The sequence below is a fragment of the Ursus arctos genome, unplaced genomic scaffold, assembly GCF_023065955.2.
Source record: "Ursus arctos isolate Adak ecotype North America unplaced genomic scaffold, UrsArc2.0 scaffold_17, whole genome shotgun sequence".
Classification (NCBI taxonomy): domain Eukaryota; kingdom Metazoa; phylum Chordata; class Mammalia; order Carnivora; family Ursidae; genus Ursus; species Ursus arctos.
Genome location: NW_026622841.1, coordinates 10031140 through 10103228, shown reverse-complemented (window position 1 = coordinate 10103228; position 72089 = coordinate 10031140). Strand labels below are relative to the sequence as shown.

Sequence of the window (72089 nt, the reverse complement as noted above, 5' to 3'; positions counted from 1 at the left end):
TTGTGGTAATTTTTTTTTTCTTGGTTGGTTTGGTTAGAGTTTAATTAATTTTATTATTTTTAAAGAACCAGTTTTGATTTCGGTCATTTTTCTCAATTGTTTCTCTGTTTTTCTTAAGTATAGGAACACTAATTTTATTTTGGACTTTACTGAGTTATAATTGACAAGTAAGATGTAATATATTTAACATGTGCAACATGATGATTTGATACACATACATATTGTGAAATGATTCCCACAATCAAGTTAATTAACACATCCATCACCAGAGTTACCTTTGTGTGTATGACAGAGAATGCGTAGCTACTTTTAAATTTAGGTATGCTCACCTTGCTGTATATTAGATCCTCAGTACTTAGATCTATCTTACACCTATGGGACCAACCTCTCCCCATTTCTCCTACCCCTTAACCCCTTGGAAATCACCATTGTAGTCTTTCCTATGAGTTGACATTCATTCATTTTAGATTTCACAATAAGTGATACCAAACCGTGTAAGTCTGTCTTTCTCTATTAGGCTTATTTCTGATATCTGCTCTAATGTTTACTTTACCTTTGTTTCTTCTTGCTTTTGCTTCATTCTTATTTTATTATTATATATGCATTTAATGCTATTTTCCAAGTACCACTTTATCAGCATTTCACAAATTTTGATAAGTTATATTTTTATTTCAATTCAGTTCATTTTTAAAATGCCATTTGAGATGACGTGTTTTATAACAGTGTTTTGTTTAATTTCCAACTATAAGGGGTTTCCCCCCTAACTACCTTTCCGTTGGTGATTTTACTATGCCCTAACAACATTCTTATAATTTTTTTCCAAAATTTTTAAGATGTATTTTTATGGCCCGGAATGTGATCTCTCTCTATGATTGTTCCATGTGTACTTGAGAATAATGTGTTTTATGCTGTTTTGGGGATGCTGTGAAATGTCACTGTGTGTGTGTGATATTTGTTCTGCTTAATGTTATTAGAGCTTTCTAAATGCATACTTAAGTAAATTTTGGAATGTTCTTGGCCATTATTATTTCAAATACTTATTGGGCTCCATTTTCATCCTTCTTCTCCTTTTAATACCTTTTACATGCATGTTATACCTTTTGAAATTTCCCAGGATTTGAATGTTTGTTCTGTTTTTCTACAGCCTTTTTTCCTTTCTCATTTCAGTTTAGGATATTTCTCATTGATCTGTCTTCAAGCTCATGATTTCTCTGCTCAGTCATGTCATGTCCACTGGTGAGCACATTGAAGGCAGTCTTCATTTTGGTTCCAGTCTTTGATTTCTAGCAGTTTCTTTTGATTTTTTTCTTGGAGTTTACATCTCTCTGTGTATATTACTTACATTTTCTGTTATAGTTTTTACTTATTCTTTACAGTGCTTAACATATTAAAAATGGTTAGTTAAAATTCCCTATCTGATCATTCTAACATTTGTGTCATACCCGAGTCTGGTTCTGATGTTCGCATTTGTGTCATACCTGAGTGGGCATTCTGATGTTCATTTTTCCCTTGTGTTTTGTTAGCTTTGTAATTTTTTATTGAAGATGGACGTGCTGCATGAGTTAATAGAAACTGAGTAAATAAGATGTTTACATGAGGATTTGGGAGTCGGTTTACATTTCATGTTTGTTGTAGTTACAGGTAACAGAGGCTCCACATCCTCTAATTCCCCTCTGCTTTCATCTCTCTTGTCTGGGGCTTTCCTATATTTTGCTGCTAGGACAGAGTCTGTGTATCACAATCCTTTTACTATAATGCATTATTATAATCTGGAGCCTTGTGGTGGGGTCATAAATTGTCAGAGATTATAGTTCTATGATGTTCTGATAACTCGGTCTTCTAGGGGATTGTGTCTCAGTGCTAGCAACTTTATAAGTTTTTCCATCTTTTCTTCACTCCTATAGCTTTGTGTCCCCTGCCTCCTACTCTCTTAGCTGACTGCAGTATTCCTAATTTATTTCTTAGAGTCTCATCCTCTATTGAATACATTGTTATTGTCCCCTTTCCTTCCTCACTCAGAGGAGACAGGAAGACTGTAGGAGGCTGGAGTGGGGAGACGTTCTTTTCAGCTATCTGGGAAGATTTCAGAAGCATGCTTCAGTGAATCTGGCAAATTCTTTTCCCCTAGAGTACAGGTTTTTGCTGTGGAGAAGTCTCTGGGCATGTTTCACAATTATTTTTCTTCTTCCTGTATGAGGCCACAAGGGAACTTTCTCAGATCACTGCCATGAGAACCTGGTAGGGTTTCTGGAAGGAAATCCCAGGAAATTGTAGGGGCTCCCCTAAGACAGTGACCTGTAGGAGTTTCTTATTTTCATGCTAATCCACACTCAGCTTTCATTAGTTTTTTAAAATTACTGTATTTAGGTATTCCTATCAATTTATTGCTCCAGTGACTTCCAATCCAGATAAACAGGTTTCAGTTGCTGCTCTCTGTGGGTACACCTGACTCTCAGATTTCAGGATAGCAGTTTGCCTTGCAAATGCCTTTCTCTGATTGGTATAGGAAAGACATTGATTTTCGGTTTCTCCAACTGTTTCTTGTTGTAGTAATGGGAGAGAAAACTCCCTCGATCTTTGCATGTTATTGCTGGAACCAGAAGTCTTGAGCTGTTTTCAAGCAAAACAGCTCTGTCTTTGGAAGATGTGATCATTCAACAGAACCCTAGGGAGTCTCTGTTGGTTCTCCAGTGGGCATTTCCAGAGCTTCTACATACTAAATATATATCTACCATCATTTTATATCTTGGATCACATGACCCAAGGAGTAGTGCAGCTGATACCACAGCTTGGAGTGGTTCCATTGCCTTCTCTTTTCCTGGTACCTGTTTGAACTTGGCAGTTTCCTGAGTCTATGAAGAGTGAATCAAAACTCCCCAAGTGTAACATGCGTTGCCTTCAAAGCATTTGAAATTCTACCAAACTGTGTGTCTTATTATTATTTGTAGAAAGTATGACGTACAGCATCTTAACTTTTATATAGATACGCTGGCATGTCTTAGGAAACCGAAATCCTGAATACTTCACCAAATATGGGTCTTATCTCCTACCCTCTGGCATGCATGTGTCTTATTGCCCATTCGTATTCACCAGGTCTTATTAACTTATTGTCATCTATATATTAACTAGCATGATGTTCTTTGGAAGGTCACCATGATTAAGATCTCTTTATACCATATTATAATGGATCTCTTTATACCCTATAATAATACTGTAATGCCAGTTATTATATATATTAAGATCTCTTTATACCCTATTATACTATGATTAAAATCTCTTTATACCATATATAATACCATATGTCATTTATTATATATAAAATATATAATATCATAATGGCTCCTGAGTCCAGGGCAGCAAAGATTTTCTTCTTTTCTTGCTGTGCAATGGCACCCTGCTTTTGATCTGTCCTCTTCATGTGTACTGAGAAGAAAATATTTACTAAAACGAAAGCTCTATGCCAGGTGTCTGAAGCCATGCTTGTCTACTCTGATAAGCATACAATATCCAAGAAGGCAACTGCAATTGAGGTATGACCTGTTTATATTCATCATTATCCACAACCGTTGACCATGATCCATCTGTTTTTGCAGTGCCCACAGAGGTAAATTAAGTGGGGCTATAGTAGTAACTCTGTCACTGCATTTTTCAAATATTTGAAGGTATGTTAATTTCTGTGACCTTACTTTTGAATTACTATGTATGTGGAGGGGAAGGGCAATTTTATGGGCTTTCACTCAATGTCTTGTGATATAGTGGCCCTTGTTTTTCAAACGGAATCAGTGTGATTCTACCAGCTGCTAAGTATATCTATTCCATTATCCTTAAAAATGAAAACAAAACAAAACAAGCTGCAAAGAAGTTCCATTAGTTTCTTATTGCTAGTGTGACTTAATTTGTAGCTTAAAACAAGAACAAAATTATTATCTTATGTTTCTAGAGATCAGAAATTCAAAATGGATCTTACAAGACTAAAATTAAGATATTGACCTCAAGTGAGTTCCTTTCTGAGGCTGTAGGGGAAAATGTCTTTTATTCTCTAATTTCTAGAAACTTCCTTTATTCCTTGGCATGTGGCCCTTATGTCAGTTTTACTTCTACTTCCAACATCACCATTCTTTTCTCTGACTTTCCGGCTTCATTTTTCTCTCATAAAGACATTTTGGATTACATGGAACCCACACCAATAATCCAGGATGATCTCTCTATCTCAGACTCTTTAATCAGATGATCCCCTTTTGCCATGTATGGTACCATAGACACAGATTGCAGAGATGAGGGTATGGGCCTTGGGAAGGGAGCATTCTTCCTAGCAGTGTAGTCATTGGATCCATTGGATTCACTGATTTGTGCCAAAATTCCATTTACCACCTAGATTTTTCATTTCCATTCTTCTTATAAAGGCATGACAGAATTTCAGGCCTCCTGGTATTAGTTCTATATCAATCCTTGTATTGAGGAGACCTTGAAAATCTTAGGACTCTCCTTTTTCTCAGTGACATTTGCCTTGGTGAGTAGATTGAGAATCTGGTTGGGAAGGAATCTGTGCTGAATATATTTATGATGTGCGACATCTCGCCTCAAGCTGATCTGACCTTCTCTTCATCCTGGATCAATCAACTGACTAAATCTGGAACCTGGGCAAGAGGCCATAATTTTTCATTGTAGTGACTGATTCATTCACTTTCTCTGTGCCAGCTTTCATTTTTGTTTTCTTATGTAAATAAATCAGGCAACACTGTCATTAGCTATTTTTCTATCTCAATGCTAGTGACTCCAAAATCTGTTAGCTACTGCCATAAATAGTTTCAGGTGAAGATACCCTGCTTCCCACTGAGGCCTTGCTGGTCATTTTGAAATTATGTCCACCTTGGCCTTAGTGCTAAAGGCTGTGCCTTCCCACATGTCATTCTGAGATGGCTGATGACATGTTTCCTACTGTTATTTGAGAGCCTACCTCTGTGGCAGAATATGTGGTTAACAGGGGAAAGCCATTCCTGAGCTTCTCAGGAATCCCAGCACTTTCCTCACTAGTCCATTATTTTTTACCTTAATAAAAATAGCGTTCTCTGGACTATCCAAGTAAATATAGCAGATGGTGGGATCTCAGACCAAATATGATAAATTAGGCCTAACATTCCCACTTGCAGGAATGTTATTGGACACCAATATAAGGAAGTTTGGTTTCTCCATTAAAGTTAATAAAGATCTTCATTGAGTCCATGTGTTAAGTAGCCATCCAAGAAACTATTGGTACCAGCTTCAGGGTCTTTGCCAAAACATTCATAAGTGAGTGCCTTTCCTTCCTTCCTCTCTCTCTCCACTTCTTTCTTTCTTTCTTTTTCTTTCTTTCTTTCTTTCTTTCTTTCTTTCTTTCTTTCTTTCTTTCTTTCTTTTTCTTTCTTTCTTTTTTTCTTTCTCATTTCATTTCAAGATTTATTTATTTATTTATTTATTTGAGATACAGAGAATGTGCATGAGTAGGGGAAGGGCCAGAGAGAGAGAGAGAATCTGAAGCAGTCTCCCCACTGAGCACAGGGCCCAATATGGGGCTTGATCTCAAGACCCTGTGATCATGACTTGAGATGAAATCAAGAGTCAGAGGCTTACCTGACTGAGCCACCCCGGTGACCCAAATGAGTGCCTTTTCTATCAATACTGAATCCCTATGCATAACTTCTATTCTGCATTCTGAAATTCCTATATTACTAGGTCATTTCTTCCTAGAGCAGGTTTTATTTTTTTGTGCTTAGGCTAAACTGAGCTACAAGTGCTGGCATATAGCAGCAAAGAAAGGAAACAGATGGATTTTGAGGAGAACAAAGGTCATTTACAGGACACTTAATTTCAAGTGAGATTATGTGATTTAAAGGCAAGGATTACTATTTGCTTCTGATAAAGGGAAAGGCGATATTTCAGGGAAATTTGGAAATTGAACATTTTCAGGCATCAGTGTCCTTCACACTGTGGATTTAGGAGTCAATTCTGTAAGCCTCCATTTGGATAATGTGCAGAAGCAAGAGAAGACCGTACTCTTAATTTTCTACAAAAATACATTTGATATAAATATACATAGTTAAGAACTAGTATAAATTAATATAAAATAAATGTGGAGCATTTGGAGAAGCATTTTCTGAAGGAAAATATAATATATTTAGTGATTGAGAGGAGATGTATACTTCTGATGATACAGTTATCAGTAATAGAAAAATAACTTGGAATCATTTCTTCACTATTAATAACAAACACTTCAGCATATATTTTCTGAAAACAGAAATAGTCCTTTGCAGAATCTTAATAAGATGGAAGAGGTCTGGAAGAAATGAAAATTAAACAGAATGAGGTTTAAAGGCAAAGCGAGGAAGCTCAGACAAAGGTATTGTACAAAATAAGTAAAAAGCATAAATGGATAAATTGTAACAGTGAAGTGGAATCTTTTTGGATAACACAAAGAACAAATTGCCAGTGGGAGAATTCAGAGGAGTGAAATGGAACACAAAATTGAAACTTTTTCACAGAGAGAAAAAGGAGTAAGAGATTAAACAGTGAAGAAAGTGAAAGACGTAGAGAAAGGTGAATAGACATCAAGGTCAATTCTACATTTTCTAAGGTGCAAACTAGATGAATATGAACTGATACTTAAATGTAACTGATGCAACAGAAAAACATCTTTTTTGGAATGGAATAAGAGGATTATATTGACTGGAAAAATTAGTTTTCTCTAAAAAATATTATTTAGAATTAATTCAATAAAAAATGGTTTCATTTGGTTAGTTTAGCCAGAATACAGAGAAATTCAGTCATTGCATTTGTTGTCAATGCTGACCTAAGATAGAATAAGTTTGCTAGGTATTTTAGCAAAAAATTAAAATTAGATTAGGTAAAACTCAAGTATTTATCAGGAAGCAATATCTCGAAAATGCCATAGACTTTTACAGATATCAATAGGCAAGAGAAAAAAGTGCAGTTACTAATTTATTGAATGATGTATTCCTTCTTCTATTTTTTCTGATGATTTTTGTTTGTTTTAATTTTCTAACTGCATCAAACTTCTTAAATGTTTTGGATTTGTGATGCAGACGTTTGGAATAAATTCAATTGAAATTGCCAATGCAGACATTATACTGTTATATTTAATAATATATTTATATATATAATTAAGTATCCTAATTTAATAAGTTTCAAAAATTCCTTGCAGAATAACAAAATCCAAGAAGTTTATTAGTCAACATTTAATCATTATATAATCTTGTCAACATTTTTGGCCCCATTTGAATGAATATAATGGCTGATTATATATATATTTTTTGGTCTACCGGAAATAACTAATAACATCTAAATTCTACAAATAAAAATATCTGAAGCAATCATCATCAAAATGTCTGCATATCAGTTTATTAATTTGCATGATCAAGATATTTAATTTGCATTATTATGAGATTGGAATATCTAAAACAGAATTGAGTAAATTTGACTGAATCTGATTCAGTTCAATTTTGAATTTAAAAATAGTAAAACTTTAATCAAAATATTGTCATTTGTAGCCAACTATATTTTAGGTCAGATTACTCTCTCCCTTTTATTTTGTGATAACAGTAATTATGTTAGTGTCTCTTTCAAAATCATATTGCTTTTTCATACTCTGATTTGCTGGAAGAGCATTTATTATGATGCATCAAGGTTAATGTTATGACAACAACTTCTATAAATTTATTGTTTTCAGAAGACAGTTTAAAAACCTTTAGGAATTTGTATTGAGCTACAATTAAGCATGGTAGCTGTGTTATATTTTGTTGTATAATAATATAGCTTTACAAACTTGAATGACATTGTATAAATCAGAAATGCACATTACGGACTGAAGGCATAAAAAATCCTGCAACCTTAGATTTATTAATCTTTAATTAAAGAAAAAGTAAACAAATTAGTATTCTGTATGCTGTTTCCAAATGCCAAATTTAACATGAGAGACAAAGATGCTCTGGAGGATTGCCTCAATTTCTGTTTTTACCATTCTTCATTTCTTCTCCCTTTCCTCCATATTCTTCCTAAGCCTCATTACATTCCCAGACTCTGCCTCTAATTTTTGTCTCTTCTTTGTTAGATTTTCTTTGTAATATTTCACACACCCAAAACTCCACTAGCATTTCTTGCATGATGAATTATCTATTAATATATCTGGTTCACCTGAGCTCTAAATCCACATGTCTCCTGCCCTGGTAGAATTTCTCTCCATACTTTTGCAAATACCTTAACACCCCCCCCCCCCGATTTTAGTTCCTTCAAATATTACCCTATTAATTTATCCTGCAAAAGCAAAAAGGAAAGTAAGCCAGCAGATTAATTTTCCTAAAAGTATACTCATGTGCATTCCTTATTAAACTCTCCCATGATTTTCATGTCCTTCAATTTAAATAGTTATGTCAACAAAGCATTTAGCAGCCTCCATAATCTACACCAGCACAATCTCTGAACATCAACTCTTAACAGTTCTCTCTCGATCTGACCAACATCCTGGGTCAAATGTCAACATTCATCTATAAGGCAGATACGTGTTGCTCCAAGTTTGCCAGATAATTTTCACTTTCTTCTGAGATTCAACTTGACTTTGTATGGCTATAATGTAATTTCTCATAATTTGGTTTGCTTCATCTTTCTTCCGTATACAAAGACAAACAGTTATGGGAGGGTGTCTTATTTTGCCATTCTATAAAGACTTCGTGTTTTTCTTTTTATTAACAAACTAAGATAAAAGGGGTGGCTGGGTGGCTCAGTCAGTTAAGCCTCCAGCTCACCGTCATGATCTCAGAGTCCTGAGACTGAGCCCCATGTTGGGCTCTGCACTTAGTGCAGAGTTGGCTTGTCCCTCTTTTTCCGTCCCCACAACCCTTGCTCTTGTGAGCTTTCTCTCTCTCCCTCAAATAAATAAATAAATAAATAAATAAATAAAAAAAATCTTAAAAAACGAAACAACAACAAAATGAACAACCTAAGAAAAATGATACTGAATTGAACTTGGATTGTTTTTGTAGTGTACTCATAACAACATGAATGTGTATGGAGTTTATGGTACTATATATTTGAGCATGTGCATAAATTTGAGAATAGCAAAAAACAAAAATATAGAATGCACAAGATCTTCCACTCATCAAACCAGAAAGGTGTAGCAGTATTCTTGTGGATTATGTGTTATTTTTCTGTTATTCCTACTGACATTATGTAAATTAACTTTATATTTTTTCTAGATTTCTCATTTAACCAAATTTTAGAATTTAAATTTTCCCTGTTGTGGAAATTGATTTTCTATTGATTATCGTATTTTTACAAATTTTAAATTTTTAAATCTGCATTCATTATAAATCGAAGGTCAAATTATTCAGGTTTCTATACTTTGAATTATATTCTTAATTGACAAGATAGAAAATTTATTCTAAAGGTGTAGATTCAAACAACTATTAATTACACATTCTTTACTAATTTTATAGATCATGTGATTACAATTTAAATTGCTTGTTTACATTATGACAAATCATTTCCAAAATGTTCTGATGTATATATTCAATCCACACATTTTCATGTTTTTTTTTCTTCCCAGGTTTCTGAGGTATAATTCAAATACAACAAAAATCCACTTTTATTTTATTATTATTTTTTTTATCTTTAGAACTTACAGACTTGTGAATGTTCTATTTATTTAACATATCTAAAGCTAGGGCATCTAAGTCTGTATGGGAATTTAAAATGCATTGAAATTACAAATACAATAAAAGTCCATTTTTTAAGTGTACAAATTGATTAGTTTGGGCATACATATCGCCTTGTGAAGTCTGGTTTTGAAATATTTAGTGTCTGTGTGAGTGCTAAATGGTTGTTGCTAAAACACAGAGAAGGACCAAATGCCAAATACATAAGTATTTGTCCACTGCTGTGAAAGAGAGTGAGCACAAGGTATGCCAATTAGGTTCCTTGCTGTTTTTGAACATATTTTCTGTTTGCTCACTGCCAAACTTTTGTTTACCCTGTTCCCTCTGTCAGAATCTTCCTACCACAATATCCAACTGTCAAAATGCTCCCTGTTTGTCAGTGTCTAAATCCAATCCCAGCTATTCCTTGGAGCCCTTCTTTATGTCCTCATCAAGAAGTTCTATCATGCATTTTTAAACTCCCGTAGTGTGTTAGCTCACATCCTTTTTTGTGTTACTTTTGAAGATTTACCAAATACTATTTTCTAAGGCAACAGTGAATTCATGGTCCTTTTCAATAGAACACATTTAGAAATTAGCTATAAAAGAACAACAGTTTAATTACGTTTATACATCATATTGTTTATGCAAAAAAGTGCATGTGTTGATTTATCAGTCAGCTTGGGCTACCCTAAGAAAATACTGTAGGCTGTTGTCTTAAACAGCAGCCATTTATTTTCTCACAGCTCTGGAGGCTAGAAGTCCATGATCAAGTTGCTGGCAAATTTGGTTTCTGGTCTCTTCTTGGTTTGTAGATAGACACTTTCTCACCGTGATGACCTCCTTCCTATGTGCTCAGGTGTCTCTTCCTTTTCTTATAAGGATTTCAGTTCTATAGGATTAGGGCTTCAAACCAATGACCTCATTTGACCTTAATTACCTCAATAAAGGCTCTATCTCCAAATATAGTCACATTCAGGTGAGGTGTTTAATATTTGAGGGTTTTTTTTGGGGGGGGGACACAATTTAGCTCATAATAATCAGCAAAAAAATTATTCACCTCACCATGCATATGTATTTTTGGCTCAGAATTTTTAAAAATAATTTAACCTTTTCTAAACAGAAAGTTATCAAACCAGAATAATCTTCCCTTTGTTTACAGCATGATTTATCACTTAATGTAACAGATCTTGGTGAATATGCTTTTTAGTAGCTCCTACTGGACCATGTGTCACATCTACTTAATAAATATCTTAGCTGAGACCACTAGTGATTACAACATGCCCTAGGGAATCTAGAAAGGCAGAAGATAAGGCAGTACTGGTATTCAGGAAATAATTTCTTGACATAAAGGAAACCCACAGTCTTAATTCACATAACTTGACTTGATAGTATGAGAATATTAAAATTGGCACTATGATAGCCTGAAGGAAGCTGACATATCATTTATTTTTCATTACAGATACCTACTACTTACTTAATTTTATTAAATATTTCTGAAATTATTTTGCATATGCACAAAAGCGTTCTTTCAGGTTTGTTTTTTTTTTTTTTTTTTGTAACAAAAATTCTGGAAAGAAGGGAATAGGTATAGCCTCTCTCTTCACAAAATAATTACATAGGATATTCTTGTAAAAATACATATATGCTCTTACATAAACTAAATAAAACATAACTTGGTTGTGGGATCATAGATATATTCTACTGTCTCTAACACCAGTGCATTTTCTTCTTTTAGTCATCAAATACTGAAATTGACAACATACAGATCGTAGAGTCCATTCACTCTATCAATATCAGTTTTAAGATAAGAAAACTAAGTCCATTGGTATGTTTAAATGACTTGCACAAGGCCATATCACCTGGACAATAGTAGCTCCCTGCTGCAGAGGCAACCAGGTTCACAATCTCCAAATCTTTTCATATTCTTGACATGTGGGTGGTGGATTCTCTCAATAACTCCTCATCCAAAAATGATTGATCAAAGATACTTTCTGGTATTTTATACTTTCTTTAGAGAAAAGTTAATGAATCTTCAATTTAGATATGATCTTTAAGTTAGATATGTTCTTTAGAAAAATATGACCAGCTTGTACTTCTCCCTAGGATGGAGGAACAGAAACTGGTTTTACCCTCCTTGTCAAGAATATTGACATTGAAAGGGGGGAACTGTGGTGTGCCTTACACCATAATGGCTGGAGAATTTCAAGGATGCAGTGCAGTAAAGGGGGAACCAGAACGATTCTGGCAGTTTTCCTGATCTGAGAAGCTGCAGTTAGATGTTCAGGCATGCCCAGCAACTGGAGTTTTCAGTCCGAGTCATGCAGCAGAGGGGCTACAGAGAAAGACAGATGCAGAGATCTACACAAGGAGGTTCTTAAGTCTTCAGATGAATTCTGATCAGTGTGTGCAGGGGAGGAAACTACCTAAGGCTAGAAGGCTACTCTTAAGAGAAAAGAGCCACCTGAAAGGGGAAGAGGAAACAATCCTCAGAGCCCACAAAGCACCCGCAGTAGTCTTTGTTTTCACCAGTTGCAGAAGAAAAACAGCAATTCATGAGGTATTGAGATTTTTCAGAATAGCATTGCCTCAGTGGTGGGATGAAATTAGACCTAAATTAAGGCTGTTCTTTCCCGATCCTAATAAAGTTTTAAAATAAGCTTTGAAAGGATCAAACGATAATCACATGCTTTAATAGTACACCAGAACAAATTTCCAAAGTATTAAAAAGAATAAAAAACTATGCAGAACTAAGCAAAGTAAAATTCACAATGCCAGGCATCTAGTAAACAAAACAAAACAAAACTGTCCAAGCATACTTTTGTATATAGATATGTTTTACATGTCATTTTCTCCCTTGTTACGGTAGAGAAATGCTATTGTTATTAGTATATTGACTTTTATCTTTCTACTGTGGTATTTCTCTAACTTTTCAAAAATGATCTTGCTTCAGGATTCTTGGTCCCCAGACATTTGCATGCCTCACTTCTTCACTTAATTCTTGTCTCTGTTCAAATGTCACCTCCTCAAAGATATCTTCTTTAAAAAGTTTTAGTTGAATACATCTGTCATGTTTCTGCTTTATTTCTTACCATAGCACTTAGTACTTAATATATTATAAACCTATTTTTTTGTTGTTTCTGTAACCCACTAAACTATAAGTTCAATAAGGACAATAACATTGTTTCCTTCGTCACTGAATTCCCCAGAGTCTAGTGCTGGAACAAGGCAAGGATACAGTGATTATTTGTTGACTGAATAAATCACTCAGTAATTGGATGGCTGTGATTTCTATGGTCAGTTCAAAAACAGGTACAGACTGATCTAATGATTTTCAAACTACCCGAAGAGTCAATTCTAAATAGTTTATAGAATAAAAAAAAAGAAATGAGATTTTTTAGTGTGTGAATTATAGAATTGTTTTTATAAAGTAATTCCCAGATCAAAAGATCCAGCTATTTATCTATTTCTTTGATTCTGTATATAATCAAAAAGATGATCAAAAGATGAATAAAGCATCCATCCAAGTAAGCAGATATACACATGATTATAAAATTATACCTATTATGCAATAATAGATATAAATCTAAAGTAAGCATATGAGATTTTTTAAATTAGTGCAAATAAAAGTGTAAAATCATGAATTGACCAGTAACAAATATACATCTACATGCAGCCCATATATGTATTTATATTTAAATATGTAAGAGTGTCGAGATAAAAGTAATAAATGCAAATGTCCAGTAAGATACCATAAAACAATATTAGAGAATAATGATCTGTAAAGTCATGTCTTAAGAATATTTTTATGAGTTCTACTTACAATACATCTAGGACACAAGAATCCATTCTCTATTAAACATAATGACTATCCATCCATGAAGTTTATAAAAGGACCTGAAAGCATTGTGAATGACGATAATCAAGAACTTCAAGGCAAAACGGACTAGTTGCTATAATTAAATAAGTTTCCAAAAATACTTTGTATTCAGTAGTACTGATACATTAGCAAAAATGAAAGCAAATAAATGATTGCTCGATAGAATAGCAATAGTGTAATAGAATGAATATTGGCTAATCAGTACAGATGTCTACAGAGTTCCAGTTATATCTGCATATGTATGTATTTCTGTATATTTATAAATATGGTAATTTTGGTAAATGTGTTTCAGTAATAAGGTTGACACATTCATATAAGATTTTAGGAAGAATATTAACCTAATTTTGTCCTTAATGACTTGAATCTATGTTAGAGCACCAGGAACCACTATTGTCCAAATTAAATTAATGAAACTTTTTAGCTATATTTTTCATTAGCTAGAATTACTCCTGATGTTAACAGATGTTAAAAGCTTCCTGAATATTGGACTGCCATTTAATATACTGTCAGGGAAAATATTCTATCTTAGCTCTCCTCTAGAAATATTTAGATATGATCAACAGAAAGAAAGCTTATTATAAAACCTGCAACCTTTCAGTTTTTAAAAGATATGTTTAACTCAAGTAGCAAAAACTCAAAAAGTCATTTAAAGTGAGCCACAAAAGACACCCACTCTTGCTCACCAGAGATAAAAACTTCAGGAACTAAAACCTGCATAATTATCTGATAGGTATGTTGTCCATGTAATCTAATACACTGCTATGTCTTTTTTTTTTTTTTTTTTAGCTTAAATCAAAACCTAGCTGGAATGAAATTAGATTACAGCTAAAACTATTGGTAAATGAAAGTATAATAAATATTAAATAAAAGCACCACAAAATATTAAAAATCGGATCAACTAATTTTGAAAGCCTCAGAAATTATTTCATGTGTCAACAATTACAGAGGTAAAAAAAGTATGCAATTATTGTACATCTGAAACTAATATAAAACTGTATGTAAACTAACTCGAATTAAAATAAAATAATGTTTAAAATTATAAAAAAAGTAGGGATGCCTCGGTGGCTCAGTCAGTTGCGCATCTGCCTTCGGCTCAGGTCATGATCCCAGGGTCCTGGGATTGAGTCTGTGTGTGGGCTCCCTGCTCAGTGGGGAGCCTGCTTCTCCCTCTGCCTCTCCCTCTGCTTGTGCTCTGTCTCTCTCTCTCTGTCAAATAAGTAAATAAAATCTTTTAAAAAATTACTAAAAAATAAAAATAAAGGGACGAATGGGGAAAAAAGTATGCATTGCAATATTTAGCTTAAAATCTGCAATATTCTGTTTATAAATTATTTCAAGCACATGCAATAGTCTTGATATTTTTATCAATTTATACAATATGTTTACATATAGATGATAATTTTTCCCTTAATAAAAAATAGCAATAAATTTGAACCAAGTCACATAAGGAAAAGAAGTACATTTACATAACCATGACTATTTTAGAAATCCAATCAACATTTGTTAGAAAATACTCATTCATACCACCAGAAAAAAATAAATCAGCATATACCTTTTTTGTGTCAATGAGTTCTTTTTGTTTTACTTTTATTTTTATTTTTTCGACATTTATCTTTTTGCTCTGCAGTTTACCCTGATTTTCCTGAGAGCACAGCTTAACTTTGTCCTTGAAGTTGGTGCCATCTCTATGTAAATGTGTCTTTGCCAGCTCTGATTGATGAGTCATTGATGAGAGCTATGCGCTGTAACCATGCAGCATCAAGATAATATCTTCTTGCCCATTTAATCCACACTGGAATTTTGATACCTAACATATGAACTTTAGATCCAGCAGCAGGAAGGGCAATAAGGTCAAACAGAGGCCCATAGACTCATTTTCTGATTTCTGCTTCATCCTGAACACCATTATTTCTCCCTAGGAAGAATTTATACATAATAGATCTCTTTTTGATTTTCATTATCATGGTAGGCACTTTCTCTCTTACTTGTAATAATAAATAAAATTTTCACCATTTTTTATGTTTTTCATTCTTTGCTAGTCATTCTACTATTCATCTTAGAATGACTATGCACCCTGCAACTCTCTTTCTTTTTTCTTTTTTAATGATATTGCTTATTTTTAGTGGCCAAAAGCATAATCTTGATTCAGAGATCTTTTTATGAACCCCAAATTTCTGAACATTAGAATTAACACATTAAATCTTAGCAACTGCAAAAAAAATACTATGATTACATATATAATGCTGATATTTATAAATACGAATTAAATATTATGCAGTTTATTACTATTTTGCCAGATTCAAAGAAATGGAACTTTTCTATTATACTTGGTATTATGATTCTTATTTGATTTATAGGAAGCAGTTTTCAGAGACCGTGGCTTTAGTAATATGAAAGTTCAATTTCTCTAGGCTCTGCTAGGATTGTGTTTTGGTTCTAGAATCAATGTGATGTGTTGGTGGCAGGCTTTGAGAAGAATAAATACGCTTTTGAGTGTCAACTCCCACAATCAAAATGTGTTTGTCTTTTTTCTTTTTCCTTTTTTTTCATAAAAACATACCTCTGTTTGAAAGAAAGCTTGCTTCGGCAGACACTTACTTCTGAAGCGTGGGTATTCAAGATTTGTTTCTCAGATTTGTTTTTATCTATCTAAATATTTCCATCTTAAATGTTAGGATCCCATTGGCTTGCAAGAAATAACTACATGAGTAGACTGCATCTTTGTAAGGTTTTGCAACTCCAGGACCCAAATACCAGGTCCTGAGACTAATCTATCACTGTGGTGAGTTCTCTCAGGTCAGCACACACAAACCCCTACAAGATTGTTTTTTGTTTGTTTTTTCCCAGTAGTGCTTGAGTTGCAAGTTCATCACCATGTGTGTGTGTGTGTGTGTGTGTGTGTGTGTGTGTGTGCCTTTTCTTTCCATGGTCACTTGACCTTCTAATGCCCTTCTTTCTAGCAACCTAGTAAGATGCCTTATTCTTACCAAGGTAAATGTGGATGATTGTGATGGCACCATGTGATACAAATTAGTAGTGTCACATTTCCACTCAGAAAGAAAGTCTTCCATGTGCTTGTAAGATATGTGAACAACCCAATCCAGAAATCCATCTTCAGGCTCCCTCTTGAGACATCTATATTAATTATGGAAACCTCCATTTAGCATTTATTTCTTGTAATACACTTGCCCCATTTTTCAATAAGGAGCGTTGCCTCTTTTTCCATTTACTGAAAAGTTTGCAGATGATTGGTACTATTTTCTCATTAAATGCTTCTTAGGCTTCAGAAGTGCAGCCATCTGGGTCTGTGAGTTGTTTTTGTGGGATGGTGTTTATTAACAGATTCAAGTTATTCATAGATTATACATTATCTTTGAATCTATTATGAAATTGTGTTTAATTATATGGTTTTCCAACAAAAATGTAACAGCAATTATATTTTTCATACAGTTATACTTTTCAATAAGCAATATATATATTTTTCTCTTAATCCTAAACCAGAGTCCACCAATCATTTCATTTCAAAACTCTAGTATTTGTGATTCTTTTTTTTTTTTTTTTAAGATTTTATTTATTTATTTGACAGAGAGACAGCCAGCGAGAGAGGGAACACAAGCAGGGGGAGTGGGAGAGGAAGAAGCAGATTCATAGCGGAGGAGCCTGATGTGGGGCTCGATCCCACAACGCTGGGATCACGCCCTGAGCCGAAGGCAGACGCTTAACCGCTGTGCCACCCAGGCGCCCCTAGTATTTGCGATTCTTAAGTTCTATTTTATTTTTCAACTGGCTGGATTACATTTTCAAGTACATTTTTTAAAGATTTTATTTGTTTATTTGAGAGAGAAAAAGAGAGACAGAGACAGAGAGGGAGAATAAACAGGGGAGGGGGGGCGCAGAGGAAGAGGAAGAAGCAGACTCACTGCTGAGTGCGGAGCCTGAGACAGGGCTTGATCCCAGGACCCTGAGATCATGACCCAAGCCAAAGTCAGACCCCCAACTCTCTAAGCCACCCAGGCACCCTTCAAATGCATTTTTAAAAAATACTTTATAGAGGGACACATGGGTGGCTCACTTGATTAAGTGTCTGCCTTTGGCTTAGGTCATGATCCCAGGTTACTGGGATCTAGTCCTGCATCAATCAGGCTCTTTGCTCCGCAGGGAGCCTCTTTCTCCCTCTGCCTCCTGCTCCCCCAGCTTGTGCTCTCTCTCTCTCTCTCTCTGAAAAATAAATAAATAAAATCTTTATAAAAAATACTTCATAGATATTAGATTCCTACATTATGTAGATAGATGAGAATGCTTTATTCTATCTGACATGTGAATAATATCTGGTAAGTTATTCCATTGTCGTCCATTGCCTAATATTACTAAGATTTCTGAGGTTAGTATGAAGTATTTTATTTTATTTTATTTTATTTTATTTTATTTTATATTTTACTTTTCCTATGAAGCTGACCTACTTTTTATGCTTGGTTGCTGGAGGTTTATAAATGTTATTTATTCACATTTTCAATCTTGATTATTTATATTTCCTTATTTTTCCTTACTTGTTTTTATCTACAGATTCAACAATCTGTTTACAATGTATTTTTTCTCTCATGTTTTCATTTATTTTTCTATTTTATTTGTCTCCTTGCTTCTCCAGAAATATAAATTATTCTCAGGGTCGTTCTTCTTTATTTGTCCTTCAACCCCATCAGTTAAATTTGTGGCAGACAGTACCATTTCCCTGCCATATTCTTTGAGATTTTACCATTTTACCATTTCTGATGTGCTTCAGTGGACTTTAGGAAGCCATATCTGTACCTTCCTTGGGCCCTTGGAGCCATTGCATGGGTCAGCAGAGAGAACTAATACACCTAGGAGTTTACATCTTTCGCTTCCTTTCCTTACTACCTCTGCTCCCTGGGCAGCAGTTAACCAATGACCGCACTGTTCTTCCTTTTCCTTGGAAACCATAAGGCATAACCTATACTCTACAGCTATTCTGTTGGATCAGGTTCATGGTAGCCCTCAGTAGGACATTTTCATGACACTCCATTCTGGTTTGGCTTTCTACTCTCTTTCTTCTCTGGTTCCCTCTGAAAGTGCTTCCTTAATAAATGATCTGCCCACAGAACCTCATTTTAATATATGCTCTGGGACACCAAATGGAGCCAATCCTTTCTTACATCTATAGTATATTTGTCTTTTTCTGTGTTTTTCTCCTCATTATTCTGTGCCATTTTCTCTAGCCAGTCCACTATATTAAGGTATGTATATGTAACTCTTTCAATTACACTTCTTGCTGTCTTTAATGAAGTTTTCTATTCTATAATGTTTAATGTCAGTTATTACTTTTGAACTGATCCCTCTATTTTAATGTGTTTCTATTATTTATGCCCATCTCTTCTTTGATTTATCCATTAGCTCTTTGTCAAACTCTTGCTTAAAAGTTTATTTAATGTGGTTGTTGAGAGTGCATTTTCTATAAAGAAAATAGTTGTGTTTGCAGGAATAGTTCTTGTATTTTCTCCATTTTTGTATTATATCAATTCCTTACACTTGTTTTCCTTCTTGTTTTAGGGGTGTGGAGTATATTTCTCCATGCTCGATTTTTTCCTGGTAATTATGTACTTCTGCTTTAGAGTGCTTCTATTTAGGGCTGCTATTTACCCACCCCCCCCCAAAAAAAAAAAAGTTTGGCTGGATTCTCTTAATCACATTCTATTCACCCCATTGATGAGGAGGGAAATTCTGCCCTAGAGTTTTGAGAATGCTGGAACACAATACACCCAACTGGACAGATGAAATATACAGTACCTCCCCCCCCTTATCTGCAGTTTCAGTTACCCATGATTTTAGTTACTCACTGTCAACTGTGGGTCAAAGCAGATAATTGTTCCTATAACACAATGTCAGAAGTTCAGTAATAGCTTAACACTATATTGCAATGCCTACATCATTTATCTCATTTCATCTCATCACATGGGCATTTTATCATCTCGCATCATCACAAGATGAAGGGTGAGTACAGTACAAGATATGTAGAGAGAGACATGACAGTCACATGACTTTTATTACAGTATGTAGCTATAATTGTTTTATTTTAGTAGTAGTTATTGTTGTTAATCTCTTAGTGTGCCCAATTTAGAAATTAAACTTTATCATAGGTATGTATAGGAAAAACATAGTGTATATAGTGTTTGGTACTATTGGCAGTTTCAGGCATCCTGTGGGTTTTGGACCATATCCCCAGTGGACAAGGGGAGGCTATTGTAGTTTATTAGTCATGGGTGCTCACAACCTAGAGAGGACACCACACACCAGACAGGGCCACATGGGGGTTGTATTCAAGAATAGTGGAAACAACCAAGGGGCTGTGGGAGGCAGATTTTGTCATAGCAAGAGGGTGAAGTGACCCCTGGTTCCCATGGGAAGATAGGAGATTGGCCTGTTTGAATAATTCCTGGAGCTGGCAGGTAATTGAAACCTGCTATTTAGGAAGTATTAGTAAGGAGATGGTTTGGCTAGGGAGCCTTTTTCATAGGAACAAAGTAGGGAGGAGCACTATGGTGAAGCCATTCAAGGCCTTCCCAGTTTCGCCAGATATCAGGATGGACATAATATCTTAATTATACCGTCATAATTTTAAACCTAACACCACGTCTCTGAAACTCTTTCCGATTTAGCTGTTCAGCGAATTTCAAATGTATAGCCTGTATAATAAACCATCGGAATCCATGACACCGTGTAAATGCAAGGTCTGCTCATTCCTATTTGAGCATTTCCAAAGACAATTTTCAGGAAGATTTTGTGGTGTCTTCAAATGAAAAGAAAGTCTGGGGTTGTGAAACATAAAGGAACTGAGGTATGGCAGTCTCACACTTTGGAAGGTGATCACTTCCCTCCAAATTCCTCTCTTTCTGAAATGCAGTTCTGTAAGATAGTATTATTTTTTAAATTCTGAGTTTGTGTTCTCATTTCCCATAGCAGAACTAAGTGTCTTATCTATGCCTTTTCTCCTCACATCACCAGATTTTGAATCATTTTCCTCAGGTCAGTCACCTCCCATGAAATAGACTCATTCATACAGCTCATACACCCTGTAACTCCGCACGATACCTCATAGGCACTTCATCCTCAACTTGACCCAAACCAGAGAGAGTCCACCACAAAACTGTTCTTTCTTCAGTATTTGGTCTTGGTAAGTGGTCACTACATTCTTCTAGTTTGTCTGTTGGGTCAAAACTTGGAATTATTGTTGTGTTTTGTTTTGTTTTTTTTTCCCCAAACACTTTACTACCAAGTCATCAACAGGTCCTCAAATCCTATTGGCTCTACCTTTAAACTACACCTAGAATGGAATCATTTCATACTTCCTCCTCCATTACTACACTGCCCAAGGTACCATAATAAGAGATGTTACCTCTCTTATTGCAATCATCTTGTGAGAGTTCACCCTGCTGTGTAGTCTGTTACCTACACAGTAGTTGGAGGGATAATTTAAAGTACACATCTGGTCGTATTATTCTTTTGCTCAGCATCTTATTTCATTCAGAATAAATTAAAGTTCTTACTGTGGTCCACATGGACCTAAAATATATAGCCTGTAATGATGTATCCTACCAGTCCCCCTACCTAAGGCCCCTGGAGCCACAGTAACCTCCTTTCTCTCCTTCAGGTATTCCCCAGATGATCCAATCCAGTCACTTTGAACTTATTTTTCTTTCTGCTTAAGAATTCCATTCCCCAGTTACTTCTTAGTTTACTCCCACACTTCATGCTGGTCCTGATTTAATATCACCTCCTTAGAGAAGCCTTTTCCTCCCATCCATCTAAAACAGCACTTGTCACCCATCACTTCCAGTCTGATTTCTTGGCTTTATTTTTATTCATTTCATTTATCACCATATATTATACAATTAGTTGTTTTTATTAACTAAAGTAAAACATGAGCCCTAATGAAGTCAAGGAATCTGTGTTGATCTCTTTCTGTTTGCCAAAAATAACAGCTACTAGGGGCTCATTTTGTTTGTTGAATGAATGAGTGGAAGAATAAATGCATCATTACAACTAATTGGCCCGGTTTCATTTTAACTGATGCTTTTAGTGTTTGGAAATGTATTAAGTTTATTTTGAATACTTTAAGAATACATCATATTTCATTTTTAACCTTTGCTTAAAGCAAATGCTCTTTAAATACAGAACACAAAAGAAAATAAGTAACACTTTGAGGCACAATGATTTCTAGGTTAACATCGCTCAAACTATTGAGGTGTACTCAGTCGTGTGCCATTCCTTCTCAATTTTGTTTGCTTCAGTGGATTTTTTACTTTAAAGAATTACTCACTGTCATGTACTAAGCAGATACTTTTCAATGACTTGGGAGAAATAGAGCAGGGTCAGTTCCCTTATCATGTTTTTGCATGAATTTCAGCAACTCATACAGTTTCATCTCCTGTAAACAAGATCAAACACATTGTTCAGTGGTGGTATACTTTGCTTTTATAACCAATTATATTGAAAATAATATATAAATATATGTATATATAATTAACAATTATATTAATTATAGTAAGTCAGCTCTTGTTATCTTTTTTTCAAATTAAACTCACCTATGTTTCACATCTGTAGCATTCCTTATAGTAGATTTTAAGCATTTTCTTACAGTTTTTCTTTGGTATTATGTGAAAGTCCCACTTAGCATTTCATAATATTAAGAATTCTAAGGTCAACAGGTTTACACCTTCTGCTCTAATGCTTTGATTTATACCATGTTGCAGCAATGAGCTAGAGTTACTATTGTTTACCTCACACACTTTGTTCTAGATATTGTCCAAAACAAAAGGAAAGAAAGGACCAAGGGAAATACCTTTCTTTATTTTAGGATATTAAAAGGCATCACACATGGATTCATGGCTTTCTAAGTACTCCTCTTAGAGCATCAGCAATTTGTCCCAAGGAAATGTTCTCATCTGCCCACCTGGTGATATAGAGTGTTTAAAAATAAAAATCATAGAATTTTAAAGATTAATGTTTCAATTTTAAGCAGTTTATTTTTTTCATCTTTGAATTCCTCACTTCCTTATGTGAAGTCAGTTTATACTTGCCTAAAACAACATAAAAATGTGACATTTTATTCTTGGAACAGACACTTACAGAGTACAAAGGAAGAGTGTCCAAGAACAACACCAAAAGATTTTTCAAGTACTTTAAAAAAATTTCCAGTATTCCTTCATTTATTTAATAAATATTTGTTATATTGTGTACAGGAACCATTGCTATGTGCTAAGAGCCACTCACTCACACTCTCTCTCTCTTTCTCACACACACACACACACACACATGACATTTCCCCGGCTTTTAATCTTAACTATAGTGATGGCTATTTGTAAAAAGAAGACCTCTATGCTTAATATAGATTAACTCATTAAATCCTGACAAAATACCTACTACAATTATCTCCATTTTATAGATGGAGATACTGAGGAAAAAGGAAATTAAATAATTTGCCCAAGTCAGACAACCGGTAAATGGAGAGGACTGAATTTGAAATTTGGCTTATTTTCTAGTCTCTTAACCGTTACAGTGCATTTCTTCTCTTAGCTAGATGTTCTAAGACAAATGTGCGGATCCTCCTTGTGCCTCATGACATTGTGTTCTGACTGGAAGGTGAATTCTTCTGAGATAATCAGAAAATGTATGTGCTGAGACTATGTGCAAAGGGCTAATACATTTTTTTAAAGATTTTTAAATTTATTTTTAGAGAAAGAGCATGGGTGCAAGCATGGGGAGGGGCAGAGGGAGAGAGAATCCTAAGCAGACTCCCTGCTGAGCATGGACCCCCCCCAGCCATGCAGGGTTCAATCTCACTACCCAGAGACCACAATCCAAGCCAAAACAAGAGTCAGACGTTCAACTTTCTGAGCCACCATTATGCCCCAGGGCCAATACATTCTTAACTGACACTGTAGAGACACCTTGCATCAGATCATTGCTCAAAGAGTATACCAGGAACCATTTCACTTTTATGCTGGAGGCTTGTTCATTCTCCTACCTCCAGTGAACTTGGCTGAGCCATAAATAATGAAGGCTCTTTTTGCTTATACCAGACATCTGGCCACTCCTGGCCCTTAAGCTCAAACCTTGGTGTTGGCCCTCTGAATTTTCTCGCTCAAATAATAAGATGTGAAAAGACAGATCAAAGAGAAGCAAATGAGCTTGAATTTTCTAATTCATGGCCTTCCTTCTGATGGCCTCCCTGTTCTGCTGGGCTTTCCAAATGGTTGGAACAGATCCCCAAGAATGAATAATATCAATGCAATGTTAATATTCCATCAAACTAGAAATGCCTTTAAATATAAATCAAAAAGGGAGAAAATAACACATGGAAAATAATCACTTTCTTTTTTCTTTGCCAAGAAATCTCCATTCTTTAATATATGTTCTGACCTATATTAGAGACCTTCTCTTAAAATCAGTAGTGAGACAGGGGAACGAGGGAGAGTGTGAATTAATTGATACGAATGTTCAACTTTCATAACAAAGTCAGAAAAATACAGTCCTTAAACCAAACCTCTGCCTAATGAGCTTTCACTGAGCTACTAGAACTAATCTAAAATTTCAATTGACCATTATCACACATAGTACTCATCTTTCCTGGTGTTCCTGGAATGTCAGTGCTCTTACATGCAATGCTGTGAAGATTGGTACAATAATGTATATGTAATACTCTGAGTTCCTAGGGAGAAATTTAAGCAGGGAGTGGTAGTATTAGTTGTTATATTGCTACTCATTTTTGCCTCATTTTTAAAATGAGATGGATGGCAGAAAGCTAAAAGACAGGAAGTAAAATTAAATATGAGCTGCTTCATGAACAGTTCTCCAGTTATTTTTCAGCACTCCCAAATCCCTTCTACTTCACTGTCCTCTGAAGTGCAAAATGCCCCACACTGTCAGGGACTTTTTTTTTCCCCCTCTCCTTCGGAGGAAGCAGTAAATGTCCTAAATATTAAGAAATGAACACTACCCCCAACCTCATTCATTGAGAATTTTGGATTCTGAATCACATTCTTCTGCTTCACTCTTGTCTTCTGAAATGCATCTCCTTTTCTCATTAATCCCCACCATCCTTACCTAGTCCAGGGTGCCATTATTTTTCATCTGAATTAGCCTCTACCGTGTGGGATATCGTACACGCGCACGCGCACACACAGACACACACACACACACACACACACACACACACACACACACACACTTCCCATTTTAAATACTTTCATTAGAAACAAGAAATATCTCCTCCCTCCCTCCCTGAATTTGCCCTGACACTTCTCCTTTGCCACGGTAACTCTGAACACTCCTTCAGATACCAATTCAATCGGCTGTTCCTTAGGAGCCATTTTCTTACTTTCTGAGTTCTGTTAATTCATTCTATTGTATTACGTTATGGGTCCTGCATTTCTCCTTCACAGAATATACTACAGAGTTATTAATATATTTAAGTGATCATTTATTTCATGTCAGTCTTACCACTTGACTACAAGACCCATAAGGGAAAAAAAAACCTGATTATTTTAAAGTCATTTCGTTTCCAGCAATTAGCTTAGTTCTTTTTATGTTTTTTTTTGTTTGTTTGTTTTGTTTTTTGTAGATCTCAGTTTCATTTCTCTATGATAAATGCCCAGGAGTGTGATTGATGAGCCCTAAGTACGTGCATATTTAAATTTCAAAGGTACTGACAAATTATTTTTCCAGAGTGCCTGTACCATTTTACATTCCCATCATAATGTCATGGTTTAATTTTCATTTTCCTAAGGAAGAATGATTCTAAACATTTTTTATGTACTTTTTTTGCCATGCATATATCCTTTTTGTGAAATGTTCCTTCACAGCTTTTACCCATGTTCTATTTTTTTTAATGTTGGATTTTGAGACTATATATTCTAGATATGATTTCTATGTTAATATACGGTTTGCAAATATTGTTTCCTGTTTTGTGTCTTGTTTTGCTTTATTCTCTTAATAGAGTCTTAAATATTTTTAATTACAGTGAAGTGCATTTTTTTTCTTTTATGTTTTGTATTTTTGGTGAAATGTCCGAAAGCTCTTCACCAACCATAAGTTCTTAAAGATTTTCTCCAGTGTTTCTTTCTAAAAGTTTTATGGTTGTCATTTGCAAATAGGAAGAGTTTTTAGTTTTTCTCTTCAATCATTATGTTCTTACTTTCTCTTCTTATATTATTTTCTAGTTAGGATTTCCAGTATTGTGTTGAATTGGAATAACAAAATGGATATTTTTATCTTATTTCTACTGTTAGGAAAGAATTCAGTTTTTCACCATGAAGTGTAATGATGGCTATAGTTTTCATGTAGGTATTATTTATGAAATTGAGGAAGTTTTCTTCCATTCCTAGTTTTCTGAGTGGTTTTATCATGAATGAGTATTGAATTTTGTTAATCATTTTTCTGCATCAATTGATAGAATAATATTATTTTCTTCTTATTTAGCCTGCTATTATTATGGTTGATTACATGATTGGCTTTTTCATATTGAATCAGTCTTGTATCTTTAATATAAATCCCAAATGGTCATGGTGGATGATTGTTTTTATATGTTACTGAATTTAATTTGCTAATATTTTGTTAAAGATTTTTGCATCTATATTTATGAATTGTACTGTTTCATGGATTTCTTTTTTGTTACTGTTCCTTCTTTGGTTATAGAATCAGAATAATATTGGATATTTATTTTTTTGAGAATTTTAAAAATTTAAAATTCAATTTATTTCATAGTAATAGAGCTATTCAAAGTATTGAGTGAGTTGTAGTATCTTGCGCATTATGAAAGAAAGTACAAAATTTCGGCTTTTCATTTAAGTTGTCAAATGTATTTGAGTACTTTCGTCAGAGTATTCTCTTATTAACCCTTTGATATCTTCAGGGTCTGTGGTAATATACCTTGTTTCATTTCTAATATTTTGTTTCTTTTCTCCCTTTATTTTGTCCTTTGTCAGGCTGGCTAGACGTTTGTCAGTTGTATCCATCTTTTCAAAGAATGAACTTTATGTTTCATTTATTTTCTCTATTGTTTTTCTACTTTCAGTTTCATTAATTTCTGCTCCTATCTTTATTATTTCCTCTCCCTGCTTGCTTTGTGTTGATTTTGCTCTTCCTTTTCTAGTTTCTGAAGTGAGAGCTTAGATTATTATTTTGAGACTTTTTCTTTTTTCTAGTGTATGTACTTAGTGCTATTAATTTCTCTTCCAGCACTGCATTAGCTGCACCTAATAAATTTTAATATGTTATAGTCTCACTTTTATTCAGTTATTATACATATTATATATGTATATAAAATATATATATTTCTAATTTCCCTTGAGGCTTCCTCATTGACAACTGATTATCAAAAATATGTTCTTTAGTTTCCAGATTTTTCTGTTAATTTTCTGTTATTGATTTCCAGGATTTTTTTTCCCATTGTGATCAAAAGAACACTCTCTTCATGACTTCAGTTGTTATGCTTCAATGTATTGATATTTCTTTTAAGGCACATGATTTTTCTGTGCTTTGCAAGTTATGGAATTTCTGTTTTTCTATTTTTTAGTCCAATGAGTCTTTCTTTTGAATCTTTACTGTGTTGATGAGTACACCCACTGAGTTGTTATTTTTTCTCTGTAATTGTATTTGTCACTTCTAAAATTTTCATTTGGTTCTTTATAATTACGTATTTGCTAAGACTTTTTATTTTTCATTTGTTTCAAGCTTCAAACTTGGTCATTGAAACATCTATTATGGCTGCTATAAAATCTTTGTCAGATAATTCCAACATCTGTGCCATTCTGGTGTTCACATCTGCTGATTTACTTTTCTCCTTCAAGTAGATATTTTCCTGAATCTTGGCATAATGAGTGATTTTTATATTGTATCGTGGAAATCTTGAGTATTTTATGTGACTGTGTCTCTAATCTGAATATTTGTTTTGAAGGTTTCCTCTTACACTGCACCAGCAGGGGAAGGGTGCACTTTCTCACTGTTGATTAATGGGGCAAAAATCTGTTTCTTACTAGCACTACTGATGCACCCTGTTTTCAAGGAGGAAGGTCACCTTACCATTGCTTCCCATGTGACTTATATTAACAACATGGAGATTGAGGGCTTAGTTACCTCTGGGAAGTGATGAAAATTCTGGCTTCCATTCAGCCTCCTCTGACACTACACAGAGGAGTAGTGGGAAAGGTGTTTTACTGCTGCTAATCGGATTTGAAAGTCAGTATCCTCAAATGGTCTCCAGTAATATGTGTATGGGAGGGAGAGTGGAAATCTGGTTACCACTGGACAGGAAGAAATTTCCAATTTCCATTTGGAATTGTCTGATACCACACCAGTGAACTGTGCCTCATTACAGCTGGTCCCTGACTCAGCTTTTTCTGGCAGGGGTGGGAATGGGGCACTTTTTTTTTTTTCCCTTTTTTTGGGTGGGGTTGGCTAGAGTAGGGACAGTTTTTATTGAAAGGTATTCTGACTTCCTCTACTTCCACTTTCCTGGTTCTTTGACTGGAGAAAGCAGATTTTAGTTTATTTTTAATTTTTATAGGTTTGTCTGTGCTCAGTGGTGCTTCTGGGCTTCTGGCTTCTTCAGCTCTAAGTCTGGAGTGTATGAGGTATATAGAAAACCCTCGGAACTATCTGCCTCGGTGTTTTGTGGTTGTCGATTTTACAAACGAGGCTTTTTCTTTTCAACTTCCAGAGTGTTTTTATGTTATTATGGTATAGAATGCTTAGTTATATATAAATTATGGTATAACATATAAAATACATAATTTTTATCTGTGCAGGAAGAATAGGAAGACACATGGCTAATATATACTTCTTGTGTGGAATCTGAAATGATGATTTAATTTTGATATTTCAGAGAGTGAATCCTTTTGATTTTTGTTCATCGAGCTTCTTGTATCTGTGGGCTGTAATTTTCATCCAGTTTGAATAATTCTCAGGTGGCATTTCAAATATTTTTTCTTCCCCTTTCCTATCTTATTCTCAACTCCAAATGTATTTGTTAGACTGATACTGCTCACAACACCTGAAATCCAATTTTTTTTGGAGTTATCTCATCGATAGAACCTTGAGTATTTTATTTCTCTTTTCTACATTTTTGTATTATTTTCTTTCTCACATGCATATTTATATATAGGAAATGCACTTGGTTGAAATGAACATGTTCTATATGCAAAATTTTGGAATGTAAATAGTAAGGAAAATGAGAAGGAAAAAGAATAAGTGGCTTTTATACCATGGTATAGTAAAATATATAAAGATCTATCTTTTTCAGGTTATAGCAGGCAAACAATAAAGCACAATAAAGAGCACAGAAAAAATTCTCATTATATTTGAAAAATGTAAGTTTAATGGTAGAAATTATTGGGTGGGTAAAATGATTGTCAGTTAATTGTGTAAAAGCAATCGGTTGATTAAGAAAAATATAAAGATTGGCTTTTGCTTCAGAGCTGAATATTTTTTAGATAAATGTTTAATTATGATTATAAAAAATAGAAGATTTTTGCAATGTCTTGAAATATGAAAGGACTTCTTAAACATAAAAGAATTCAAGAAGAAAAATTGGTAATTTTTCCAAAAAATTAAAGTTTTCTTATTTGAAAAACATACCAAAATGAAATTTATATAAAGGACATAGTGAGATTAACTGCCTATAGCAAGCATAACAGGGAAAAAAAAGGAATATCCCTGTTACATCAGTAGCTTCTAAAAGGCTTAAGGAAAATCTACACATATAGTGTATAGTAAATGAATAAATAATAAGTATAGAAATGGCTGGCTGAACTAAAAATGTTAAACTCCAGGTTTTTAAAGAATAATTTTTAACTTTCTTTTTATTGGTTATACAGATCGTGCAGTTTTATCATCTCTTTGGGACCTAGTTCAGCAAGTTTTATATCACTTGACCTAGTGATACAACTTTATTCAAGGTAGATTACACATAATTATTAAGAAAACTAGCTTTGGGGAGAGATTTTCTCCATCTGGCTGTATGACATTGTGTAAGTTATTTTTCTGGTTTTGTCGTCTATAAAGTAGAGATAATTTTACCTACATTATTGACAAATGTTTTTACAAAAAGAAAATTTAAAGTATTCAACTATTAAATTACATTTCAAATGCTAAATGATAGATTTAGCAAGCATTCACAGTGTAAAACCTTGTATTAAGTTCCAAATTTATGATAAATATATACGAATGAGTTACATGTAACGTACAGGCACCACACACAAACACAGACACATGCATGCATTCACAATATGTTCTGTATTGTGTGATTAAAGGTCATTGTTCTTTTCTCTTTTGTGTCTACTACTTCTAAGAATTTCCAAATATTTCCATTTTCCAAAATATTCCACATGAGCATGTGCTACTTATTGAGTCAGGAAATAATAAAAGCAATCAATAAACTTTCCAAAAATTTCTCTTTGTTCTCATCTTGTTTATTGTTTTAGCAATTATATAGTATGCCAAAACTAAAATTGCCTAGTGTTTTTTTTATCATGGGGAGTCCATCTTTACTTCTGCCATCTGGAAATGTGGTTTACACCATAGAGAGTAGCAGATCAAATACAATGAACTACCATATGTGACAGAATTCAATTTTGTTCCAAAATGTTGTATAGTAAAAATTTGATTGTATGCAGTATTATACCACCTGCATTGTCACAAAGAGGTATTTCCGTAAGTTTTGCAACGACGAAACTGTTCATTGTTTTTCACTTTTTCTTTTCCCATGGATATTAACACTATAATTCATATATTGTCTGGTTAATTGAACCAACATGCATTAAAATTAGTCTAAGATAATTACTCTTCCCTTCTACACAAAGGAACAATGTCATTACGTGCAATAGAAACTGTATTCCTGAAAGCAATGCAATTCACTTCAGATTTGACTTTCTATTGTGTAATTGCACTATCACCAGAGGAAATGGAAAACATTTTTACAGATGTTTACATATTATCAGATATCAGATTTGGAAAGTTGACTGGGAAAAATATTCCATACGCTTTTGTCAAAATTTTCAAGTTATGTGGTGATTTGTTTATAATTCAGAAAACCTTTTTCTGCTCTCCCTGTGCTTTAACTATTAAAATATCGTTCTTTAGAGTGGATAATGATTTAAGATACAGAACAGTCTTTTCTGATAGTACAGATGAAATGATCGCTGCCCTTCAAAAGCAGAATTAATTGTCTTCTCTTTTCACCCTTTCTTTTCTGATGTGAGTTGGTCAGCTTATCATCTCAACCATTGCTTTATGGTAGGCTGTTGGCAGGTACACTTGAAAAATACCCTAAGTAGACAATGAAAACCTCATAGACCCTGCCTCACAGAGAAAAACTAGGAGAACTTACCCTAATCCTGATAACAAAAGTTGTTTTTGTTTTTGTTTTTTTTAATGGGAAACTTACAGCTTGGAAAATCAGCATTAAATTCCGTACTGGAACTTCCAGAAGAGCCTAGTTATTCCCTCTAGTGTTAGTGCACTGTTAGGTGGTCCTCAGTCAGAAAAGAAGTAATCAGTGGAGCCCTGCATCCACTACACATATTAAGCATTGGTTATTAGCGGTTTCAGGAATGAATAAAACTAAAAGCAGTTTTGAACCCAGACCAAACTCTGGTACTGAGATGTCTTCCCTGGAAAACTTACGGGCAGTAAATACAGCTATTGCTATTTGCAACCAAACTTTCTTTACATTTTGGGTACTTTTTTGTTTGTTTACCTCACTCTTTTTTCATCTGTTGATTAGATCGCCTTTATCAGATTTTATAGATTATAGAATGATTATAATCAATACATGAGGGAAGGCACATGCAGACACACACATCCATATATATTTTTATAAAGGTTTCAAATTTTTATTGAAGTTATAGGTACATTTTACATTCTAATTAGTAAAGTATAAGTTTCAGTTTCTACACCTCCTTTACCAGCATTTTTAATTGTCTGTTTCTTTTGTTGTGTTTTTAAATTTTTGGACGTTCTATTAGTTACGTACTGGTACCTCAGTATGGTTTTAAATTGATTTCCCCCTAATGACTAAATCTATTAAGTATCTTTTTCTTGTTGTTTTTTTCTTTCATAAATCCTCTTCAGTGAAGTTATCCAATTTTATTGGCTGTTATCTTCTTTTTGAATTGTAAGAATTCATGACAGCTTTGTGCTTCCTGCAAACTTTCCTTCAGGATGTAACTAGTATTTTCACTTTATTAATATTCTGTTTCAAGGAATCTAAGTTTTAAATTTTTATGAAATTCAATTTATCAATCGGAATTTATAAGTTATGATTTATAAATCATATTTTTATGCCCTGCATAATTGTGGCCTAAGCAATAGTCACAAGGGATTTACCCTGAATTTTCTATTTTACAAATTTCAGTTATATATTTAGGTCTGTAGTTTATATTACAGAGTATGTGTGCTGGTTCAGGATTTCTTTCCCGTAAAACTGTCCAGTTATTCTAGAACAATTTGTTGAAAAGACCATACTTCTCTCATTGAGTTTTCTTGGCATCTTGGTCAAATATCAATTGGCCACATATGTCTGTCTTTATTTCTGGACTTCATGCATAGATCCACTTACAGGCATCAAAGGAATCTCTTCTTTGTTCTATCTAGAAGGCTCACCTTATTGGAAATCAGTCAAATAATTTAATTGTGTGGGTTTCAGAGTTAGAGGGTAATTCATTAAGGCTTTCATGTGACTGTTAAAGAAGAAATATGGCTCGAGAAGTATAATTCAAAATAATAAAAGTCTATAATTTACTAGAGTTGAGAACATACCCTTTGCACAGAGAAGAAAAATTTTAAAAAGGGTTGTGTTTTTTCCACTGACTCAAAATATCATATGCAGTAATAGTTAATATAAGCTAACAGGCATATTACAAAAAAAAAAAAGGTGTGATATGATTGACAGTTTTTTATCTGGAAAATTATTCTGCCTATGACATTGATTATTAAACTCTTTTTCTAGCATCAGGGTCCTGGTTGCTCACTAGGGCTGAAAATCAGTCATAGATGAGTTTAGCAAATATATTCAAAGTATTTTTTGTTCAAAAAGTGATGAAGATGCAAGCTAAATATTCTCCAGAAAAGATGGAGAGCTGAGGATATCCAGAGAGCCATAATTTAGGCCTGATCCCTGATGATTTTTCTCTCACACCTGAAGAATTAAAAATAATCTCTATTTTCTGGTAGGTAATGTACACATTTGTTTCTAAGCTTAGGTGTCAACTTATTATATGGTTTGCTCAATAAAGTTCTGGATATTTTTTACATTACAAGTAGCATCTTTCAAAGAGAAATGGATTACAAAATGAAAAATAGAGTGGGGATGAGTAACCTGTTGTCCAGTCATGTTAAAAAATAATGTGATCACTCTGTGAAATACCTTCAACACCACCACACTATAAAATCTGATGTGACCTAATCAAGAAAAGAAAAAAGAGTGAGGTAAGCAAACAAAAAAATACCCAGAATGTCAGAAACGATTGGTTATGATTAGCAATGACCCTATTTATTGCTAATAGATTTTGCAAGGAAGACAAATTCAGGGGAAAATGATAGCAAAGGGTCACCCTGGGACATACAGAGGACAAGAACAGTTCAGGATGTGCAAGAGTAGATTAGCAGCACTAATTCCCTGGGCACAGCATATGAAGTCAAAAACAAAGACAATTACCTTTGCCACATATGGCTAAGTATTTTTGCCAGTTGCTCAGCACTGAACGCATGTGACTGTTATGTATTTGCCAAGATTCAGTTACAGCAACTACTTTGTCTAGCTTAAACAGAAAGGGTCTTCTATAGGCTATTTGTTGGCTGACAATTTTTGGAGGGGCCAGGAAATCAAAGCTTGTGATACATAGCCAGGACTTACTTGTGTCCGAACTTAGCACAATTTTTTTTTTTACAAAAAATTATTTGATCCACTGCACTGATACTCAAAAAGCCAGGGCCAGTACAAGACAGCCAGTATCTTTGCCAAAGAAAAAGAAATAACCTCCTCAGTGAATATGGCTAAGAGAACTGAGAGCACACTCTGCCTGCACCACAACTTTCAAATCTTTGGAAATGTGTGCTGCTGTTTGCCCTTGTCTTGTGGCAAGACATCGTGGGAAATTTCGCTCTGATTCTACCTAGGAATGCATGCTTCATAAGGTAGAGAAATGCCAAAATGAGGCTGTGGGCTGGCACATTTGACAGATACTAACTATAATATAATTTCTCATTTGTTGTGTGTGATTATGCCTAATCTAGTGTTTAAATGAAGTATATATTGTTAATAGCCCTAGATAATAGAGCTTTCTTTCTTAACTAATTTAAATGTAACCTTCATGAACTCCAATGTCCTTCGCATATATGGTGTAGATAAGTGGACTTGGTGTACGTGACCATAATTTTGCCTTCAAATTCAGCTACATTTACAGGGAAAAGCAAAATAAACAAAATCTGACAGAGAAAGTATAGTTAAACAAGCTATTTCTATATAGGTGAGCGAATTTTCACTGAAGCAGAATTTTTTCTTGTGAAATTTCAAAAGGAGGACTTCTTTTGAAAGTAGAAGCAAACAAGTCTTAAGTAGATTCTATCATGTTTCAACTAATACATGCACACATATTAGGAGGCGAAATATATATATATATAACATTATATAATATTATTAAGTATGATTACATAATATTTTATTATATAATGTAATATATTAAATATATATTTTCATATGAAAAGATAATGTGTAGAATTACTACAAATCAAGACTGGTAATCAAGCTTCATCTAGAATCTGGAAGGAATATAAATTAAAGTTTTTGGTCAATAGTACTGAACTGGAGAATTGTGGTCTTTAGAGGTCTATCTCATGAAACAAGAGATTTCCATTCAACATGAATGACAGTAAATGCACTTTATTATTCTCTGTTGTTTGAGCTCCCCAGTGATTCTTTTTGAGGACCCACACAATTAGGATCTAATTATTATTATTCAATAAGACAATAGTCGTGTCTTATTGAAGACCCATATGATTAGAATCTCAGATATCCAGGAAGTGTGACGAGCATGTAAACAAAATTGGTAGCAGGTTATTTATTGTTTGATATTGTTTTCTCATCCTTTCACCAATAACAATATATATTTCTATTGTACTCACCTTGCAAAATGCCAAGCCCTGTTGGATCCAGTGCTTTCTTTACCCTGCACCTGGATAGGAGTAGCTGAAAGTAAATACTGTTGCACATACTTTTGCTCTGGTAGGAAACACTGTACATCCAATTCCTGTTGCTTCATATATTATCTTCATCCTGATGACTCTGGGAAGAAAAGAGTTAAGAGCAGGTTTCCTCTCTCCTGGGCACTCAAGAGGCAATGCTGATCTCGGCAAAAATCTACTTATAAATATTGCAGTGCGATTTATAGCAGCAAGATTATCTGAGGCAGTTCTTACCTAAGAATTTTTTAAAGCAGAACATACCATTTGTCTATATCACTTATTGAAAATAAACCTGGGATGCAGAGATTTATGGGTCAAAGCTCGCTGGAGAATGAAAGTTAGCTGCGTGGCCTATCTACTTGTGTGACCGACTAATGGAGTATAGAAACCAGGACCTCATACGAAGACTGCTTCCTCTGTGCTTAACTGTCCCATGCACATCTGTTTCTTTTTCCAAATTCAATATTCACAGGGTGGGAAACATGTATGTTTTTGCTTTGCTCAGCTTTGTTTTTTTCTTTTGTTTTGCTTTACTTTTATTTTATTTTGTCATGGAAGCTGTATCTGATGGGTTTGTGGTGATCTGAGAGACTATTATTGTAAGGCTGCAATTAGCCTACTTTTTGCTTATATCTTTCACTAATCATTAGGAAAGTTTAATGATGAGTGATATTTATTATCTGTGTGCATGTCTTTTGACAAACCAACCATCTGTGATACTATACCTACCAAATAACAGTACCCCGGACCTTTTCCCTAAATTCTAACCTGCATGTCCAATATACATGGACCTATTAGAAGGATTTGAAATTCAAACTTCTAAAGTCTAACTCTTCTACACATTTCAGTGTGTTTCTCCCTCAGACTTCTCTATCAAAGGAGCTATTAACTCCATTTGGTCCATTTTTCCAAGACAGAACTTCTAGAGACATCGTTGACTTTTACCTCTCCAGATCCAAACCCTTCGCAAGGGGTTGAATTTACCTGAAGAATTTATCCTATATTATGTTTGTTCCATTTTCTCCATCACAGTCCTAGTCCAATCATCACTATTTTTGAACAGATTATAGCAATTACCTCTTTAGGGGCCTCCCTTCTATTTTAAAATGTGACCATAAAATCCCTTTTAATGAAATCAAAGCAGGGCATGTTTTTAATCATTAATTCAACTCTTATTTATTAAAATCTCATTAGTGGTTTCCTTTCTTATTCAGAATAAAATCTAAAGGCCCTACAATATTTGGCCCTGGGTTTGCTCTCTCAATTACTTTATTCCATGATCATTTAGTGTATATGATTGTTGTGATATGTTAGGGTAAAATTGCTTATGTGCCTGTTACTATACACTGTGTTATCAAATTTCCACAGGGTAACATGTTTTGCTAGGTATTAGAATAAGAAAATAAGACCAAAAGTATAACTTCTGCTCATGAATATGGCATATTCAGATATTCATCTGGTAACATGTTTTAAAGAAATATATGGGAAACATTTCCATTATTTATTTATTTGTTTCTATTAAACTTTATTTTAATGGGTTTCAATATTTTGTGACATAATTTTGGTCAAGTTGTTTCCCTTAAAAAATACTGATTTTAGGGCTTCTGGGTGGCTCAGTCAGTTAAGCATCTGCCTTCAGCTCTGGTCGTGATCCCAGGGTCCTGGAATCGAGTCCCACGTTGTGCTCCCTGTTCAGCGGGAAGTCTGCTTCTCCCTCCACCCTTCCCCCTGCTCGTCATCTCTCTGTCATTCTCTCTCTCTCTCAAAAAATTAAATAAATAAATAAAATCTTTTAACAGATAATGATTTTAAAAACTAATAACTTAAAACTACAAAAAAAATCAAATGTTCATCAAAACACTCTCCTTTCCTTTTGAAGGTTTTACGATGCATTGTTATCATTGGCAAGTATTTTACTATTAAACATTTGTGACCAATTGGGACAAACAGTTCTAAGATTATTCTTGCACATTTAATTAAGACTAGGATAGCGGGTACTAATGGTAATAGTCATTTGGCCTTCTGAACTTTCTGGACAGACTAGGTAACCTTGCTAGCCTTGGTAATGTTCTTGCCGATTGCTTTGATGACACCCACAGCCACTGTCTGTCTCATGTCCCAAAGAGCAAAACAACCAGTCAGAAAATCTCAGCTCACATGGGCTTTCTAGGAACCATAGCAATGATACAGAATCACCAGATTTCAAGAATTTGCAGCATTTTTCTGTCTTCTTCCCAGAAAAGTGATCATTTTTTTTTTCCTTCAGATCACCAAACTTGCAAACAGTGTGTGAGCTCTGTGACAATCCAGCACAGGTGCATAGCCAGCACTGATTTGGCCTGGATGGTTCAGAATAATCACCTGAGTTGTAAAACCAGCTGCTTCCATTAAGGTGTCATTTTTGCTGTACTAGCCATGTTACCACAACTAACACCTTTGACAGACATGTTCTTAACATTGAAGCCCACACTGTCCACAGGAAGAGCTTCACTGAAAGTTTATGGTACATATCAAGAACTTCACTTCAGTTGTGATGTTGGTTGGAGTAAAGGTGACCACCATGCTAAGTTTGAAAACACCAATTTCCACTTGGTCCACAGGGATAATACCATTGCCACCAATTTTGTAGATATCCTAGATGGGCAGGTGCAAGGACTTGTCATTTGGATAAGTTGGTGGCAGGATACAATCCAGAGCTTCAAGCAGTGTGGTTCCACTGGCATTACAGTCTACACAGGTGATTTTCCATCCTTTAAGCCAAGGCATATTAGCACTTTGCTGTAGCATGTTGTCACAATTCCAGCCAAAAACTGGCACAAATGCTACTGTGTTGGGGTTGTAGGCTATTTTCTTAACGTCGTGCTGACTTCCTTATTGATTTCCTATATCTCTTCTGGCTGCAGTGTGGTTCAATGGAATATGTTTTGTTAAGACGAACAATTAGTTATTTCACACCTAGTGTATAAACCAGAAGGGCATGCTCACAGGTGTGCCCATTCTTGGAGATCCCTGCCTCAAATTCATGTCACAAATGATAGGATTTTCTTCTTTTTGAAGGATGAATAATATTCCATTGTATGTATATATCATATTTTTGTAATCCATTTGTCTGTGGACATTTATGTTGTTTTTATATCTTGGCTATCGTGAACAATGTTGCAATAAACATGGGAGTATAGATCTCTCTCCTGATTTCACATCATTTAGGTAGATACCCAAAAAGTGGGATTGCTGGATCATTGGTAGTTCTATTTTTAATTTTTTGATGAACCTCTGTATTGTTTTCCATAGAAGCTACACCATTTTACATTTGCACCAACACTGTTGAAGTGTTCCAATTTCTCCAAAATCTCACCTCTAACTGTTGGTGAGGTATGGAGAAATTAAAATACAGTTCGCCATTGCTCAAATGGTTAAACACAACTATTCTATGATCCAGTAATTCCACTCTATGGTTTATTTGCAGACAAATGGAAAACTTGTTTTTTAGCTGATGAATGGATATACAAAATATGGTATATTCAAACAGTGGAACTTCATCCAAACATGAAAACTAATGGACTCCTCAAACATGCCCTAACATGGATGAGTCATAAAAGCATTATGCTAAGTGAAAGAAGTCAATCACAAGTAGCCACATAATTCATTCATATGAAATGTTCAGAATAAGTAAAAAAATCACACACATGATAGGCTAGTTGTTTCCAGGGTCCGATTGATGGGCATGGGGTGATGGGGAATGGCAGGTAAAGGGCAAACCAGTGGGATTTGTTACTGTAGTTGAACTTAATAAAAACTAATGAGTTTGCTGCTTTTTTTCCTTTATTTTACAAAATAAAGAGTATTTTAAAATTAGTTCAAAACTCTGTATTGAATGAAAATAATGTTATGAGTTCAATATCATGATGTGCCAGTATTACAAAATTTAAGACTCAAACATATTTTGGGGGGGGTTTATGTTAGGCTCAAAGTTTTATCACTCCAAGATTGTATTTTAAATAGTTAGATTTTCCATTTTTATCCTATTTTTGAGTGCTTCAATGATGTTCAATAAGCTAAAAGAATTTAAGTAGGTCCCTAGAACTTCACTGGATTGTTTGCACAATGACCTATGATAACATAAAGAACAGATGTATTTTTAAGTTTGAATGGAAAATATAGTCACTGAGGTACTGATATATTTTAATCAACATTTTTTAATATCCACTAAGATTTTAAGAAATACTCTAATAAAAGAGTGAAAACTCAAATTAGCTGAATAATGTATTTTGCCACTACTTGTATTTGCCGCTTAAAATGAACATTAACAATAAAACAGTGAGTTATTGGGGTTTGATAGTGATACATTTTTTAAACAAACACACAAACAAAAGCGAATCATTCCATTTCTTCCAAACTTTTGCATCAACTTTTAATGAAATTTATATGAGATTCTGGAGAAGCCTTTATCACATCCTAATTTCTCAAATATTTATATGAATAATTTTTATGCTGTGCTACTCCCTAACTGAAAGAAAAAAAATAGTTTTTTATATAAACCATGTCATTCACCATTCCTTATTTCAAATAACACATTTGATGGCAATGATCTTGTGGTTTTCAAGTATGGGATTTATAGTAGGCACGTGTTATCAACTTACAATTAAAAAGTACTTATTTGAGAAAATATCACTTATATATAGAATGCAGTATTTGATTAAAATTAATTCTGCTACTAAATAGGGTTGATTACTAGTGGCCTAGCTGGCAGAGAGCTTTCATATTTTACAAGCATATGAAAATTTGGGTTACTGATTAAAACATTAAAGTTTTTGGTATTACAAAGTAAATGTAAGTTGGGTAAATAGTAGAATAAAAAAAATCTTCTGAATCAAGAACAAATGACAAAGGCATATAATTAGCTAAAAATTGACAAAAGTGTATTCCAGGTACTATGTGATTGTAAATATAGAGATGAAAAACATTGCCTTTAACTTTTCATGAGATATATAATGTTAATAAAAATTAAAAATACATCTTGTCATAAGTGTTCTTATCAGAGAAGAGAACTATGTAATGTGATGGAGTTAATAGAATATAAATATTGAGGACACAAAGCTGGATTTTAACCTGACTTTGTATTCACTCCATATTCCTTTCTGACCTCTAGATTCTTTATCTGCTCAATGGAGATGACTGAAATACTTAAAGTGTTTAGTACATTTAGTTCACCCTTAGTCACTTTCTGGTAACAGAATATCAACTTGGATGAATTATAATGCAAATAAAGGATGTCAATTTTTATGTTGTTAGATACTGAAATCAGAAAGCATGGATTTTACAGTATCTTTCAAATTTAGACGGATAACCATAATTATTGGCAAAAATTAATGTGGAGGGGCACCTGGGTGGTGCAGTTGGTTAAGTGTCTGACTTTTGGTTTCAGCTCAGGTCATGATCTCATGGTCCTGGGATCATCAAGCCCTGCATGGGGCTCTGTGCTTAGTGCAGTCTACTTAAGATTCTCTGTCCCTCTCCCTCTGCCCCTCCTGCTCTCTCTCTCAAATAAATAAATCATCAAAAAATTAATGTGGAAAAAACTCTTCTAAGATGAACTGTGTCATCACTACTGACTGTATGATTAATGAGAAATGCTATACTTTACCTAACTGTCTTTAGGGAAAATAATATGATATAGGTATGGCTTTTGGCTTAAATTTGAATGTTAAGGCCAACTTTTTTTTTTTCCTGTGCCGTGTGGATTGTCTTTGCTTGTCAAAAAATAATTTAGTTGGAAAGATTTATGAGTTTAAGATAGAAGTTTACCTGGTTTGGAATAACTTGGAAATGACTGCCTCCTACTTTAAAAAATTACATCATTCAGGAGGACCCGCCTGTTATAGATGGACGATATATTTGAAGCTTTGCATACAGTGATCTAGAAACTTTAGGAGGGAAACACTTGTATCACTCTTCTGTGTGATATACTTCAAGTATTTATAGCAAACTCCAGTTATTGATGTTGCAAATTGGTTCTAAAAGTGTCTCTTCACTTTTTCAAATTGATGAAGCACTCAAGCCTCAGGTTCTTGAAAATTATTTGAAGGAAAACTCAGCTCTCATCCATTTTGTCTGCAGGATGAATTAAGGCAGTGTTTCCTCTATGTCATGATTGAAAATCCTCTTTGTAGGCTTGCGCTATTATGACTTTGTGAAAAGCCCTTATAGAAAGGTTTTAGGAATTCCTTTGATTTAGTTTTCAAGGATAACTTCTAGAAAAACACTTTGGAAAATTGTAATGTATAATATCTTTTTGCTTACTTCAAAAGAAGTGAGTAGATTATATGGATCATTATCTCTTTATTTCCATCTGTATACAGCGATGGAGCTTGTTCCTCCATTTCTAGCTATGAAGACAAAGCACTTTACGAAGCTTGAAATATGAATGCCTAGGGCCTCAATTTTGCCTTATTTTCCATGTTATTGTATTGGCCAGCCAGTGGCGAGTAACTTGACACACATAGGATTAATATCAAAGGAACAAAGTAAACAAATAATAAGAATAAAATATATTAAAATCTGTAACATAAGCATTTTTTACCTTAGCTGAATTTTAATGGATGTACATAATTTATTTGAAGATTTAAGTGACATCAAGGAAATAATATAAAGAAAACACCACTCGTTTAGTTTTTAACAGGGAAGAGTCATATGAACAATGAGTTTTTTCTTCAATATTGAGAGGACACTCTAACCAAGTTTTGTCTAAATTTATATTCCACCTCCCCCTTCTTGGCTCAAGTCTTGATACTTGCCTTCTCTCTAATTATTCACTCTTTTCCTTACTTTTTGATTTCTCTGCAATTTCATTTCTCTTTAATTTCCCCTTCTAGTCACCTAACATTTTCTATTATCCTTCACATTCATTCAGTGGTCCTTTAATTGCCATTTGTTATATAAGCTTGTCAGGAAATTGAGGAAACTAGTAATTTTTACAATCTGAAAAAGCCTCTGGTCTTGCTGAGTTACATCTGAGATAACTTTTCTCTTGTTATGTGAGTGAATATAACTTGTCTCTCTTGTTGAAAGTACTTCTCTTAAAAAGAAATCAATTTTACCTTTGTGCAAGCTAGCATTTTGGAAATGAATTATTTCCCTATATATAGTGATATATTAGGATATATAAATACAATACAGAATATGAATAGAAGGTATATATTGTGTGTATATGTATATGATAAATATTCTATGTACACACTTCTGTGGGTGTATAAACAAAGTGTTTACAACAACATAGGCTCTCTTAGCATGCAATATTTGAATATATCATTTAGTATTCATTATTAGTTCACTACCTTTATATTGTGTTCTGTTCAGAAAGATGAGAAATCTTTATGAATAACTGATGAATAAGTGGAATTTCTCAAAAGAAAAATGAGGTTTATTTATTGAGAATGGAAGTATAATTAGTGGATGAATTTGATATTTAATTCATCAAATACTTTTATTTGCAAAATAAAGAATAATTTATAAAGATATATAAATGCAGATTATATGTGTAATATATAAAGCACTCTAAAATATGTTGGTTTTTTGTCAAATGTGTACATTGAAATCAACTGAAGAACTGAAACAAAATGAACATCTTTCATCTTGATTAAATCTAATTCAGTGTGAGTTTGTCTCAGATTGATGCGAGTATTGCATTTTACAAGACTTCCTCATGATGTCTATTGTATTTCACCAGCCTACTACCATTGACTGTAAGAAGTATCATGAGCTCAAACATGGAACACCAAGATTTCTGTTTTCACTCCCCACATACTTGGGTCTCTTCTATAAAAGAAAACAGTTGTTACATGCCATGCCTAATATCACTGCTATGATTATGAACAAATACAATATTAGACATGAAAAAAACTATGTATAAGCTAGGGAAATACTATATAAATTACACTGTTTTTACGCAAGTTCAAAATGGATATTGTTTCATACATATATTGTACCGTCAGCATATGCAGAGGATCACACTTGAATGAATGTTATGGATGTTTTGATGTTTTATCTAGAGTAGACACAAATCCTTTAGCTGTTACAGCATGAGCAATGATCAATTCAGAATTGACTGTGGCTGTAACCAGGTGGTATGATAGTTGTGTTCAGAAGCACTGAATATTACATTTTTTATATTCTTAACTTTAAACTGAAATTACATATGAAAAGATATTCTTGCAAATAAATTGTCTCTAACATTATTATTACTTGAAGACTCTGCATGCCTATAAAAGGAATTAGAATTCCACCAAGAAAACAGTGTCATATAATCTGTGCCTGTTGACACCTTTAACTGCTGAGGTCTGCAAAAACTAAGAAACTAGCAACACAACTGTTGAAAACAACAGAAATTATTTGAACTTGTATAACGATTTGTAAATAGTGGTTTTCAAAAAAAATAATTGCTTTTCAAAACATGCCAAATATCAATTAATCATATTACCTTGATTTCTTTGGAGAAATGTGTTTTTATAATATAGGCATTTTTTTTTCCTTTCTTTGTAATACCTAGCATTGTTTTACCTGAATCTATTGCTATATATATAATGCTATCAACTTCAGATTTTTTTACTTTCATCTCTGAAATCAATGTTCATTTTCAAAATACTTAGATATCATCTTTTGATGGTAGAAACAATTCAAAAGTACAAAATCCTATGCCAAATTCTGCAATTAACTCTGATGTGGAAGTATAATTACCATATTACCCAGAATGAAATGCTCTGTATTTAGCTTTATAATGTTTAAGATCTATATACTTATAGATATGATTATATTATATAAATGATTTTTTCATGAACATGTATAATATTAAACAATATACTGACTTTCTGTCATAAATTTGATGACACATACAGCAATTTTCCCATAATACTTGAAACCATATTTTCATTTATGTGGAAGGAAAGAATTTTGTATATACTCAGGAAACTGTAAACAAAAGGAGGTAAGTTTTCAAGATAAACATATACTTATAAGCAGGGAAAGAATAAAAGAGGAATGCTCTTAGAGAGTAAAATATATATCTTAAGAACCTCATTTTTTTCTTGCCCTACCATGTATTTCTCTATAGTTGTTTTAGAATAGTAATCATAAATATGAATAAAAACTTCATTAATGTTTTCTTTGGGTATTTTACAAACAACTTTTCACCTTCTGTATCCATTATTTCTCCCATTTCTTATCTGTTTCTGGGCTTGCTTTCTTCCTTTCTCTGAATCTTAAAATGTGATTCATTGTATCTTGAGGGCAAATTTGTTTTTGCAGCAATATAGCTCCAGTTTCATAATGAAAATGAATTTGAAAGTGTAGCATATTATGTTAAAATTTCCTCTGTAGTTATTTTACATAAAATTCCTACTAATATTCTCATGATATTGAAAGGGTGTTGTTACTAAGACACTTTTAGAAATTCAATTAAAAACTTTTAATCATTCTATTACGTTTTGTCAACTGCTGGAAAAAATAATCTAATGCATAGGGACCAGGAAAAAGCGATCATACTGGACTTTATTTGGATATTGGTGCCAAAACAAAATACTACAGAATAGCTGACTTAAACAACAGAAATTTATTTTCTCATAGTTCTGGAGGTCGGAAATCCCAGACCAAGGTGTCCATAGCTAAGGTTTCCTCAGAGTCATTTCTCCTTCTCTTGGTGATGGCTGCTTTCTCCCAGTGTGCTCACATGTTTTAGGTGTTGTCTTTGTTCTAATCTCTGCTTCTTATAACACCAGTCATACTGGGTTAGTGTCTACCCGTGGGACCTCTTTTTACTTTAATACCTGTTTAAAGGCCTTATCTTCAAGGGAGTTAGGGCTGCAACATGTGAATTTTGAAGGGAAACAATTCAGCCTATAACATTTACATTCATAAATATAAACAGGTATTACCCAAACTTCAGCTACTATGATTTTAAATATATATTAATTATTTAAAACTGTGATATCAGATAGTGGAAAACATATCTTAATAATAGTAATCATCTCTTAAGGTCATAGATTGTGTTTTGTCCCCCAATTTGTCATTGACTTCTATCACTTTTCTGACATACGTGAAATGTTCAATAAGTGGTGGTTGAATGTATGGCTGAGTGGTAGAATACACAAACGAATAAATGTATGAATTAATGAATCATCATGAGCCAACCAACAACAAATACAGAAAGTGTATGAATTTTAGAATGCTGTTACAATAAATGAACTGATAAGTATATGGTGTAATAATAAATCTATCAACAAATGTTAGGAGTATTTTAACCTTTCTACTAACATAAAAGCCTGGTTCAAATGTATTCCCTTCAGGAATCTAAGTCAGTCCTGCTCTGATTATTATATTATTACTGCACTAACTCAGCACTTGTGAATTGAGCTTGAGCCATATGTTTGCTCACATCTGTTGGTATGCTACTTAAAGAAATACTGAAATCTAAATGTGGTTATGTTTTGTGTGTGCAAATTAATTTGTATGATCATCAAGGCCAGAGGCTGCACTTTTTATTTCCCCCATATAACACCTAAATAGGTTTTCTATACACAGTGGTAACCTAATAAATTTTGTGCTAACTAATGCATCACCCATTCATGAGCCCCCAGTTGATATTTTTTGTCTTTTGCTGCCTGCAAGTTGAAGTGTACATTTCAATTAGAGCTCCACTTACTGAAAAGACAGATTTGTCACAGAAACCAGAGTAAGCAATTTGTCATGTGGTTTTCATGAAGCCATAAACAGTGTTTCAAACTCAAAGTGATATTTGGGGATTGCTATGCCATATCCTGAAATTCATAAAATGAAATATACGTATGCATAACGGATGAAGTGCATTTCAAAAATGAAAATGATTGCAGTACACAGAGTTTGTAAATCAGTTTGTGAAGCACTTCAGGATGAAAGGCACTATACAATAAATATAGGTTGTGCAAGGTTGCATATTTGTTGCATAAATACAGTCTTCTCTGCTTAGAAGTTTTTTAACCCCACAACAATCTCCAAGACAAATTTTAAAATCTTTTCCTTTGATATAATTTGAACACATTTTTTGAAAGGAAGTAATTCTTGATATGACAAGATACTGATTTCCTCCTGACTTTTGTTTCTGATTTCACATCACATAACCATGATTTGACTGAACTAGCCTCCTTATCCCCAGATAGGATAAATCAAGTACTGATTTTTATTTTCTGACTTGTGATTTAGACCCCCATGGTTGACCTCACCTCAACAAGTGTTTTTTATTATCCCTGTTACACATGTAAAGAAGGCAAATAGAATTATTAGTATTTATATATATATTTTATATACATATATATGTATACATACTATATATATGCATATGTGTACACACATACACATACATCAAAATCTAAAAATTGAAAGTAACTCTTATGTTTAGAATTAACTGATTTTATTTAAAAGTACAGACATTTCTTAGCAATGATTTCTCCAGAAATTGGCTGTAAAATGTTTTCATAAAGAAGTACTGAATGATATAATGTGTAATATTTCAAGTAAGCTACATAGTGCTTGCTCAGCAAAATGTTCCATTAGAGTATTTAGAGATTACTAACAAAATACATACATCCAAGATAATGCATATTGTACATGTTATTTTTTTCCAATTAAATGACCAAATATTTATAAAAGGTGACATGAAAATGCAGTGGACACCCATATACACACTAATTTGATAACCCATTTTAATATTCTGCTGTAATTTTCCCTGAAACACTTATAGGTCATAAGAATATCCATGATAAAATATATGAGCATAAATAAATCACCAGGAAATTATGACAGATTCTCAAAACCAGACCTAACAATTGAAAAATAATTTTCAATCTTGTTCATGCCCAGTGAATATTTGACTGTCCCTGATTATCCCCCAAATATATTTTTTCTTTTTTTGTGTGTTCAAGCAGGCTGCAATCAAAGACAACTTTACATTTGATTATCTATTAAGCTTTATACAAAATTCAATATACATTCATGCTAGAAACTCAACAAAGAGGTAATAGAAGGAAACGTCCTCAATCTTACAAAAAGTACCTGCAAAATATCTGCAGCTAACACCATACTTAATTATGAAAGGCTAAATACTTTCCACCTAAGATCACCTAAGACAGAAATGTCCCCTATCACCACTCCTATGCAAAATTGTGATGGAATGCCTTGCTGGTACAATAAAGCATACATAAACAAGTGGGATGCAGATTAGAAAGAAAAATAAGACAGCCCTTTTTTGAAAATGAATGATTGCCCAAATAGAAAATGCCAAAGAATCTGCAAAACAACAATAACAAACTCCAAGAACACAAAAGCGAGTTTAGGTCCTAGGGAAAAAGTTTATATAAAGCATTCAGTCATATACTTATAAGCCATTAATAAATGACTGGAATCAAATTTTTTAAAAAATATATAATAGCACAAAAAATGAAAGTTATTTAGAAATCTAATAAATTTGATGCAAGATCTGTATGCAGAAAGTAAAAATATTGATGACAGAAATAAAATATCTAAATAAGTGGAGAGATGAGCCATTTTCATGGATAGAAAGATTTGATATTTTTAGTATGTCAATTTTCCCCAATTTTAATGCCATCCTATTCAAAATGCTAGCAAGATTTTTGTAGATGTAAAAAATTTGATTGATATTTGAATGTAAAGTATCATTCAGTTGCTGGTCTCAAAAGTATCATTCAATTGCTTGTCCAAATCCTATTTTGTTATGTAGTGTTATCCCTTTAAAATCTAAACTATGTTTTTTTTTTTTCTGAATTTTTGAAGTGGAAACATAGGTCATTAATTTTAGACCTTATTTTCAAATATACATTTCTAATGATACGTATTTCTTTCAAAGGAACAGTTTTATATCCCTTCCAATGATCTTTATATATGCATATATTTGTTAAATATTATTCAAGTGAAATATATCTTTTGTGATTTATCTTTTATCTGTGGATGATAGAGAAATGTGTTGTATAATTTCAATATATTTGTAGTTTTTCTGGATATATTTTTGTTATCAATCTGTAATTTAATTCGATGTGGTCAAAGATAATGCTTTTTATACTTTTAGTCCTTTTTCATTAAGTGAGACTTGTTTTAATGTTCTGAACAGAATATGACCTATCTTTGGGAACTTAGAATATAAAGTAGAAAAAAAATATGTATTCTTTTTTTGGTGCAGAATTTAAAAAAATATCAAATGACCTTGGTGATTAATAATTTAATAAACCTAGTAATTATAAATAGCAATTATAATTAGATCTTCCACAAATATATTCGTTATTTTTGTTTAGGTGTTATGAGATGCTTCAGATCTCCTGTTCAGACTGTGAAATTCTCTATTGCTCTTTTTAATTTTATCAATGTTTGCTTTATGTATTTTTATACCTTATTATTAGTAGTTTATTTGTAACTGTAATGCTCCACTGATAAATAGGCTCTTTTATCATTATTGCATGCCCTCCTTATTTGTGGTAATTATGTTGATGTCTGTTATAATCGGTATTAATATAGTCACCTTGACTTTCTCATGCTTCTGATTTACATAGTGTAATTTTTTTTCTATCTATTTAACTTAAACACAAATGTGTATTTATATTTAAAGTGTATTTTTAGTAGAAAGCTCTAGTTGGACCTTGTTTATTTATCCATGCTGATTACCTTTGCTTTTTAATTTGAATATTTAGACCATTAACATTTAGTGTAATTTTTGATATTGTTAGATTTCACTCTATTATGTTAGTGTTTATTTCCTGTCAGTACACATTTTTGTTTCTTTGTTTTCCCTTTCCTGTATTCTTTTGGACTATTGTTTTAGAATTCCATTTATAATCATTAACTGGATTTTTCAGTTATGCTTCTTACCATTAAATTTTTAGTGGCTGCTCTAGAGATTACAATATACATGTTTAAATGTTCACTGTGAATTCAAAGTTAATATTCTACCCCTTCACTTAAACATAGGAAATCCTGCAATCATATATGTGTTCTTACTTAATGCACCCAAGCTTTATAAATATAAAATGTATTACTTCTGTATACATTGTAAGCACAGAAATCAATATTATTATTTTTGCTTTAAAAAGTAATAATGCATTTAGGAAGATCGGTAGGAGAAGAAAGGGATAAAGAAAGGGGGGTAATCAGAAGGGGGAATGAAGCATGAGAGACTGTGGACTCTGAGAAACAAACTGAGGGCTTCAGAGGGGAGGGAGGTGCGGGAATGGGATAGGCTGGTGATGGGTAGTAAGGAGGGCACGTATGCATGGTGCGCTGGGTGTTATACGCAACTAATGAATCATCAAACTTTACATTAAAAACCAGGGATGTACTGTATGGTGACTAACATAATATACTAAAAAAATATTATTATAATAAAAAATAAAATAAAAAATAAAAAGTAATAATACATTTAATCAAATTAGAGGAAGATATATTTTATATTTATCTGTGTATTTACCATTTCCAATATTTATTTATTTATGGAAATCTGAGTATCCTTTGGTATTATTTTCCTTCAGCAAGAAGAATCTTCTTTGGCATATTTTTTTTAAAGCATGTCCGATATTGGAAAAATGACTTTCTTTCTGTTATCTGAAATGTATCATACCTTCATTTTGAGAGATAATCACCTTGGGTGTATGGATATATAATTGTGGATTGATTTTTTTGTTTTGGTTTGATTTTTGGTTTTGGTGCTTTCTTTGTTTGGTTTTTGCATTTTAAGTATGATGTGCCGGTCAGTTCTGGCCTCTAGTGTGTCTGATGAGTACTCCCTGGCCTAAGACATTCTTTTCTGCCAATATTAGTGAATTGTTTTGTTTCTGGCTGCCTTTAAAGTTCTCTCTCTCTTTTTTTTTTTTTTTTCGGTTTACAACAGTTTGACTATGATGTGTGCATGTGTGATTTTCTCCATATTTATTATATTTGGATTTAATTGATCATCTTTTACTTGTAAATTTATGTATTTCATATAATTTTTAATATTATTTTACACACCTGAAGCTAGGTTCATGGGTTTGGTTTTTTTACTTTTTTAAAAAAATCTTAGATGCTGTGTTTTTCAGTTTATATTTTGTTTTGTTTTATTCTTTTTTATGTTTTCTATTTCTGTGGTGAGATTTTTAAAAATATTTTAAATTTATTATCTTATATTTCCAACATCTAAGTGATCTCAGGGCTGTTCACTGTTAATTGCTATTTTTTTCCCTTGTGTATAGGTCAAATTATCCTTGTTCTTTTTAGTTTGGATAATTTTGGATTGCTTCCTGGATATTGTGAACATTATTTTGTGGGTACTCTGGATTTTGTTGTACTCTTCTTAAGAGTGTGTATGCTTTGTCTTAGCAGGTAGTTAGTTTGGTGTGATTCTAACTAGAAACTGTCACACCTGCAGTGGGTTGCAGCACAGTTCTTCATAAAATCAGCCTCCTGTTGTCCCAGGAATATGTAGTTCAGGGGCATACTAAGACTTGGTCGAAATTTATACACCATATATGGAGCTTCCCTTCCTCTGGATTTCTCCTTTATGGATTTGCCTCTCACTCTTCTGTGACCCTTGTGCCTTCGATTTCTTTCCTTAGACTTTCCAGTGAGAAAGACAGCGTCTTCCTGTCAGCTTGCTTTCTCACATCATGCATACAGGTCATCTGTAGATAAAACCACACACACACACACAAATTAAAAAAAAAAAAAAAAGGAAAAAAAAAAACCCAAAACCTTAAACTTTCCTCCCTCAGCAGTTTTATTTTGTTTTTAATCTCAAGTCCTTTTCAAATCTCCTTATTTCTATTTACCCTTTAGGGATTTCAGACATTTTAAAAAGTATTTCCTGTATTCCGTAGTTATTTTTCATCTGTTTGTAGGTCAGGTTGTAGAAGCTTATTTCTTTGTATCCAAATTGCAATTCAAACAATAATGTCTCAAATCGATAGCCATCAAAGGACTCTATTAAGAGTACGAACAGGGCCAGATTCATGGCAGGGCAGACATTTAGAAACTTTCTTCCCCTCTTTGACCAAGTTTTAGTTGAAAGGAGTGCATCTGAAACTGTAACCAAAGGAGGTATTATGCTTCCAGAAAAATCTCAAGTACAAGTGTTGCAAGCAACAGTATTAGCTGTTGGACTGGGCTCTAAAAGAAAGGGTGGAGAGATTCAACCAGTTGTGTGAAAGTTGAAAATAAAGTTCTTCTCCCAAAATATGGAGGCACCAAAATAGTTCTAGACACAAGGATTATTTCTTATTTAGAGATGGTGACATTCTCAGAAAGTATGTAGACTGAAATCATTATTAAAATGGCATGAAGTGAACTTGCCCATTCCAGTGAAGTTGTGAAATCTTTCATCATGTAAATAATTTCCATGTCTCTCTTTTATAATGAACTAATGGTATCCAAACATACAAAAAAAGGACTCTTTGTCATCACTTTGTAGTAACAGTTTTTCAGACTCCAGTGATTTTTCAAAACCAATAACAATGTGATCATTACCAAGAAAAAAAAATTATATTTTAAATAGACTCATCAACGTTGGGAAAGACACTCAAGAGAGAATATTGGACAAGATAATATCTCCTATGTATTCTTTTTTTAAAGATTTTATTAATTTGACAGAGAGAGACACAACAAGAGAGGAAACACAAGCAGGGGGAGTGGGAGAGGGAGATGCAGGCTTCCCACTGAGCAGGGAGCCCGATGAGGGGCTCAGTCCCAGGACCCTGTGATCATGACCTGAGCTGAAGGCAGACGCTTAAAGACTGAGCCACCCAGGCGCCTCTATTTCCTGTGTATTGTGATTTAAATACCAATGTGTCCATTTTATACTTTGAAATGCAGAACTTTTTCCTGAAATTTGCCGGCAGGTTAAAAAACAAAAATCTTCTATGAGTAGTTATTAATGGTGGTTAAATAGTTGATTAATTTAATTTTAATTAATTTTGAATGGTAGCTTATATTAAGATTACTGTCTACAAACTACTTAGCCTCAACTTTCAGTCTACTTTAAAAGTGCCTAGATATGAGAAAAAAAATTACACATTCAAATACAACCTGGTGCACTGCCTTTTAACATGTGCTCAGCACACATGGTGACTGCCCACTGGGTGAAGATAGCATATTCATCATGAGAGCTATAGTCTTGAATGAGACTGCAAAGATTTCTCCTCAGAGTATATGCGGTGTAGTCCAGAATGCAGATTATTATTAAATACACACTAATTCAATCATCACATTGCTGTAAATAGAAAAATACAAGATGCTTCACATGTACATGCGTGAGGAGTAGAGCTCTGACTCAGTAGGAGGCAGGTAGTCAAGGAGGGCTGCCCTAAAATAAACTGCAGGGAAGACAACACTTTTACTAATTTGGATCATAGTCGGTGAACACATAAGATCAGTGTTGAAGATCTGTAGATGTTCATAACATACTAAACACAATGTTTAGATGCTAGAATAAATAAGGTTTTTCCTTGAAACAATAATACTGAATTGCTGTGAGAGAAGGGAAGATATGCAAAGCTGGTAAGAATCAGTAGATTGATTATGGAAAGCAAAAATCGTAAGGAAACTGGAAGCTCATGCTACCAATTCAGATTTCCCCTTAGTAAAATTGAAAAGTCATCTATAGATTTAGGCCTGTTTAAATTTGCATTTTCATAAGATCTCATTTGTTGAAGAAAGTATTGGAAGGAGGTAAGGATAGATACAGGAAAAAAAAATGAAACTCTTTTGGTATTCCAGGAGAAACTAGGGTGTTTCTACTATAGGTGGAGGAAAATGGACAGTTTCAAGAAAAACTTATAAGGTAAAATTAAGAAGATTTTGGAAGTTGTTAGCTATTTGAGGGGAGCAGGCAGTGAGAGGAAAAAAGATAAGAAAGCATATTCTTTTGTACGACTGGATTTTACAACCGTGTATGTTGATCCTCCTTAGTATAATAAGTAATGCTAGAGTAAGACCACATCTGGGGTTCATTATGGACCTTTTGAATTTAAGGTGTCTGCATAACATTCAAGAGATTTGAATCATCAAATTCTATATATTGGGAGAACAGACGCAAAGCATAATCTAATACCATTGGGATATAGATAAATGATGATTACTATTGAATGACCACTAAACTAAGATCTAAGATCTGTAAAGTGCCACTTCCACTACAAGATAAGGAGGACTCAGTGTACTCCGAGACATAGCATTAAGTTTAGAATTTGCTCCAGATCTTGCGGAAAGGCTGAATGTGTTTAATGTTTGTTTACTATTCTTTTACAACAAATTGCTATTATTGACACCACAGTATATTTCTTCATTAGGGATAAATCCTATAAGTGTCAAATAGTGTAAGAATTATCCTTTTACCTCCAATTTTTTTCTCATTTATCAGAATTCTAAATCACTGCAACGGCAACTACCAAAATCTTAACCCAACAACAATTAAACTTGAAAAGGAAAAGAATTAAAATAGGAAATATTGAATCCCAGTCCCTGTTTTTATTCTTACCAAATATACATATGATTACTTTAAGGACAAAGTTAATGTGATAATGCCAAGATGAAGAAAGTATGTGGAATGCCTTATGAATATCTAAAGAGAACCATTACCTCTATCTGAAGTGATTATGGAAATATCAAGAATGAGGTAGCATTTAAAATAGCTCATGAAAAATTAGTAAGACTCCTATAAATAGAAATAGAGATGAAGAAAAACACCAGGCAGGGATTCAATAACCAGAACTGTGATGCAAAGTAGAGGAAGGTATGATTTTTGTACAGTACATATTCCATTCTGAGTATAACTATGTAGTTATTCCTGAGTATGGAAGACCAAGCAAGCTAGGCTGAAGAGTTGTGGCCATTGTGCCAAGTTGTGATTGGTCTGGAAAACATTTATTACAGATGTCTGATAAGGGAGTGAGAGATCCACAGGAATGTGGGAGGAACTGTGACAGAAATTTGCAATGTGTAGGTAGAGTTATTAGAGAAATACCACTAACATTCCAACCCCAAACATCAGTGCAGGTGGAAAAGCTAGAGAAGTACAGAAGAGTATATATGGGTCCATATATGGGTCCATATGGGAACCAGTTGGGACAGCAAAGTGGAATATGGGTGAGCTTTTGTGAAATCAGCCTTGACTGTGACAGGAGCTCACAGACCATTAGATAGAAAGCTATGTGTAACTTCCAAGGCTGTTCAAGAATACTTCCTCTTCTTCATTTCTACCTTATACATTGTGTGTGAGCTTCTCTCCTTGGCAAACCACAGGGAAATAGGATTTTGAAAAATGTATTTACCAATCATATACAGGGGTGCTAGTGTCACATTGGCAAAAATCAGGAAGTATTAATTATGTGCCTGGTTTGTAGTCCTCCCTCAAGCCAGCCATTATGAGACACTTTTAAAGGTTATGTGCATCAGAGTGAAATGAATAAGCAGAGCTTAGGAGTAGATAATGTGGTGGACAATTTCAGCATTATTTGGAATGTGAAGAATGGAGAGTAAGAAATAATTTTCACTATTAAAAAGGGGAAAAGGAAGAGGGGGATAAAATTGGAAAACTGGAATAGAGCAGTCAAAGACCTCTACTAGGAAGTGTTGGAAATAAATATCACACATACTTTTTCTTTCACATCCTATTTCTTATCAGATGTTTCATTTCTGTCAAGTTTATAAGAACTATTGGCTATTGAACTATTTATGCTATCAATACAACAAGTTTCTGAATGCATTTGGGAAATAACTTTTTGAAGCAGTCACCAGTACTGTTCAATTAACAAATATTTACAACTCTGTTTTTTCCAGCCTAATGGAAAAATTGAACTCTCCAGCACTCTTCAGAGTTTGTGGTAATCATGGGAATTGCTTTGGTCAATGCCATGTAAAGAAAATGTGCTCCTTACATGCCAGAACTTGAAGAACCAGGGTGCATTTTACCACATTCTCTGCCCACTGCTGTGGTGATGCAGGAAATCTGTCATACCATTTAGCAGAGTCCCTCTGTTCATCCACAAAGGACATGTAACATGAGCAAAAGAAAAACTTATTTTTTTCGCTATGTTACTAAGATTAGGCAGTTTGATTTTACAGTGAAAGTTACCCTATCCCAACTAATACAATGATGTTGAAAGCACATGGCCATTAGAAAAGATTAACATGAATTTACACCTTCCTCCACACATTTTCATGTGTGTGACGTAGGAAATTGTGTATGCTCTCTGAGTCTGTTTTCTAAGAATTGTTCTTATTATTAGAGATAATGCACACAAAACACCAAATGTAGAAGGCATTTAATAAATTGTATCTGTCGTTATTAGAATTTGGTCTACAGTGTAGCTTTAAACTCATTCATCCAACGAAATTGGCTAGTATGTAGGAGAAAAGATCATGCTAGGAATAGAAACATACTTCTATGAATAGTGATATATTCTTTAGAAATCTGAAACAGATCTAAGGAAAAAAAAAAAAAAAGGTCTATTGTTTCCCTGGAGGTTTGGTTTTCCAAAAACAAAGGTTAGCATTTTCTTCATTCATATTCACTTTTCAAGTAAAGCATGGAAATTAAATGAAACAAAGTATAATAACTGTTTTCTCTACTAAAGTTGATATCAGTGTCTAGGGTGAGCAATACTTCATGAATAACACATTGAATCATTAGCATATCAAAGAAGATTTCCTTCTGCTGTGTTTCACCAACTGTCTGAGGTCTTTGATTTGAACTAAATGACATTTGGGCATGCTGTTACTTCACAAAGGATTAGCTAATGTACAGAACCTAATCTCCTATCATTTGGGACTTTTTGTATTAATTCAAATACTTAGAAAACAAGTGCATAAGTGAATACTTTGCAAGAAATGCTCAGCTCCAGTCTGCTTCTTTCATCCTTAAAATCCGGACTTTTATTATGACCCACTTTAGATGAGGGATTTTTTTTTTTTTTGTCACAAACAATTTCATGGTTAGGTACACATTTTGTTCAAAATTACATGGAAAATCAAGAAGGAAAGACACATTCCGTGTGGAAAATTTTGTCCAAAAAATAACACCGGGAAACATCAGCCTCAGTCACTAATGCCCAAAGAAGTATTCATTTTGTTCTTTTGTTCAGTCAACAGACTGCATTCCAACATCTGGGGATATGCAGATGTACAGGGTACTCTACTTCCCCATAGTCCTCCCGTATTCTCTTTAGATATGACAGGTAAATAATTTACAAAAACACTATTGGACATGTTTGGCTGAAGCAGGTGGCATAGGACATGGTGCTCGGAGAAAAAGGGCAGATTGAGTTGTCTAAAGATGGCTTCATAGATAAGTTAACTGTTAGGCTGGACCTTACATTCAGGTAGAAAAAAAAAACTGATGAAAAAAGTGATATGAGAGAGAAAAAGAGAGAGGTGGGGAAAGAAAGAGGTGCATTTTGAGGCAAAGGAGAACTGTACATTTATGTAAAGAAGAAAACAGGATATGCTGAAAATTGCAAAAATATTTATTTTAGTTGGAAAGTTAGGTGCATTTGTTTGAGTCAGATATGAGAAGACAAAAAGTCTAATTGGAGGGCCTGACCAAAATTTATCTTGGATGCAATGCCAAAAATGGAATTTTTAATTCTATGGGCAATGAGGTAGCAATAAAATTTTCCAAATGTTAAAAATGAGATTAGATAGGAATTTTGGAAAGATCACCTTGTATGAAAGCTAGCAATATTATATGTGGCATTATGTAATAACTGAAATCATTTCTAATATAGTCTTCAGAAGAAAGCACAAATATTTACAATTTTCTAATCAATAGATCAAGCATTTCTATTTTAATTAAATTTTATTATCTATCTATGAATAATCGTTCATTGCAAAGAGATTGGAATTGGTATATTTAAAACTTAAGCTTGAGTATTTTCAGTGACAATAACTTGTAAAAGGGCTTTCCCATTCGTAGAATCTGAAAGGAAAATATGATACAAAATGAATAAATGACTTTAATGTTTGAAATCAGGTTAAAATTAAATGAGCATATAATATGAAAAACTGTTAATCTGGAGCATAAATTCTGGATAAATTTTTTAAATAGTTAAGATTTCGTTAGAATCATTGAGTCGAAACATATTTATATATTACACAGTAATTTATTTTAATATATCCACATTTTAAAAAAATTATCAAAATACAAGAGAAATGTTCTGTATCTTGCTCAGAATTGTGTTAACCTGAATGTAAAATACGAATCCCTCAAGTTGTATACTTTAGATTTGAATATTTTGTTTTGTATAAGTCACATATCAACAAACATAAAAAAAAATCCACGAAGAAAAAAATAAATGCAATGAAGCATAAAAAAACCAAAAAACAGAGAACAGTGGAATAAATATGTGTGAGTAAAGAACTCTCACTTATTAACCTATTAACCCGGAAACACATAAACTTTGTAATGATCGTCCTTTTAAATCTTTCTTTGCTATGTTTTACACCTGAATATTTGAAAAAAGTAGATTAGTAGTAATCTGCTCCTTGTTCAAAAAAAAAAAAAAAAAAAGAAAAAAAAAACAGGAAAAAGAATATAAGGAAGGAGAGATTGAGTCTTCCATATTTGATGGATAAAACTCTGTACCTTGCATATATGGAATACAATTGAATGAAAGAAATTAAAAGAAGAAAGTAGGTAGAGGAAGAATAACATAATTAAAGGAACATGTGATTGAGTTTGTACAATGTGAGAGGCAAAAGGGAAAAACGATACAGCACAAGGCTGAAATTAGAAAAGGTAAGAATGTAGAGAACAGTACTGATGTGATGATAGTGTCCTTAGGAATTACACAAGATGGAATTTAGCAAGTGCGGGATGTGTGGTGGAAGAAGGGGGGAGGAGGGAAGGGAGAGGGATAGGAACACAGAGAGAGGGAAGGAGCCCTTTATTCAGTGAAAAAAGGGCTTCATATAAGTATTTTGACAAGCAGAATATATAATGCTATTTTAAATTAATGAGACTAATTTAATGCATGTGATTACCACAGCCAATTAGAAGTGGGAATTAAACTAGGATTGTTGTTTTTTTTTTAATAACCATTATCAAGGAGATAAGAAAGTGATATAAACTCTATCCATTCCTTCACATCCTGCACGGTCTGTTTGTGAGATAGGTTATAAACTAGCAGATTGAAGTTCTTTTATGTTTAATTTATGTGAAAGAATAAGTAGAAGATGAGCTGTCTCAAAGCATGTAATTCGTCACAGAATAATAAAAATGAGCATCATTATAATGACAATTAAAACGACACTAATAAGAAGACCACTTATTGCATGATGGCTACATGTCTCCAGGACTCTTCTAAATACTGTAATGTATTTTTACATTTAATCTTCAAAATAATCCTTTAAGTTGGAAGCACAGAGCAATTGTTTCTATTGCCTGCATTATCTCCCCTGAAGCTACAATGGACAGTTCCATGGCAGCTCAGAGTCACACAGATAGTTTCTGCCTTTAACACACACTAAATGTCTTTCAGCTTAGTGGAATTTAAATAACAAGGAGAGCAAATCTAGCAGATAAAGGTCCAGCTTCCCATTCTGCAAATGGATGGTTCTAGGAGACTGTGAATGTTCGTTAGTTAGTTCCTACCTTCCTACTTCCCTCCCTCCTTCTTCCTCCCTCCTCCCCTTCCTTTTCTTTCTTTCTTTCTTTCTTTCTTTCTTTCTTTCTTTCTTTCTTTCTTTCTTTCTTTCTTTCTTTCTTTCTTTCATGAAAGTTTCTTATGAAGAAGTCTTATGAAGTCAAACACCCTCTGCTTATAACATTTTCTGTTGGTTGTTTTCCATTCCTTACTTCACTCTCCTTACTCCCTCAGCTGCTTCCTATGATCTCCTAAATAAAACTTCTGAGCAAAATCCTCTGAGATTTTTTGGGGGGATACTCAAATTAGGACGTAACTGTTATCCAATTTTACATGTAAAGAATACAAGGTTCAGACAGATAAAGATTTACCACAGTTTGCCCCACTGAAGAGTGGCAAACAAAATGCACTCTTTAATAGCATTCCAGAACTTGGGAAGGCCAGTGAGAGGCATAGAACAACAGGTGCAGTGGATGCAAAAGCAGAGAACTCTATTCCCATTGGCTTCTCACGGTGAGGAATGACTAGGGGACACTCTTCAATCTAACGGAAGGTCTAGGCCTCCACAGAGAGCGGTGTACTTCTTAGAAAGCTCACTGGGGAGTTATCAATGCTCATCTCAAGTGAGGTTTTAGTAGAAAAAATTCTCTGTGAGTGTACACATGGTAATGACATTATGAGAGCTGATACTCGAACCCAGATATTTTTGCAATAATCTGTGCTCTCAATCAATGAACACACTTATTCTCTTTACTGGAAAGACTGATTTATTCAGTCCTATAAATTCTATAAAGTCCCACATATACAACTCTATAAACTCCTCTCAATGAATTGTTATCGAAAAGAGTTATATAGTAAAACAGTATTTTGCAAAACTATAAAAGACAGGTGTTTTTGTCAAATATTCAAGAACCCGCAAATATTTTACACAGTCCATAGTGCAACTATTCCTGTCAGGTGATGTAAAAGTGCGTGATTTTGACAGCACTGAACATGGCTTATTTTTTAATAAAATCTTTAGATGTCTTCTAAGAAGTTTTCAATAGCAGTTACCATTATGTAAATAAACGTTAACAAAGTAACTTTTGTTTGTGAAGTTTATTTAACACAAAGGCAGTATAAAGTCTCTGCTTAAAAGAGCCTGTAATCACATTATGAAATACTGTGCAAAATAAAGCTTCTGAAACCAACAGTTCCTGTTCATTTAATTACAGTTCTGTTAATTTAATCACCTCAGTAGGGGATGTGTTACTTGGTGGGTGATATTTTTTTCACACCGTGAGATGCACATCCACCGTGCTTGTCTCTATTAACTTAATGAAGAAATTACAATTAGAAAAAGAGCGATGCATCGAACATTTATTTGAACACAGGGAGAAAAGTAATGGGAAGCAAGCATGTGTGATGAGAACCTATTGTCTATGTAAACCTTTCTGGATTACAAAATCAGCAGCTGGTCTTTCAGTTATTGTTCAAGGACTTTCTTAAAGCCTTTAGCATTCTGTGCACAAAAGTGGAAATCAATGCCTAAAAGATTTTTAAAATATCTATGCACAGATGCAGTGTTACTTTAAGAGTTTTAAAAGGATATGGAATATACATATGAAAAATAACTTTCCACTTTCCTTTGTTTTTACAAAAAGTGGTTGAGACTGTGTTTAATGAATGAGTGACATCTGCCTAATTCCATTGTGCTTTGATTTTTTTTTTCTCTCTTTGGGAAAAAAAAAAAACCCAAATCTAGTGTGTTCTTTCAAATGAGAAAAGTTATATGTTTATTCTTTGTAGCAGCCATTCTGAAATGCATCCCCAAAGGCAAATTTGCAATAATATCCAGATGTTAGTCAAACTCTACCCTAAAATGTTCATGCTAAACAATTGCATCAAAGCAGAACAGGGAAATATACTAATTTTGATTTTTATGACAACTTTTAGAATACAAGTAATTTATATTAGCAAACAGGAAGAGTTAACTCACACAATTAAAGAGTAAATCAATTTGAATATAGGGGTAAAACGTAAGGTATTTAACAGGACAGATAGAGTCCACTGCAGACTGACCTCAACATATTCCTTCAAAATAATCCTTGGTTTTAATAATCCACTCAACCCCGTGGCTTCTAGCTGCCTGAATGCTCCTTCATTACTCTCTATTTTGCCCTCCAAATTCTTTTCTAGAAGTCCTTTCCTCCCGCCTTAATCTAAATAATTACAACTTATTTTCAAGAGTCAAATCAGGAAACATCTTTTCCAGAAAAGCCTCCAAAAACCCTGTACTGGGCTCACTTCTCTGTTCTTTGCTTCTGCCATGCCTTAGCATGCCCCTATTATGGGTCTAAAAGTGTGAATAAAATTTCATTAAATGTCTTATTTTCTGTATTGTGAGTTCCTAGAAGGCTAGGATAGAGACTTTGTCAGCATTTTATACACTGAGTCAAATACACTATGCTGAGCCTCAGGTATATGAAAGGCAGACCTTACTTTATAATACAATAAAAAGCATTTCATATGAGGAAATTAGTCCAAGTTTGCATTGATTTCAGGAAATTGCCCAACCTACAATCATCTGGGCTGTACTTGAATATTTTCAGTGTTAGAGAACTTAAGAGTATAATACAATGTTTTGTTTTTTACATATTTTTATTTTAGAACCATTTTAAATTTCCAGAAAAAATGTGAAGCTAGTACAGAGACTTCCCACATACCTAACACTAAATATCTCCCATTGTGAATATCTTACATTAATAGACTGCAGTTGTTATAATGAATGAAGTAATATTGTTACAATATTATTAGCATAGTTTTTGTTTTTGTTTTTAATCTCATTTGTTAATACCCTAATGTCTGTTTGCTGTTCCAGGGTCTTACATACTACTACTACATCACACCCAGGTGTCATGTCTCCTTAGGATCCTCCTGGCTATGACAGTTTTTAGACTTTCCTTCTTTTTGATGACCTTAGTTTTGAAGAGTACTGGTAAGACATTTTGTAGAATGTCCCTCAGTTGGGATTTGTTTGACATTTATCTTATGGTTAGAAGAGGATTATGTGGTTTTTGAAGGAAGACTATAGAGGTAAATGTCATTTTCATCGCATCACATCAAGCATACCTTCTATTGATATGACATATCACTATTCATGTTAATCTTGATCACCGGGCTCAGTAGCATTTGTCAGACTTCTCCACTGTAAAGTTATTCTTTCTCTCCCCCCGCCCCACCATACTATATTCAGTAGACGGAAGTTGCTATGTGCAGGTAGACTTACAGAGTCAGGAATTACATTCAAATTCTTTGAAGGTTGAATATAATATACATTATTTGGAATTCTGTGTGGGAGATTTTTCTAATTCCTTCATTTACTTGTTTACTCATTTATTTATATCAATATGAGCTCCTGGATATTTATTTTATGCTTTATGTTATATCACAATGCCCCTTTATTATTTTGCTCTCTAAGTGTTTCATCATTGGCATGTTCCAATTGGTTGATTTGTTTCGATGTCATATCCCCAACATTGTGTGTATGTGTGTTTAACACTTCCTCACTCGTTGTTACTGCAAGTTGCTTAAGGCTCATCTTGTACATTCTTTGGCCTGTCCTAGATCACCTGTTTTTAAAAGGAGCCCTGCTTCCTTTTTTGGAATAATGGTGTTAGAAATCAAGATGTGTGTATTTGGTATGTACATTGCTACTGGGGTGGGCCCTTTCGGCTGACAGAGCAAGAAAATATATGTTTAATAACTCATGTATAAAAACATGTTTATTAATATTTCTGTATGGAGCCATTTATATCTATATTAAGCTATCAGTGAATCATATTGATGTGATACTGATCCATGACCACATGGATTATTCCAACCTCTGGCACTCACGTGTAAATTCCACCCAGCAATGAGAAATACATTCCATCCATTTTCCTGATCATTGTATTCTAGTATACTTGCAGAGCAGTATCAAAATTGTTAACCTCCCATGAGAAAAAACAAACTTTACCAGCTAAAGTGTAATGCTTATATTCCATTTCTTTGTCTTTAATTTTATAGACTCCACACATTTCCAAAGTTACATAGATCAGCTCTTCTCCCACTCCCTGCTGCCCAGTTAGGTGAGATTGTTTCATGTATTTGTAATAATACAGTTGGATTATTTTGTCATATTCTGAATTCCATTCTGGAATCCCCTATTCCTAGGTGATTTTTGAGAAATTATATATCAAGTTCCACTCTTTGCATTGTAAATTCCTATGGGTTTTGAAAAATGTGTTATGTCTAAGAGAAATTTTTTCTTTAAAATTCTTCATTTCTGCGGTGCCTGGGTGGCTCAGTCAGTTAGGCGTCTGCCTTTGGCTTAAGTCATGATCTCAGGGTCCTGGGATCGAGCCCTGAGTCGGGCTCCCTGCTCCATGGCGAGCCTGCTTCTCCCTCTTCTCCCTGCTTATGCTCTCTGTCGCTATCTCTGTCTCTCGCTCTCAGATAAATAAATAAATAAATCTTAAAAAAAAAAAAGTCCTCATTTCTCTTCAAAGGCTGAGTAATATTCCATTCTATAGGTACACCATCTCTTCTCTGTCCATTCATTCATCAATGGACATCTGTGCTCTTTCCATGGTTTAGCTCTTGTGGACATTGCTGCTGTAAACATTGGGTGCATGTGCTTCTTCAAATCCCTATTTTTGTATCCTTTGGATGAATATCCAGTAGTGCAATTGCTGGCCCATTGGGTAGTTTTATATTTAACTTTTTGAGGAATCTCCATACTGTTTTCCAGAGTGGCTGCACCAGTTTCCCTTCCTACCGACAGTGTACGAGTGTTCCCCTTTCTCTGCATCCTCGCCAACGTGTTTCCTGAGTTGTTAATTTTAGCCATTCTGACTGGTGTGAGGTAGTACTTCATTGTGGCTTTGATTCATATTTCCCTGATGATGAGTGATATTGAGCATTTTTTCATGTGTCTGTTAGCCATTTTTATGAAATCTTGCTATTTACAATGATGTGGATGGAACTAGAGTGTATTATGCTAAGTGGAATAAGTTACAGAAAGACAAATACCATATGATTTCACTCATGTGGCATTTAAAAAACAAAACTGATGAACATAGGGGAAAGGGAGGAGAAATAAAATAGTATAAAAATAGAGGGAGACAAACCATAGAGACTCTTAACTATAGAGAACAAACTGAGGTTGCTGGAGGGGAGGTGGGTGGAGGGTTGGGGTAGCTGGGTGATCGGCATTAAGGAAGGCACTTGATGTAATGAGCACTGGGTATTACAACTGATGAATCACTAAATTGTACCCCAAAATGAATAATACACTATATGTTAACTAACTCAAATTTAAATAAAACCCAATAAATAAAAATTTAAAAATGATAAAATTCCCCATTTCACCTATTTAAACCCTACTCCCAACCCCTGGATATCACTGTTTTTCTAGGATCTATAGTTTCCTTTTTATAGAATACAATTGGAATCAGTTGATTTGTAACCTTTCCAGCCTGGCCTGTTTTACTTAGCAATAGGCATTTAAGATTTATCCATATAGTTTTACAGCTTGATAGGTCATTATTTATTTCTGAATAATTCATTGTACAATAAAAGTAATATCTCAACATACAATAAAAAAAACATTGTACAGATGTACTAGTTTGTTAATTCACTTACTGAAAAACATCTTGATTACTTCCAGGTTTTGTTAATTATAAACAAATCTATAAACATCTGGGTACTCAGCTTTTTGGGTGAATATTAAGTTAAAAATCAGCTAGGTAAATACATAGGAGTAGAGTTGCTGGGTCATATAATAAAATAATTTTTAGCTTTGTAAGAAACTACAAATTATTTTCTAAAATTGTGGTGCCATTTTGCATTTACACTAGCAATGAAAGAGATTTCTCTTACTCTGCTTTCTTAGTGGCATTTGATATTGTGAGGTATTTGGATAACAACCACTTTAATAATTGTGTAGTGGTATCTGTTTATTGTTTTAATTTGAACTTCTATCATGATACATAATATTGAATATAATTGCCTATGCTTATTTGTCATCTATATCTTCTCCGCTGAGGTGTTTGCTCAGATTTTGTCCATTTTAATTTTAAAAAAAATTCTCATTGTTTTAAAATATTTTTATATACTTTCAATATATGTTTTTATTCAGATATGTCTTTTGCAATTTATTTTTCAATCTGTGGCTTGTCTTTAATAGCATTTTTTACAGAGCAGAGGATTTTATTTTAATAAACTTAAAAATATCAATTTATCTTTCATGTTTTGCTCATTTGATGTTGTATCACCAAACCTGAAGTTATACACGTTTTTTTAGAAAATTTATAATTTTGCATTTTATGATTGGGCCTTTGATCCATTTTGAGTTATTTTAAAAAGCATAATATCTGTGTGCATATTCATTTTTTTCACACATAGATGTTCAATTTTTCACCACCATTTGTTGAAAACAATATCCATTACCCATTCAGTTGTGACGGAGAAAACTTTGGGTATGTTCTACAATATTAGTCTTCCACAATATTACTATTCCACAATATTACCCCCTCCCTGCCACAGACATTGGGGATTTTCTCTTATTTGCATGAAACTAGGGAGTTCATGGAAGAAAGCCTCACAGAATTGTGGGAGTCCTTCTAAGATTGTGGCCATCAGTAGTTTCTTACTTCCATTTTTATCCACAAAATTACCATTTAACTATCTACCAGTAGGGCTCCAGCAGTTTCTGCTCCTGACAAACACATCTTGTGACTCTCTGGATTCCTCTGTCTTTCTAGGTTTTAGGGTGGTGGCTTATCATGCTAACGTGGTTCTCTGGTATATTCAGCTAGGTTACTGATTTTCAATTTGTTCAGCTTTTTTCTTTTTGGAAGTACAGGAATGACAACTTCCAAGCTCTCTACAATTCACAGTAGAAACCAGTTGTCCACATATAATTAGTGAGGTTTAACTTTTCTTGGTTTTTATATTAAATTGAAGTTAATCTCTCTTAAATGGCATCATTGACTGAATATAAAATCCCTAGATGCAGAATCAGAACAGTTCCTTTCCCACATGAACTCTTTCAAATATTTAAAGCTGTTTCTCCCTCATCCCACCCCCCAGATCAAAGTTATTATTCCTACAGTTGTTCAGGACATATGTTTCTATTTGTCTTTATTCTATCCAGTAGTGTGCTGGAGTTGGCTAGGATGAATTTCGCAGAGCAGATTTGTTAAGTTTTCAAGAATTAGAGGGAGCTGATGTTTAAACACGGCCATTATTAAAAATTAATATAAACTTAAAATTGAATAAATTAAATTAAAATAAAAGCTAATAAATATACAAGACTCACTTTTTAATTGCCTTGCTGCATTTTAATGTTATGTACATCTTTTCAGTCTGCATGGTAGAATACTATAAAATGATGCATTAATGTGCCTTTTTTCTCAACTCTGCATTCAGTAACATCCATTGGTTATCTGGAAATCAACCAGAGTGTCAGTATATACACCTAGAAATTGACAAACACTACAAATCAGACTTGATTTATTGTTTGCTAATTATCTACACTTAAATTTTGATAGAAATATGTTAAGAAACTGTGTTTAATTAAGCTTAAACTTTAAAATTTCTGTATCTATAGCTGTTTTATTACAGTTAGCATAATTAAGAAAATATTATCCCAGTGTTGAAAGTTGTTCACATCATTAACAAACATCTGTATTTATTTTTCATTTTCATATTACTCCTTAGTATAAAGGAAACACCAAACAACATTCATGTCACTACTACTTATACCTGTTGGTCAGTTGCAATTTTTTCTTGGATTCAGGCATAAGTGTTCAGCAAAAAATTAATGAAAGTATTCTTTGGGAACCAAATAGCTTATGAATTTATAATGAAGCATAATTAATCTTTTATTATCATTTGTAAATTTTATGATACACTCCCCTTACATTAATAAAATTTGTAATAAAATTATGTATGTAGATATAAACATTCTCTTCTCATCAGAGAGACAATTAATTATGTATTTACACACCTCTAGTTCTATCCCTGTACCATATGTGCACTCTATTTAAGTGTCTTTATTTATATGAGATATAACAAGAATAGTGAAACAATTAGTACACCTCTTATTGTTAAATAAACAATTATAATTTTATTAAACATAAGCCCTCTGAAGAAAGACTTAAAATAAATTCACTGGATATAGGAGCCCATTAGATTTGTTTTCAGAAAGCTTTATTTGTATGTTTATGTTCTCTCTCTCTGTCTCCCCTCCCTGTTTCTCATACACACATGATACAGAATTGGCATAATATACCCGGGGTGACCCACTCTTTAAAGAAGTAAATGCACTTTACCTTTTTGGTAGTATAATTTAAATGTTTTCCCCTAGTTTAATTTTCAGTGTTTTACACAAGTTCAAATAGAGTGATTAGACCTCTAACTGTAACCTGTAACTGCTTGATAAATATCTGGAGAGAGGGATAACTAAAAAATATGATATAATTTGTCTTGTGACAGATATCTTTTAATTTTAAATATTTTTAGGCCCATTTGTTTTGCAAAGGTGACGTTTCCTTTAAATATTTAACTAATCTTTTTAAAATTCAGTTTTAGATTTTTTAGAGATTAAGATTTATTTCATTTCCCTAACAGCAATCTCAGTCCAACCAAGTAAACCTAACCTTCTTGGTCATAACTACCCTAAATGGACATGGGGGATTTTTCTTCACCTCTTTGGGCTGTTATAACAAATTACCACAGTCAAGATGGCTTATAAGCAACAGGAATTTATTTCTTACAGTTCTGGAGCCTGGAAGTTCAAGAACCCTCTTCCAGGCTACAGACTGTAGACCTCTCACTGTGTTCTCACATGGTAAAAGGATGAGGGAGCTTTCTGGAGCTCTTTTATTAGGCACTAATCTCACTCATGAGGGCCACTCCCTTGACTAAGCACCTTCCAAAGGCCCCACCTCCTAATGCCATTATCTTTGGAGGTTAAGATTTCAACATATGAACTTTGGGGGAGGACACAAACATTCAGACCATTACAAGATTGAAACTTGCTTTCAGCTCATTTGCTATGTCTTGGACCTGGTGGTGGGTAGGGAGAGTATGGTGAGCTCAATACTTCAGTTTGGCCATATATGTCTAGCCTTGGAGTCCTGTTGATAGTAGCCTTAGTTTGGTGTTGTATAAGACAAATTTAATGGATTTGGTCCCAGCCTCTGTTGGTCAAATCATTGAGAGTGATTGGTGACATACTCATGTTAAAATTCAAGTTCATGCAAGAACCTGTCAGACCAAGGGGTGGATTTTTGGAAGGAACAATCTGCCATGGGTCTTGAATGCTCCTGCATCTTCTTTCCTTCTGGGCATGCCAGGAATGAGGTTCTAACTGTTCCTTGTCCAGACATCCTCAGAGTTTTATTTCCATTATATAAAGAGCAAACTTGCTAATGTCTCAGTATAAAAGTGTGGGATTTCCCGAGCTCATAATTCCTTATGTGTAATATAAATCCACTGCATTCATAGTATTTTTCTGTACTTTTCTACATAGCGTTTGTGGAATTTGAGGAGTGATGGATCATGAAGAAATGACTCAAGATGAAACTCTTGGTGTTTGCTGTGTCACAATTTTTTTTTATTATGTTCAGTTAGTGAACATTTAATACATCATTAGTTTTTGATGTTGTGTTCAACGATTCATTAGTTGTGTATAACAGTGCTCATCACAACACGTACCCTCCTTAATACCCATCACCCGGCTACCTCACCCCCTCCCCAAAACCCTCCATTTGTTTCCTGGAGTCCAGAGTCTCTCATGGTTTGTCTCCCTCACTGTGTCACAATTAATAAAATCCTTTGTTTCTGACCCAAAGGCATTTAGTCTTCTGCCAGTATCCACAATAGAATAACAAGCTAACCTGCAGACTACAAGCAAGAATCTTAAATACTTTCCTTCCAAGAGTTTTCACTCAAATGAGGAGACATGTAAGACTATTTCAGGTGGTCACAAGTGCCCTATGCATAACAGAGTAATGTCATAGAATATCATCAGAAGGGCACCTCAGACACTTTATCATAGGAGGATCTTTGAAATTTATATTTAATTTGAAATTTAATGTTGAGAAAGAGTTCTTTAAAACGTATTCTAGGGGGATGCCATTGGAGGAAGAGGGAACAGAATGGATAATACCTTAAGGTAGGAAGAGTTTGATATGCTTGCAGAACAGAAAGAAAGATCACATGATCAGTGTGAACAAATAGGAGAGCAGTATTATCCAATGTTTATTTTCAAGAGAGCACCTTACCTGCTATGCAGGAAATGAATTACTCTGGGCTTAGGAGGCAGCTATTTTGGAAGAATTGGTTGAAAGATCTTGCTTTGCTCTATGGTAGTTACAGTTCAAACAGAAAGAAATGTCTGGAATAAGGTGCGTTTTGGTGGTAGAGCTAAGAGCGTTTATCAATGAATTGAATGTGCTGTGAGGAAAAGAGAGAAATTAATGAGTAGTCTGGGATCATTAGCCTAGGTACCTGATTGGATTGTTATGTAATTTACAAATGGGCAAGACTAGAGGAGCAAGTAAAAACCAAATGAATAAACAAACAAAAAGCAGAATCAGACTCATAAATACAGAGAATATACTGATGGTTGCCTGAGGGGTTGGGTTGGAGGGGATGGGAAAAAAGGGTGAAGAGGAGTGGGAGATACAGTCTTCCAGTTAGAATGAGTAAATCAGGGGAATAAAAGGCACAGCATAAGGAATAGAGTTAACGATAGTGTAATAGTGACAGATGGTAAGTACACTTGTCGTTAGCACAGCATAATGTATAAACTTGTCAAGTCACTATGTTGTACACCTGAAACTAGTGTAATGTTGTGTGTCAACTATACTCAAATAAAAAATAAAAATAAATGAAATAAAAACTTCACTAAAAAAGTCTCTGACTGTATTTCCCCAACCAAATCTCGTGCTAAACTTCATAGGCATTCCGGAGCAAGTTTTAAATCACTGACACCTTCATCTAAATTTTATTGTTAGACAATCAGAAGATTTATCATTTATTTTGTATGAAGGCACTAAGAAAAGAAGGAACAAACCATTGTAAAGGATCATTTTTCGAGAGAATATGGAAGAAATTTCCACACTGTTGCTTTCCTTCTAACCAAGAATCCTGTGAAATATGTATTGTTAGCTTTATTTCACTAACAGAGAGAAAATTTCATAGTCGGACAATGGCCGATGATTTGTACTTTGTTCTTCTTTATTCCAAAACCTCTACTCTTTTCACTAAACCACTGTGTGTTTGCTGATTTGTATGGATGGTGCACAAAAGTTTCATTGTGCCGAGTACAGATGGAGACATAATTAATCACGACAATGGAAGCCTGCCCTTGCTTTTAAATGTCATTTTACACTACATAAGTTTGTCCTCTTGGATTTTTTTCCTGCCTTCATATAATCTCAGGTCACATTATAAATGAGTAAGACGGATGGTGTAACAAAGCATATTATTTAGCCTCCATGTATTCATCATGTGGAGACTGAATTGGAGTTGAGTTTCTTCCCTCATATAGGTGTCTTTGATTCTTTGAAATTCATAGGAAAGCAGAAGACCTTCTTTGCCATCATGGTACAGTTCAAATATATGCTGAATAGACAAGGACGTTGTTCAAAGCACTTTTCAAGGTGCTCTTTCAGTGAATAAACCAGTTAGACCCAGTGCCATCACTTGCACCCTTTAATCCTATAAATGGCACACTGCCAGCTTTTTTTCCTCCTCTGTAAAGCCATTGTTTCATCTAGCACTGTACTTCCCTGTTCTTTGCATCATCATATGATGCTGAAAATGCTGCAAATCATAGGTGACAACATTTTTGTTACCAACACTAATGATTGACAATAGATGCTGTTATGTGCTCATATTTGTTATTAGAAAACCTTTACATTATCTAATGCAGCCACACATACCCAACTTTATTCCACTAAACTAACCAATAAGTCATTTAAGTGTGTTAATAAACACAGGTTTACTAGACTGACAAATGCTTCCGTTAGGTGCTGTGCTTCACCTGTTACGGTAAATTGTTGCATCACTGGTATTTTCCCTACAATAAGATCTGTGATTCGAAATGAGTAGTATTTCTCCTTTTAGAATTATCTGAATGGATTATATTGGGACCAGGTAAATAAAATTATTTAAAGCATTATGTAGTGTAGTAGGTAATTGTTTGGATGCTTACATCTTGGTTGGAATATTAAAAGCTAGAGGTACTGTGGGTCCACTAAATATAAATAAAAGAGCTGACTTCAGCTAACGACTCACTTTTGAGCGTGGCTCTTTGACAGTTTTTATTGGTAATTGAAAAAAATGGCAAAGCAATTTTATGACTGTGCTTGGAGGAGAGAGCCCAGTTCATAACAAGAAATCAGCCAGCAAAGCATTTTGCTAGGATCACCCCAAACCCCAAAGCAATAGGGCAATGCATTCTTGAAAGTTTCCTTGTTATTTATTAATTTTTAAACTTCACTGGAAAACAACACAGTGCACAGAAAACAAGATACTAATAACACATCCATAATCAATCATTTAACAAGTTAAAAAAAAAAGGAATAAGAAAGGCACACACCAGTGTTTAATCTAAATACTTTAAAAACACATCCAACATCAGGTTTACATGAGAGACAGACAGACAGGGGATTGCCTGTTACAGGACAGGCCCATTGAGTCATTCACCCCCCCCCCCCCAACATAGTTCAAACTGCTGCATGATTGCGCAGCGGGAGCGTGCTGGGCCCAAACTGCTGCATGATTATAGAAATCACTATGTTGGAAAAAAAGTTTAAGAGTAAGAAGAATACTGAGGAAAATTTACATTTATTTTGCATGCAGACAACCATTCTATTGTTTGTATTAATTTAATATTTGGTATGTTCCTTTGTGAACTTTTGTTTTAGACTTTTGGGAGAAAGCTTTGCCTTTCTCAGGATTTAGCATAGTATTTTACAAATATCTAAGTGCTCTAAAAATGTATTTATACATACTCTGGTTTCAATATAAATTCACTATGCTATTTTAGAATATGATTAAATGAACTTTTTCAAATTCACAGAAAGTTCACCAATATCAGTTGCTGTTTCCCTCCACCCTACCACACTTTCTTCTCCCAAAACACTTTCACGACTTTTTCTTTCCCCAAGTCTTCCTCTCCCAATGGTTCATGCTTCTTTCTCTGGCCAAATGACCTTCACACTCCTCGCCACCATTTAGCTCAAACCATTCTCTTCCTTATATTTAAGCCATTGTAAATTTTTATCTTCAAATATCTCTATGTGACAATTTTCCCATGTTTTGGTTAGCCATTTTTCCAAGCACTTGTAACAATTTCATGGTCATTTTCTGGACTTCTATTTGTTTGCCCACTTTTTTCCACACAGTTCCTAAAAAACAAAAATATTGCCACAAACTTTAGGTTACTGTTACATCACCACCCCCCTTCCAGATACCAGTTTTTGGATAGGTTAGTTTTATCTATTTAATAAACCAAGTCAGAATTCTGTGGCTTTAAACAATATTTATCACTTACAAATCTTTGGGTTGGCTGGGGTCAGAAGATCTAGGATAAGCCTG

General features: G+C 33.9%; 1 pseudogene; it reads left to right on the top strand.

Moving 5' to 3' along the window:
• The first annotated feature begins 50828 nt into the window (after window positions 1-50828).
• On the top strand, window positions 50829-51135 carry LOC113253166 (10 kDa heat shock protein, mitochondrial-like; annotated as a pseudogene).
• The last annotated feature ends 20954 nt before the right edge of the window (window positions 51136-72089 follow it).